A 60,749-nucleotide genomic window follows, 5' to 3' on the forward strand; every position below is an offset into this window, starting at 1 on the left:
AGTCCTCATGGTATTCAGGGCTCACATGGAAGAACTTGATGATGACGGCCATGTGGACTTCTGGCCTTTAATCCATCAATGTAGGAACATCACGGTGCTTTGATCAGGTGGTGGGGATGCAGATCAGCATTACAGAAAACCGGAGAAGGAACTGAAGAGAAAGTAGGAGTTAGTACGGATTATGAAGCCACTAGGAATCCATCCATCCACCCATTATCCAACCCGCTATATCTGAACACAGGGTCACGGGGGTCTGCTGGAGCTAATCTCAGTCAATACAGGGCAGGGCGCCAGCCCACCGCAGGCCACTAGGAATAATAATGATAATTAATTGAATATACAGACCAGTAAACTAAGATGAAGCTCTGAGAAAGCCATGTTACAGTAATGAGTTTTCAGCAGTGTTCTGAAGTGCTCCACCATATTAGCCTGGTGAATTTCTATCGGTCAGCTCTTCCAGATTTTAGGTGCCTAACAGCAGAAGGCCATCCATCTCACCACTTCTTTTAAGTTTAGCTCTTGGAATTCTAAGCAAACCCTCATTTGAAGATCTGAGGTTACGATTTGGAGTGTAAGGCGTAAGACATTCCGAAATATAAGATGGAGCAGATTATTGAAGGCTTTGTAAACCATCAGCAGTATTTTAAAGTCAATTCTAAATGGCACCGGTAACCAGTGTAGTGACATCAGAACTGGGGTGATGTGCTCGGATTTTCTTTTCCGAGTTAAGATTCTAGCAGCTGCATTCTGCACTCGTTGTAATCGATTGATGTCTTTTTTTGGGTGGTCCTGAGAGGAAAGCGTTACAGTGATCTAGTCAACTGAAAACAAAAGCATCAACTCATTTCTCATCATCTTTCAATGATATAAGGGGTCTAATTTTTGTTATATTTCTTAAGTAAAAAAATGCTGTCCTAGTAATCTGATTAATATGGGATTTAAAATTCAGGTCAGAGTCAATAGTTACCCCTAAATTCTTTACCTCCATCTTGATTTTTAATCCCAATGCAGCAAGTTTATTTCTAATAACCTCATTATATCCATTATTGCCAATCACTAAAATTTCTGTTTTCTCCTTATTTAGTTTGAGAAAATTACTACTCATCCATTCAGAAACATAAGACAGACATTGTGTCAGTGAATCAAGAGAGTCGGGGTCATCAGGCGCTATTGATAAATACAGCTGTGTGTCGTCAGCAGAGCTGTGGTAGCTCACGTTATGTCCCGAGATAATCTGACCTAATGGAAGCATGGAGATCGAAAAGAGCAGCGGACCCTGGATAGAGCCTTGTAGACCACCATATTGAACATCATGTGTCTTTGAAGTATAATTACCACAACTAACAAAGAATTTTCTACCTACCAGGTAGGACTCAAACCAATTTAAGACGCTGCCAGAGAGGCCCACCCACTGAATTTGTCAATTTCTAAGAATATTGTGATAAATGGTATCAAATGCTGTGGTGGATTGGCACCCTGCCCGGGATTGGTTCCTGCCTTGTGCCCTGTGTTGGCTGGGATTGGCTCCAGCAGACCCCCGTGACCCTGTGTTTGGATTCAACGGGTTGGAAAATGGATGGATGGATGGTATCAAATGTGGCACTCAGATCTAAGAGGATGAGAACAGATAAATGGCCTCTGTCTGCATTTACCCACAAGTCATTGACTACTTTAACGAGTGCAGTTTCTGACCGGCTTGGGCAGATTAGTGGCAGATGAAATTTAATGTCAGTGAATGTAAAGAATTACACATAGGAAGTAAACATGTGAGGTCTGAATACACAATGGGGGTCTGAAAATCGAGAGTCCACCTTATGAGAAGGATTTAGGACTCATAGTGGACTATCAGACAGACAGTGTTCGGAAGTCATTAAGAAGGCTAACAGAATGTCAGGTTATATAGCGCCTTGATGTGTGGAGTACAAGTCACAGGAGGTTCTGCTCAAGCTTTATAACACACTGGTGAGGCCTCATCTGGAGTCCTCTGGTCAGTTTATGACTCCATAAAGACACAGCAGCACTGGAGAAAGTCCAGAGAAGAGTGACGAGGCTGATTGAGGGCTACAGGGGGTGAGTTATGAAGATTAAAAGAGTTGAGCCTTTACAGTGATGAAGAGGAGACCTGACTGAAGTGTTTAAAATGAGGAAGGGAATTAGTGCAGTGGATCAGACGGTGACTTTAAAATGAGTTCATCAAGAACATGAGGACACAGTTGGAAACTTGTGAAGTGGAAATTTACACAAACATTAGGAAGTTTTTCTTCACACAAAGAACGATAGACACTTGGAATAATAGACCAAGTAGTGTGGTGGACAGGAGGACTTTAGGGACTTTCAAAACTCGACTTGATGTTTTTTTGGAAGAAATAAGTGGACAGGACTGGCGAGCTTTGTTGAGCTGAATGGCCTTTTCTCGTCCCGATTGTTCTAATGTTCTAATAAGTCTCATGTTAAATAGTGGTTAGTATACGCCTGACATCAGTTCAAGTGGCTCTCGTTGAAGTGTGGCTGTTCCTGTAGGGTTATTCTGATTTCCTCTTGGTTACAATTGTACTCCAAAAGCCGTGCTCCATGCTTTTCCACTTTTCAAGACTCAATGGGAGAAGAATGAAGGTGAGTGTTCATCATTACAGTGCGGCTGCAGAGCCATGAGAGTTTGTTTAGCATTTCCTTTGTAGATCCTTTGTGTGTTTTTATAAATATCAGGTATGTTCTTACTCATTATTTCATGTTATTTACTTTCTCATATACAAAGTATCGGGAAAGTATTATCAAGTCAAGTCAAGTTGGGGAGCATGCACCTACTACACGACGAAACAACTTGGGATCCCGATTGGTAACCCCCCAGGCAGACACGGCCTCTGGAAATGACCCTCTATCTGTCACAGCCAGGTGTTACGTGGGCGACCCCTTGGCCTGGTCCAACCACTTGGGTCCCCAACAATGAGGATCCTACAAGCCAGATCACCCTCGGGGAAACGTGCCACATGGCCGTAGTGCCGTAACTGACGCTCCTTCACAATGCAGGTAATGTGCCTCATTTGGGACTCCATGACCAGCACAAAGTCAAACCAACGGTACCCAAGGATTTTCCGGAGAGACACAGTGATGAAGGAGCTCGGCCTTTGTCTCAGGTCAATGGATAGCGTCCATGTCTCGCAACCATATAGCAAGACAGGAAGCACCAGGACCCTAAAGACTTGGACCTTCATCCTTTTTCAGAGATATCAGGAGTACCACAGACCACTTTCCAGTAACCTCATGACCCCCCATGCTCTCCCAATCCATCTACTGACTTCATAGGAAAAATCACCATTTGTTGCAATTTTCCTGTGATGCACGTTAAGCTTACTGTCCTCTAGTTGTTTGGATCTGCCCTGTCACCCTTTTTATATAATGGGATGATATTTGCCATTTTCCAGTCTATCGGAATCTCTCCAGTGCACAGTGACTTCCTAAAAATATGTGTTAAGGGTTTATATCTATACTTGTTAGCCTCCTTAAAACTCGAGGGTAAATATTATCTGGTCCTGGTGATTTGTTTGATTTCAGCTTATTTAATCTCAGCAGCTCTTCTCCCTCTACAATTTCCAAATCCCTCAGTACCTCCTTAGTAGTCCCTGTTACTGCTCTGAGATTATCCACTTGCTCAGTTGTAAACACCTCAGAAAAATGTAAGTTTAGGGCATCTGCTATTTCACTGTCTGTGTCTTTTAATTCCCCTTTACTATTTCTGATGCACTTGACCTCCTCCTTGTCTGTTCTTTTACTTCTAAAATAATGAAAGAATCTCTTAGGGTCGTCTTTCGCCTTATCTGCTATATTCCTCTCCAACTGTCTTTTAGCCTCCCTGATATCCTTCTTAATGGTTCCCCTCATGTTCTCATACGCGCTGCGATTCACTTTGCAGTCATTAGTCTTATACGCCTTATAAAGAAATTTTTTCCTTTGCAATTTCTTTTTTAAATCTTTATTAATCCACCATGGAGTTTTTTTTAGTTTCCTATTAATTCCAAATTTAGGTATGTCTCTGTCCTGCATTTCATGTAAAACATTTTTAAACCTGTTCCACTGCTCCTCGACCGTCTCCACACTTAAAAGCTTATTCCAGTGTATCCTACTTAGACATTGTCGCATCTGCTCAAAATTAGCTCTACCAAAGTTCCAAAGAAGACATGCAGGTGATGGGGGTAACAGAACAAGATGACGAGGACAGGAAGATATGGAGAAAGATGATCCGCTGAGGTGAGTCCTAACAGGAACAGCCAAAAGAAGAAGGTTTTCCATAGTGAACATCAGTATCAGAATCACATTTATTGGCTACGTCTGCTGACATACAATGAACCCTTCCCCGTTTTTTGATGACTGTTCATGTATAGTTGTATGACAGTTGTATGTAAGTACAAATCTGAAATAAATACTAGGGTAATCGAGAGTCCGCCTTACGAGAAGGATTTAGGAGTCATAGTGGACTCTAAGCTATCGACTGTCAGACAGTGTTCAGAAGCCATTAAGAAGGCTAACAGAATGTCAGGTTATATAGCGCCTTGATGTGTGGAGTACAAGTCCCAGGAGGTTCTGCTCACACTTTATAACACACTGGTGAGGACTCCTCATCTGGAGTCCTGTGTGAAGTTTTGGTCTGCAGGTTTAGGTCTGAAAACACAATGGGAGGTCTGAACATCGAGAGTCCACCTTATGAGAAGGATTTAGGAGTCGCAGTGAACTCTAAGCTATCAACTTCCAGACAGTATTCAGAGGCCATTAAGAAGGCTAACAGAATTTCAGGTTATATAGCACCTTGATGTGTGGAGTACAAGTCCCAGGAGGGTCTGCTCACTGTGTGCAGTTTTGATCTCCAGCTTTAAGTTTGAATACAAAATGGGAGATCTAAAAATCGAAAGTCCATCTTATGAAAAGGATTTAGGAGTCACAGAGGTGGGCGGCACGGTGGTGCAGTGGGTAGCGCTGCTGCCTCGCAGTTAGGAGACCTGGATTCGCTTCCCGGGTCCACCTTGCGTGGAGTTTGCATGTTCTCCCCGTGTCTGCGTGGGTTTCCTCCGGGCGCTCCGGTTTCCTCCCACAGTCCAAAGACATGCAGGTTAGGTGGATTGGTGATTCTAAATTAGCCCTAGTGTGTGCTTGGTGTGTGGGTGTGTTTGTGTGTGTCCTGCAGTGGGTTGGCACCCTGCCCGGGATTGGTTCCCTGCCTTGTGCCCTGTGTTGGCTGGGATTGGCTCCAGCAGACCCCCGTGACCCTGTGTTTGGATTTAGCGGGTTGGAAAATGGATGGATGGATGGAGTCACAAAGGTCTCGGCTCTATCAACTGCCAGGCAGTGTTCAGAAGCCATTAAGAAGGCTAACAGAATGTCAGGTTATATAGCGCCTTGATGTGTGGAGTACAAGTCCCAGGAGGGTCTGCTCAAGCTTTATAACACACTGGTGAAGCCTCATCTGGAGTCCTGTGGTCAGTTTATGACTCCATAAAGACACAGCAGCACATGAGAGAGTCCAGAGAAGAGCGACGAGGCTGATTGAGGGCTACAGGGGGTGAGTTATGAAGATTAAAAGAGCTGAACCTTTACAGTTTAAGCAAAAGAAGATTAAGAGATGACATGATTGAAGTGTTTAAAATAATGAAAGGAATTAGTACAGTGGATCGAGACTGTTATTTTAAAATGAGTTCATCAAGAACATGGGGACACAGTTGGAAACTTGTTAAGGATAAATTTCAAACGAACATTAGGGGGTTTTTCTTTACACAAAGAATGATAGACACTTGGAATAAGAGACCAAGTAGTGTGGTAGACAGTAAGAGTTTAGGGACTTTCAAAACTCGACTTGATACTTTTTTGGAAGAAAGAAGTGGATAGGACTGGCGAGCTTTGTTGGGCTGAATGGCCTGTTCTCATCCAGAGTGTTCTAATGTTCTAATGTCCTCTCTCACCACATCCATAAACCTTCTCCTATAACTTCCTCTTCTCTTCTTGCCAGGCAGCTCTATCCTTAGTACCCTTCTCCCAATATACCCCTCATCTCTGCTCTGCACAGGTCCAAACCAACACAATCTCGCCTCTCTGACTTTGTCTCCCAACCGTCCCACCTGAGCTGACCCTCTAATGTCCTCATTTCTAATCCTGTCCATCCTCGTCACACCCAATGCAAATCTTAACATCTTTAACTCTGCCACCTCCAGCTCTGTCTCCTGTGCCACCGTCTCCAGCCCATATCACACAGCTGGTCTCACTGCCATCCTGCAGACCTTTCCTTTCACTCTTGCTGGTAGCCGGCTGTCAAAAATCACTCCTGACACTCTTCTCCACCCACTCCACCCTGCCTTTACTCTCTTTTTCACTTCTCTTCCACAATCCCCATTGCTCTGTACTGTTGATCCCAAGTATTTAAACTCCTCCACCTTCGCCAACTCTACTCCCTGCATCCTCACCATTCCACTGACCTTCCTCACATTCACACACATATGTATTCTGTATTGTTCCTACTGACCTTCATTCCTCTCCTCTCATATCTCCACCTCTCCAGGGTCTACTCAACCTGCTCCCTACTCTCACTACAGATCACAATGTCATCAGCAAACATCACAGTCCATTGGGACTCCTGTCTAATCTCGTCTTTCAACCTGTCCATCACCATTACAAATAAGAAAGGGCTCAGAGCCGATCCCTGATGTCGCTACGGAAAACATTAATTAACCCTGAAAAACTGACGCTGCAAGGTCGTCTCAAGGCTTTGCGCTGCGCCGCCAGCTTTTTCACGTGCAGCATTACGGTGAGATCCAGCCTGTCTTGGCGGTGGTCGTAGTGACGCAACACGTACGGACGTCATGGACGTCCACCGCTCATCTGTCTTTACATTGCTACATACCAGCCAATACGCGCAAAGAACTGATGTAAATGACGTCTATTCAGTCCAATCATAATTTCATCATTGTGTAGCTGGCCCAATAGAACTTTCCAGGGGGCGGGGCTTGTATCGAGTTTTCTGAACTGTTGCAGCATTTGAGAACGGCGAGTTGAAGAGGTAAGATGCATGGGGTACAGTGCTCATGTTGTATGGTGGGAAACCAGCAGGTTTGCCCTTTTATTATATTTGGTCGCAGTTACTGGAAGGCGTCTCGCTTTGGGGCCATGAGCTGCTTATTTGGAGAAGAGTAGCCTTTTGTACCTGACTCGACTGGAGGTGGCTGTTTGTGGTGCAGCAACAAAATGGCCGGCTCGCTTTTACCCAGAGCGGCGGTTAAAGGTGCCAGTCTTTGTATGAGTTTGGCTTCTCGATGCACGCGTGTTTGAGTGGCGCTTTACAGTAAGGAAAAGCTGTTTAGAAAAAGGGAGGGCGCGGAATTAAGAAATCTTATGGAAGATAGTAGTGTTTCGTGTGTGCTTAAAATTCGATAACAATTTAGAAGATACTGCAGTGTTTAAAAAAAAAAAAAAAACAAAGCATTGAAACCGAAATGATCGACGGCGGGTGGACTGGCTTTGACTGCATGACTGTCGAGCCCAACGCCACGCGGTGGAAGGGACGCGTGCGCAATAAGCGTAAGACTGTGCAATAGACCAGCATCGGCGCAGCCGTTAGCGCTGTTGTTGCTGGGTGGGGTTCGCAGATTCCCTCGGTGTTTGGATTTCAGAAATTCCCACGGCGTTTGCATGTTTTTTTCCTCTCCTATTTTAGAGACTTGCACCTTAATTTAGTTGTGTGGTCTTATTGGTTTGGTATGGGGTTATCTGTGTGTGTGTGACCAGCGATGGGGTTGCACCTCATCCAGTAAGTAGATCCTGCTTTACGCTCAGTGCTGCCGGGATAGACTCCGGTTTCAAACCACACGGAAAAACCGGGGCTGAGGAATGGTTTGAACCGAGGAGAACTGGGAGAGTCGGCATTTAAGACAATGTCCGTTATGTACAGAATAATCATTTGGCTGCAGGGTGGGCTGCGTGTGCGCTAGCGTAGGACCGCATACACGCTTGGCAGTGAAACCTCGCAGTGCAAACCATCGGGCCAGTGTTGACGTTTTTTTAGATTTAATTTTAGACCACAATTGTAATGGTGTGTTGTATGTTTTCAAAAAAAAATTAATAATGCATAGTGAAATTGTAGCGAGTCCAACCGTTCAGTCCGAGTGCTTTTCGTTGAACTTAGTAAATGGAGAGAACGAGAACTGGAACACAGACAGTAGCCGTCTTGCGCGTTTTAGATACTTTATTAATCCCAAGGGGAAATTCACATACTCCAGCAGCAGCATATTGATAAACATTAAAGAGTGATAATAATGCAGATACTGTATAACGGACAATAACTTTGTATAATGTTAACGTTTAAACCCCCCCAGAGTGGAACTGAAGAGTCGCATAGTGTGGGGGAGGAACGATCTCCTATAAGTTGCCTTTGTTGAATTGTTCCTTGTCAGCGGTCCGACTCTGCGTGTCATTTATCCGATTTTGTGCTAGTTTGAGTGGGAGACACGGGGTGAGGGCGTCGGCTACTGTTGCATCGGAGGTAGTCTCGCGGAGCCAGACGTGATTCTCAAACGAGAATTCACATCTGGGGACAAGTGTGAAGTCAACAGCGGCGAAATGCAATGCTGTAAAGCAGCGGTCCTCAGTCACAGTCCTAGAGGGCAGCAGGGTTTTGTTCTAACCCGGTTACTTAATTAGAAAGCAATTCTTGCCAATAATTTAATTCCATGGCTTGTTAGTGCTTTAACTCTGCTATGTCAGGCCATTCTCATATCCTGGGTTTTCTTCCCCTTTCTAAGGCTAAACTGGAGGAGTACCGGTAATTCTCAGTCTTTTTTTCTCCATTTTCCTTCCAAGTATTTAATTAAACCCAATCGTGCATTATAAATACACACAGGTGTAAAAGGTAACCGGCTAAATGCAGAAATGCTGGTCACTTTTGTTATTTGCATGTTATTGATAAATAGCAGTTAAAAACCAAGAATACAGCTGTTTAAGACTAAAATGAGCAATAAGGGTTCAAAATCTTAACAAGCGAGACAACTAAAGTGAAGCAGAAGAGTTACTTGAGCAATTAAGTGCTTCTTATTAAGCAATTTGGGTTGGAGCAAAAACCTGCAGCCACTGTGGCCCCCCAGGACTGTGATTGAGGACCCCTGCTGTAAAGGCTACATCCCCCAGTGCTTATTCCTGAAACACCCAGTCCCGGTTTCTCTAGTCTTTGTGTTTAAAACTTGAATCCTGGGCTGGTGTATCTGGCTTAGCCCTTGACTGGTTCAGGTCCTATTTCTGCAACAGGACTCTTAGAGTCATGCTAGACGATTTTTCATCTGAATCAGTCCCACTCCCATGTGGTGTCCCCCAGGGTTCCATTTTGGGGCCACTACTTTTTTCAATTTACATCCTGCCTTTAGGTGCAATTTTTAGAAAACATGCAATCTCGTATCACCTATATGCTGATGACTGCCATTCTCCCTCAAGTCAACTGACTCCACTAAACCTCTTCTCGACTGCTTATCTGACATTAAGGACTGGCTGGCTGTAAACTTCCTTCACCTGAACGATTCAAAAACCGAGGTCATTGTTTTTAGTCCTGACCGCAAACAGACCCTACCCCTTGGCCTCGACTTTCTTCCCATTCCAGTAACTTCGTCTGTTTCCAATCTTGGAATCAAAATGGATACGGTCCTGAAAATGGATGCTCAAGTCAACAGCACAGTAAAATCCTGCTTTTTCCATCTCGGGCGAATTGCCAAACTCAAACCAATTCTGCCTTACCACCTCCTGGAATCGGTAATCCATGCATTCATTACGTCCCAGCTCGACTATTCTAATTCCTGCCTATATGGTATTAGTAAAGCCACTCTTTCTAGACTCCAATTGGTTCAAAATGCGGCTGCAAGGCTTTTAACTGGAAGCAACAGAAGCCAACACATTACACCGATTGTAAAAACCCTACGCTGGCTGCCGGTTAGCTTCAGAATTGATTTTAAGATACTCCTCTTAACCTATAAGGCACTAAATGGTCTCGCCCCTGCCTACTTGAGTGTCTTGCTCCATCGTCACAATCCCCCTCGTGTTCTTAGATCTGCAGATCAGCTGCTCCTAACCGTTCCCAAGGCACGTTTTAAAGTTCGTGGTGAAAGGGCTTTTTCCGTCGGTGCACCTCGGCTCTGGAACTCCTTACCTTTAGTGGTTAGGCAAGCCGCTTCAGTCGCCACATTCAAATCACACCTAAAAACGCACTTCTTCACATTGGCTTTTAATTCTTAACCTGTCTTATTTCCACTTGCTTTTTGCTATTTCTCTGTTTTATTGGGTCCCCTGACCTGTTTTTAGTGTCTCTGTTTTAATTCTCTCTTAATGTTTGTTTTTAATATTTTGCTTTTAGTCTTGCTCGTTTTAACTGTACAGCGCTTCGGTCAGTTGTAATGCTGTGTTTTTAAGTGCTTAACAAATAAAAATGGTATGGTATGGTAAAACCATTGCTGGGGGGAGAGCAAAAGATACTTGGACAAAAGGCAAACAAAAATGACCATTCAGGAGTTTAGGAGCACAAGGTAACTGAAGCTTCATAATTTGCTTGCTGTAATGGGTGCTGCGACAGTGTAGACGGACACACACACACACACGTTGACCACCGCAGCTACTGTGCTTTTGAGAAGACCCTCTTGTCTGCTACAATATATTTGTCAATTTGATGATTGAATCGCATGTGACACAACCGCAAATAGATGTTAGGTAAGCATTGTAGTCTGTGGATGCACGATGTGTAAAAATGTTGCATTTGCATTTCCAATTTGACTGTAATGTTCTGTTTTTTTTTTTAATTATTTTTTTAGACATGCAGTCAGAAAGTGTCTGTTGTGCGGCCTCATCTGTGTATCTGCTGGTGTCGTTCGGCAGATTTGTTGCTTTGAGTGTTTTGAGCCCTGAAATCTGCATCTCCTGTGGCTCTTTGTTCTGAGCTCTTCCCATGGTAGTGGTATTGATGGAGTGCAACATGCTGTTTATTTATTTCATAAACGTAGTTGCCATTTCTTTCAAACTTCCATCAGCACTTACACTATCACTAGGCTCACCCGCCTTTTAAGGCAACCGACTTTTAAGTCAACCACTTCTTAAGGCAATTCAATATGTAGATAAATTTGATATTTTATACAGTGAAAAATAAAATTCATGTACCACAACTCATTAATTTGGTTATATTGAATCTGAGCCGCATTACTTTAATACTCGTAGTTTGTTATTTTTGCGACGAAATTTAAACTTTTGTTCTATAAAACTTCCTTGAATACTATATTCGGTGTGAAAACTCTATTAGTGCCTTTTATCAGTTTTCCCTGTTGTGGAGTGTCCACTACATGGACAACTGTGTCCTCAGAGCGCTTTGCTCTTGAAAATGTCGTATCGCAAAAGTCAATGAATGACTGCTAATAAAGTGACCAAGTTAGAAGAAGTAAGGCAGGACAAAATTTCTTTGTATGCAAATCTAAAAATAGCCTACCTAATCTCCAAGAACTCGCACAAAAGCAAGGGAACGATGGGAGCACCAGAACTCTGCTCACATCGCATCGCTTCGTTCGTACCACAAGCCGCAAGTAGTAAGTCTGTGATAAGCGGAATACCGCAACGCTTTGCACTCACGGGAGGGAAGGACAATCCCGACTGCTTTTATATAGTGTCTTGATGATTATAAAGCTGAACAACAAGTGAGCACACACGGCACCAGCGACATCATTATTCACATTTGCCGTTCGTTGTTTGATGCCGTCAAATGCCAGTGTATAATCTGATGCTACAGAAGAGTGTTTTTCCCTTGTATTTGGTTTTTATTTTTAAAACGGGCAATGTACTATCCGCACATAAGACACACATTTATACTTCCAATAGGGTTTTATAGGAAACCTTTTCAATTGTGGACAATTCATCGGAAACCAAAGCTTGCAGTCTGTCAGACCAGGTCAGCGAGGGCAACTCTGATCTTTACAGTTGAAAAAATATATATAAAAAAAAAAAAAAACTTTTTAAAAACCACGCTTATATTATGTTAAACAGTGTACTTAAAAACCGGTAAAAGGAGGAAGCAGCTGGGAGATGCCAGCAAAGTGCCCAGTAAGTGCTGTGCCTGTGAACACTGATCTTGGACCTGCTTTTGAGTTTTTCCGGTAGTCTTACCGCTTTAGACAGTTGAGCATGTGTATGAGATATGTTTCTGGTTAGTAGAGTAGTACTGTACTTTGGGATGTTTTTGGTTACAAAAAGTGTGCCACCACAGAAAAATAAGGTTGGGTACACTGTCGTAAATTGATAAAATTTTGATGAGAACATGCTGTCCATCCCAACATGGTCATCCATCCTGTTTACTGACATTTTCTAAACTGACTTCAAGTTGAGATATGAAAGTCAATCGAGTCCTACTCTCCACAACACCACTTGGTATTTTATCCCATGTGTTTTTAGTTTTCTGTGTTAAGAAAGCAAAAGAAGATCAAGAGGGGACATGATTGAAGTGTGTAAAACTTATGAAGGGAAAATTAGTGCAGTGGATCGAGACGCTGACTTTAAAATGAGGTCCTCAAGAACACGGGGACACAGCTGGAAACTTGTGAAGGGTAAACTTGGCACAAACATTAGGAAGCTTTTATTTACACAGAAAGCCACAGACACCTGGAATAAGATACCAAGTAGTGTGGTAGACAGGAGGACTTCAGGGATCTTCAAAACTTGATGTGATGTCATTTTAGAAGAATGAAGTGGACAGGACTGGTGAGATTTTTGGGCTGAATGGCCTATTCTCCCCCACATTTTTCTAATGTTCTAACAGAATGTCAGGTTATATAGCGCCTTGATGTGTGCAGTACAAGTCCCAGGAGGTTCAGCTCAAGCTTTATAACACACTGGTGTGAGGCCTCATCTGGAGTCCTGTGGTCAGTTTATGACTCCATAAAGACACGGCAGCAGTGGAGAAAGTCCAGAGAAGAGCGACGAGGCTGATTGAAGGCTACAGGGGGTGAGTTATGAAGATTAAAAGAGTTGAGCCTTTACAGTGATGAAGAGGAGACCTGACTGAAGTGTTTAAAATGATGAAAGGAATTAGTGCAGTGGACTGAGATGGTGACTTTAAAATGAGTTCATCAAGAACACGGGGACACAGCTAGGAACTTGAGAGAGGGAAATTTCACACAAACTTTAGGAATGTTTTCTTTACACAAAGAACGATAGACACTTGGAATAAGAGACCAAGTAGTGTGGTAGACAGGAGGACTTTAGGGTCTTTCAAAACTCAACTTGATTTTTTTTTTTTTTTTTTTTGAAGACCAGGGGCTTAACGTGCCTACCCCTCCCGAGTTTGGTTAACTGGATATACAATTTAAGGAGTCTGTTATTTTAATGGACTGAATGGACATTCCATGGACACATGGAACTGAAAACCCGATGGAAGAAGTTAGCCCACTTGGACAGCGATCTCTTCTTCTTGACCAAGGTTACACTTTGCCTGATGAAGGGGCCTTAGCTGCCTCGAAAGCTTGTATTTGTAATCTATTTAGTTAGCCAATAAAAGGGGTCATTTCACCCTACTTTCTCTTGTATCAATCTATGGCTAACACGGTACAGCACTCTACTGCTATGTTGTTTTCATGGGAATTGTTACATACTCTTTTGATTCCATGTTGCATCATTTCTCCATGATCTAAAATATACGCCTGACTGAATTGTGGTTTCTTCTAAATGAAACTTGTAGTAACTTTATTTGTTGCACGACCAGATACTCCTAGCGTATGGTCAGTTATGTAATAATTTCCGTTTGTTTGCGATCTTTATTATCTTTTTTTTTTTTTTTTTATATATACTTTCGAATTTTCCTACTTTCATAATCTCAAACTTGCTCTGCATGTGTATCGCTCCAACATTTTTGAACATCTTTATGAAGTCTGTTGATCTATTAAGTCTATTAAAAGACTTTTCTATTTAGGAAAGCTTATTAACAAGAATGCAATAATTATCTGTTTTTATCTTGCTTTGCCTTTGTTTAAACTTTTTATGTAGCACTTTGAGATTTACTGATAATATAAAGTGCCCTATAAATAAAATTTATTATTATTATTAAGTCTTTCTGTCCCCGATTGGACCTGCATGGTTTTCAGTTCCACTTGGTCCGGGCTGATGATTACTTTCCTTATCTTCTGAATTTGCACATTGATTATTTTTGTTCTTTTTTGTAGTCTTTTCTCTCCAATGATTTCGTGTCTCTTTTTGACGCGCTGCTCTTTCTTCTTCGCTTAGTCGTTGACGTGCCATCTAGAACGTATAACATTTTTAAGAGCTGGGAGCACATGAAGTGTGTCTGTCAAAAGCATTCCAACAGCTGAGAGGTTAGATGTCCGTGATCTTGTTTTAAATTGTTTGTAAGTACGGCGTGATGTGCAAAAGTCGCCGTCTCACGGGTCCTGCTCCCAAAGGTTGTAAAGTCTAGTCTTGCGGGACGTCAAAGTGTCTTTCCGAGAAGATCACGTTATCAACCCAAGATTTTTTTATTATAATAGAGAGAAATAGGCTGAATGGCCTGTTCTCGTTGAGATTGTTCTAATGTTCTAAAGAGAGACTTCCTAACATATGTGCGAAATCTGCCCTTAGCAAGTGTCCTGAGGTTTTAAGAAAAAAGCGTAAAGTGCTACAAATCCGAGTTTCCCACAGAGAATTAAGCCCAGGTAACACGATTTAGTGGTGGAGGACTAGACCCGAGTAGTTTATACCAGGGTTTCTTTGTTGTCGCCCACTTGTAGAATTGCCAATGATCATCAGAGTGAGATTGCTTCCCCCTTGTAGAATCACGGCAGGGGTGAGAGGTGTCCCATTGGAGAGTTGCCACCGATTTGTCAATTCCCAGTGGAATCGAGGACAATCGTCGCAAAAATGTTGCGTGCGTAAACAGCCCTTGGCGATTTGCTTTGCAAGCTGTTTGTGGACTGACTCACGTTAAATACAACAGTGAGACAGGACCCATACTTGAAGAATCCCTTGTCTCAACTTTTGTTTAATAAGTAATTGATGTTCAACAGGTACAGTACAATATTTAAAATATTTAAAATAGTCTGAACCACAGAAATGTATAGTTAATCGACTTTATACTTTAACATGCCATCTCTGCTTTGGAATTGCTCATCCAAAATCGCTACACTCCCTGAGACATTACAGCTGTGTGGCATCTTCAAGACTTGTAAGCACTGAGTTGTACCGCTTGGCTAAATGGACTGCTGCTGCTGTGGTGGCTTATGTGTTTGCTGCATGCACTGCTGGTCACATTTAGTGGTACGTGCAACAAAAGCCTAACACTAAATTGAAAATAGTGAATGCAATATAATTTATTTTTGTGTAGCCCAAAATCACACAAGAAGTGCTGCAATGGGCTTTAACAGGCCGTGCCTCTTGACAGGCCCCCAGCCTCGACACTCAAAGAAGACAAGGAAGAACTCCCAAAAAAATAACCCTTGTAGGGAAAAAAAAATGGAAGAAACCTTAGGAAAGGCAGTTCAGAGAGAGACCCCTTTCCAGGTAGGCTGGGTGTGCAGTAGGGGTCAATACTGTGCTATGCCTCTTTGTCGGTGATGCCAGATACATACTCATCCATGTGAAAGCTAGCTCACTTTGTTAGTAAGTTCTTTTAAAATTTAAAAAAAGGAAGTTATTATTTAAATTGATTTAAATTCAGCCCAAATGAAAACCTTGTGGGGTGTATGTACTCATTTGTATGTGCAAATGTGCTGTTATTATCTGCATTAAGTGTTAGAAACCTCTCCTCCGTTTCATGTCGAAGATGAGGCTCTTCAAATACAGGGCGAGTCAAAATTTATGTTAACACTAATGGTAGTTCTATGTATATACTTGTACAGGTAGTCCCCAGGTTATGGACATCCGACCTACGACTTACGAACGAGGACACAGCTGCAACGCATGCGCCTCAGTAACTGCTGCTCCTTCATCTTCGGCCTGGGGATGCTGCAAGCGGTGGCTGGAGGGGGGCAATTTCGCTGCTTTCGCAGTGTAGTGTCCCTCGGGCAGCTCCTGGGGGCAAGCGGTGACCCGGGGCCACAGCTATCGCTCGTGTGCAGGATGATGGTTTGCTGCCCGCCCACTACACTGCCGCAGCTACTGCTCCTGACTGGACGCAGGCTGGATGGAGCGGAGGGGGGCGTTTCACTGCCCGCCCAGCACACACAGCTGGTAATGCTGCAGTGGTGACCTGGTTGTGGCTGACCGGGGTGGCAGGGGGTAGCATTGTAGTGTGCCTCGGATGGCTGCCTGTTGAATTGGGGTTGGGCGATTCACTACCCGCCTTTGGCCGCACTGTGTTCATTCTCAGTGGTCGGACGCTGCAGGCAGCATACTGTAGTGGAGGTGACTGTGGTGGGCTGGTGATGAACCGCCCCTCGCCGCCCCCATTCATTCTCAATAGCAAGCCTTCTTGTACTGTTACATACATAGCAGGAAGTTGTCTCTTGTCAGTACATCAGGCATGCTGACGAGGGATGCCTGCCTGCTGTGATAGCTGTACAGTGCTGTGCAGAGGAGCTCATCTTAACCTTTTGTCTTCACCCTTCAAGAATGTTTCTGAAACACAAATCTGATGCAAGTGCTGGTGATACAGTAAAGAAGAGAAAAACCATCACCATGGAAAATAAAGTAGAAATAATAAAAAGGTCAGAAAGAGGTGAAACTCCATCATTCATTGGCAGAGCACTTGGTTACAGTCGGTCAACAATAGCATTTATTAAAATAATGTACCTGTTCCGACTTACATACAAATTCAACTTGGGTACAAACCTACAGTCCCTATCTCGTATGTAACCCGGGAACTGCCTGTATACAAATTTTGTGGACAATTTACGTGCCACGCATGGTACAGGTGTTGAACGTGATGGCGACCAGGATGAGACGTTCCTGTAAATCGTTTTGCATGTATGAAGTATATTTTGTGAATAAATTATTTCCGCCATTCAAATGTTAACATAATTTTGACTCCCCCTGTATGTCTGAGTTATTAATGCTTTATTTTACCAAAAGTGTCACTGCGTACCTCTGCTGCTAAATCACTACCAGCGTTGGATCTCTGAAATCCGTTGAGTGTGACACGTTGTTGAATGTGGGCAGAGTAACAGTTGTTGTTATGATGTTGCAAGCTATTTTGTGACCCATTCACATTAAATACAACAGTGACTCGGGACCCATACTTTAAGAATTCCTGGTTTAGTCCCCAGTGTTCCCCCAAATAGCTTTATATCTACCGTGTTTCTCCCGAAAAATAAATAAGACAGGGTTTTATATTAATTTTTTCCTCCAAAAGATGCGCTATGGCTTATTTTCAGGGGATGTCTTGTTTTTCCATGAACAAAAATGTACATTTCTCTCTCTTATTAAAAAAAAATCTTTTTTTTTTAAAAAAAAATCCTTGGAAGGAGACGATACGTGATTTTCTCAGAGACACTTTAATGACCCGTAAGACAAGGCAGTGAGACAAAAGGACAGCTGCTGCACAGGCTTTTAAATTGATCGACACGCAGCATGACAGCAGTTGATCCCACCGCGTCTCCTTAGCTTGTGTTTTGCTCCACCCACCTTTGCAATGCGAGCGGCAGAGACATGAAGTGGGCCTATAATTCTGGAACAAAAATCTACATTTATTCATATACAGTCATGTCATCATCTTCTGGAACATCATCATAACTCTCCAAACCCCGAATTCCATTATGAATTTCTTGCGACTCCATTTCCTTTAGAACAATTGGCCCCCATCTCATGTCTAGCAACAGAGCTTTCCTTAAATGAGCACCTCTTGTCCATGTAGCCTGCTCATAGTGCATTCAGATATTCAACTTCTTCTATTTGCAGAAAGCAGTAAAATTTTTGCCCTGGGGCTCCTCCACAATTCCTTTCTTGTATTCGACAGAATAGCTTTCTTTTTGCACTCATCTTGTCGGGGGCGTATTATTTCCTTTTCATCTGTGTACATACGGTAGCGGTGGGCATTTATCACTCATTCAAAGGCGCCCGCGTGGGATAATAACTTTGGCTTATTTTCAGAGTACAGTAATCCCTCACTTATCGTGGGAGATAGGTTCCAAGGCCGACCGCGATAACTGAATTTCCGTGAAGTAGGGACACCATATTTATTTAATTATTTAACGTGTATTTGGACGTTTTTAAACCCTCCCTGTATTGTTTACAACCCACCATTTACTCTATTAATAACAGGGACAACTGCTAAGCAATATGAAATCGGTAGATAAGTTTACACTTACTGTATAGCGAAGTACACGTAGCAGCTTGTAGGCGGTCATGACGTCGTCGACCTTGTTGCAAAGATTCCTAAAGCAGATTCCATCCAGACTACTGCCTTATCACGTCCACTTGCAACTCGTTTTTGCGCCCTGGTTAAAGGACATTGCGGCCGTAGATCTTATATGCTTTTCCTCCTTTTTAAATAAAAAGAATCGTGGACTCATTGATGCTGTAATGGTGTAGCTGTTCCCTTCCTTCAACATATCCAAAATTTTTACCTTTTCTGCAATCATTTGCATCTTCTGTTGGTGCTTGGACACGGCCCCTGAAGCAGTAGCACGTTAATGCTGAATGAGTGAGATGAGACTTACTGGTTAATGCAACACTCCGTCGCTGAGCCAATCAGCAGCACACAGGAACTTAACTGCGTGCTCTGATTGGGTAGCTTCTCAGCCATCCGCCAATAGCATCTTTTGTATGAAATCAACTGGGCAAACCAACTGAGGAAGCAAGTAAAAAGACCCATTGTCCACAGAAACCCGCGAAGCAGCGAAAAATCCGCGTTATATATTTAGATATGCTTACATATAAAATCCGCGAAAAGTGAACCGCGAAGTAGCGAGGGATTACTGTAGTAGGGCTTATATTACGAGCATCCTGAAAAAATCATGCTAGGGCTTATTTTCAGGGAAACGTGGTACTTTTTGTATTTGGTGGTTAAAGCTTAGGTGTCCTATGGTAGGAAAGGGGCTGCAGGTGGGAATTGTGTCCTATGAAGTGATCTCCTGCTTGAAATGAATTTTTTTGTTATGTCCTGGGAACACAGTTACTGTCTTGTTTTCCTACTCGTCTGGTGCAGATTTGCTTTTGTATCGAGCACTGGCTGGGGTCTGCCACCATCTGCTCTTTCTGGCCCCTGCTGACGACTGTTAGCTTGGTGTAGCTATCAGGCCTCTAAGCAGTGGGCCTAAAGCAATGTCTTCTCTGGTCTGTTGGATGTACTGTAACTTTTACACACTATGGAGCATCCAATTAAAGAAGAAGGCACAGTAGAAGAAAATGGCATTGTGGGTGGTGGCTTTTGTTTCACCTGAAGGAATTCAGTGGTATGTTGATGTCTGGCCTATAGGTTGCTCCTGTATAAGTTGGATAAAATGTAACTTCGTTTGATGATCTGCATTTGTACCTTCACCCTGGGTGGCATAACTGGGTTTTGTATTCATTATTTCATTCTTGCTCTGTTGTGTGTTTTGTTTTCTAATGTTGAAAATGACTTATATATAATACTTTTTATCTTCCATGTTTACAAAGCTTTGGGAATGAATAGAATCCGAATTCACGTGCTACCAACCAATCGTGGGAGACTGACCCCTGTGACCAGGCTGCAGGAGTCATTAGCCTGCTCGTATTCGCAGCGGCCATGCTCCCGTCCACGTCTAGAAGGCTTGGAGTACTGCATCAGGCACATTCTGGAAGACAAGAACTCTCCGTACAAGCAGTGCAGCTACATCTCCACCAAGAATGGCAGGAAGTGTCCCAACGCAGCCCCTAAACCAGACAAAAAAGATGGGTAAGTCCAGCGCCAGCTGCTAATTAAACAAGACATGAAGTGCTTCTTTTAGTTGCCACTTTTTGTCCATATGCCTGTGACTGTCCATACCTGATACACCCACTGTTTGCTCTAGAGATACAGTTTGAGAAGAGAGCTATATAACTAAAATGGTCCAGCAATGTGTTATTACCAGGATCCTGCTGTATACAGTAATCCCTCCTCCATCGCGGGGGTTGCGTTCCAGAGCCACCCGCGAAATAAGAAAATCCGCGAAGTACAAACCATATGTTTATATGGTTATTTTTATATTGTCATGCTTGGGTCACAGATTTGCGCAGAAACACAGGAGGTTGTAGAGAGACAGGAACGTTATTCAAACACTGCAAACAAACATTTGTCTCTTTTTCAAGTTTAAACTGTGCTCCATGACAAGACAGAGATGACAGTTCCGTCTCACAATTAAAAGAATGCAAACATATCTTCCTCTTCAAAGGAGTGCGCGTCAGGAGCAGTGACTGTCACAGAGAGATAGAGAAAAGCAAACAAATCAATAGGGCTGTTTGGCTTTTAAGTATGCGAAGCACCGCAGCACAAAGCTGTTGAAGGCGGCAGCTCACACCCCCTCCGTCAGGAGCAGAGAGAGAGAGAGAAACACAGAGTTTGTTTTTCAATCAAAAATCAATACGTGCCCTTTGAGCTTTTAAGTATGCGAAACACCGTGCAGCGTGTCGTTTCAGGAAGCAGCTGCACAAAAGATAGCAACGTGAAGATAATCTTTCAGCATTTTTAGACGAGCGTCCGTATCGTCTAGGTGTGCGAACAGCCCCCCTGCTCAATCCCCCTACGTCAGGATCAGAGAAAGTCAGCGCAAGAGAGAGAGAAAAGTAAGCTGGGTAGCTTCTCAGCCATCTGCCAATAGCGTCCCTTGTATGAAATCAACTGGGCAAACCAACTGAGGAAGCATGTACCAGAAATTAAAAGACCCATTGTCCGCAGAAACCCACGAACCAGCAAAAAATCTGCAATATATATTTAAATGTGCTTACATATAAAATCCGCGATGGAGTGAAGCCGCGAAAGACGAAGCGCGATATAGCGAGGGATCACTGTAGATCTATGCCAGTGTGATAAACAATAAGCTATTATCAGAGTTCAAAAAAAAAATGTAAATCAACGGTTTTATTAAAAGGGAACTTGTCTAAAACATTACAAAGCTGTTACTTTATTTTGACCAGCAACCTAACTAAAAGTCTGCTATTGAATAAGTCTTTGAAGCATTGTGCAGGCTTAGAAGCATGTGCTCTAAATGTAACAAGATTCATTGCTCTGTCCACACTTGTTGCACACAACACCTTTGGTTTTTACTGACTGTTTGTGCTAACTGGGTGTCCGAATGTCGATTAAGGGACACCATCAGGGCAGTTAGTCCCAGAGCCTACGGGATCTACATCATCCTATTGATTGTCACTGACTTGATCACTGTCATTATCAAATTATTCATCTTACAACAACTCTTGGACTCCAGGACTCTGCAGTCTGTTTACGTTTACACCTACGGGACAGTGGTCACTCTTTCAAGTGATGAAGATGTGCACATCCTGGACAGGGAGGAACGCTGGTTTGAGCGAGGAGTCAAGGAGGCCATTTACGTGAAAAAGGAACGACCATCTCTGAACCGAGGAGGGGGCCTAAGGGTACATCTTTCCCCATCTTAGAATGCTGTGATTGTAGCCATTCCCCAGCTCTGTGTGAATGGTACTCGTGGCCATTGATCAATGGACAATTTTGCATATCATTGATCACACAGCCCATTGTTAGTCAGTGGTGCTAGTTTCGGTCATTATGCAAAGGTACTGTTGATAAGGTTGGAGAAACCTGCAGTCAACTGAGACTGAGGAAGTCACTTGGATGAGTGATGTTAACATATCTCCCTGGAAAAGAACTATGTCCAGATGAACTGAATCAACTTTCTAGAACTCTTGTTTCAAACCATCATCACCTTTATACCCTTTTTGTGACAAGATAACTACTGGCTCTGTTTATAGCACTATTTTCCACGATCTATAGTCATATGAAAAAGTTAGGGAACCCCTCTTAATTCTTTGGATTTTTGTTTCTCATTGGCTGAGCTTCAAAGTAGCAACTTCCTTTTAATATCTGACATGCCTTATGGAAACAGTAGGATTTCAGCAGTGACATTAAATTTATTGGATTAACAGAAAATATGCATCATCATAAAATTAGACAGGTGCATAAATGTGGGCACCTCAACAGAGATATGACATCAATACTTAGTTAAGCCTCCTTTTGCTCCTTTGAGCTTCTAGACGCTGTCCTATCTATCTATCCTATAGCCTTTGAGGAGTGACTGGATTCTGGATGGAGGTATTTCTGACCATTCTTCCATACAAAATCTCTCCAGTCTAGTTCAGTTTGATGGCTACCGAGCATGACAGCCTGCTTCAAATCATCCCATAGATTTTCGATGATATTCAAGTCAGGGGATTATCAGATGGCCATTCCAGAACATTGTACTTCTCCCTCTGCATGAATGCCTTTGTAGATTTCCAACTGTGTTTTGGATCATTGTCTTGTTGGAATATCCAACCCCTGCATAACTTCAACTTTGTGACTGATGCTTGAACATTATCCTGAAGAATTTGTTGATATTGGGTTGAATTCATCCGACCCTTGACTTAACAAGGGCCCCAATCCCTGAACTAGCCACACAGCATGATGGAACCTTCACCAAATTTGACAGTAGGTAGCAGGTGTTTTTCTTGGAATGCTGTGTTCTTCCGCCATGCAAAGCGCTTTTTGTTATGACCAAATAACTCCATTTGTGTCTCATCAGTCCAAAGCACTTTGTTCCAGAATGAATCTGGCTTGTCTAAATGAGCATTGGCATACAACAAGCGACTCTGTTTGTGGCGTGAGTGCAGAAAGGGCTTCTTTCTCATCACTCTGCCATACAGATGTTTTGTGCAAATTGCGCTGAATTGTAGAATGATGTACAGATACACCATCTGCAGCAAGATGTTCTTGCAGGTCTTTGGAGGTGATCTGTGGGTTGTCTGTCACCATTCTCACAATCCTGCTCATATGCCGCTCCTGTATTTTTCTTGGCCTGCCAGACCTGCTGGGTTTAACAGCAACTGTGCCTGTGGCCTTCCATTTCCTGATTCCATTCCTTACAGTTGAAACTGACAGTTTAAACCTCTGAGATGGCTTTTTGTAGCCTTCCCCTAAACCGGGAGACTCAACAATCTTTGTTTTCAGGTCTTTGGAGAGTTGCTTTGAGGATCCCATGCTGTCACTCTTCAGAGGAGAGTCAAAGGGAAGGACAACTTGCAATTGACCACCTTAAATACCTTTATATCTCATGACTGGACACACCTGTCTATGAAGTTCAAGGCTTAACGAGCTCATCCAACCAAGTAATCAGCATTGAGCAGTGACAGGCATTCAAATCGGCAAAATTACAAGGGGACCCACATTTTTGCACAGCCAGTTTTTGACATTTGACATCACAGTACTCGGATATTCCTAGGAAATGAAAGACATACCACTGTTATCTTTTTTTGTTGAAAGGAGAGTCAATTATTATGCAGGCTGAGAGGGGTTCCCAAACTTTTTCATATGACTGTGTTTCATCTAAAAAACTGAACAGAAATTCTGTGGCGATCCACTAGATGGCAGCACTAGTACATAACTGAGATGCAACAGAAAAGCTAGTCAGCAAGGTCGCTGCATCTATAGTGACTTTATACTGAGCTATGAATTCTATTGTACGTCACGTCTAGACTGGCTCAATGAGATACGGAATAATTCGTACATTCAAAATAATAAGGCCCTGTCACATTGCACAAGTTTTTCATAGATTGATTTTTTTTTTTTTTACCCCCAGTCTCACTTCATTTACGTAATTTTAGGGAGGCTTCTGCAGTTGGGGCGTGTTGCCATGACGGGCACTCATGTAATGTGACCCCTCCAGTGATTCAGTCCAACCAGTTTGCAACTCGCCCCCAACAGAATCAAACAGGCTTGATTCTTGTAGAGGCAGAGAGCTGACAACCAGTGAGCATTCTGCTGCAAATACAATGCATGTCATGCAGCTATAAGGAATAAGGAAACATGGGTGTTTTGGACTACACAGACAGAAGAGATGCTCATCTGTCTGATTTCTTGTGGTTTATGGACCACAGCAGAATAGGAAGAAACTGTGCTATGCTTGGAAAGCACTCGTATAGCAACTGTTGTCATGCATCATGTTATTGGCTGTCAGGATGGGATGAGCTTATTATATGGTTGGGGGGGGGGGGGGGGGTCAAGCTAAAGTTAGAAAATGGGATTTATCAGAAAATAGAACAAACCTTCACAAATCTGATGCTGTCATTTCTCAATGTCATCCCCGCCCTTCTCAATGCACTTGTGCCACCTGCCTGGAAGTGCCAGGATTCCAGCAGATTAAAAGGTTTTGCCTTATCCTCACCACCACTTGTGCATCGCTTTCTTCACATCGTCATCTGTCTTGAATTGACGACCATCCAAAAAGGTGGAAATCGCACAGTGCCAAATCTGGTGAATAAGCAGGATGTGGCAGTACCTTAAATTTCAGTTTCTCCAGACAAGTCTAGCCTTGTTATTCTTAGCAGTGTGTCATTGTCTTGCAGCCCACAAAAGGACTCCTTGAGACAGCCGTCCCCGCCTCTTGGATCACATAGCAGGCTTCACATTGATCTCCAGCAGGTCACAGTAACTTGCACTAGTGACTGTAGTACCCCTCGGCACGTAGTATTCGACAGTAACACGGGTGCACATGTGGTGGTGTGGACAAGGCAAAACCTTTTATTCTGCAGGAATCCCGGCACTTCCAGGCAGGTGGCGCAAGTGCAACGATAAGGGTTGAGACTCCATTGAGAAATGACAGCATCAGTTTTGTTCCATTTTCTAACTTTAGCTTGACTCCCCCTCGTACTTTAGAAATGTGATACTGTACTGGAAAGTTGTCACAGAATCTTGTGAATTGTCATGCCCTGCTATTTCTACTCAAGTTTAATCTGACATCGTCGGGTGACTAGATCGGTAGCTACACTTGTCACATTTGACATCCATTTTGACTCAGAGACGTGTAAAGTGTTACTTGGCTTTAGCTTCAACATGGAGAGGAAGCAATTTTTTTTTTCCTGAAAATGTAACCTTGACTCAAAACGGTTTTAGCAGTTGTGTGCAGCAGGGAGGGTTATCTTCACAAATGGCTCTGATTCAGTGAAGGGAAATGCACTGTTGGATAGTTTGTTCCACATACAGTGCTTCCTTCTTCAGAGACCAACACGAACATAATCACAATAACAATGCAAACCAATTACAACACAAAATGTATTTTTATTTTAAGTATCATCCAGCCTAGTCCACATTAGGCTTTGTCTAGAGACCCCAAATGAATATTGGCAGAGTGAATGTCTTAGCAGTCAGGATGCATGCCCTGTCTCTCTCCTTTATCTGAGATGCTGTTGGTACACCAACGGCTTGTCTTGGCTTGGCCTTGTGGTGCCAGAGAGTGCAAGATTACTTTAGGCCAGAATTCAAAAGTCCAAGGTTGAGTAGGTCAGCTGTTGTGGTGCTCCATCATGTCTGGGGTTTGCAAGTGCTAGGGTGTCATAATGTGTTTTGCAACTTTAAGACAGTTTTGTTTTGGTACAGTAAACCAATTGGTGTCATTTGTCCTGCAGAGTCCTCAAATAGACCAGGTTCAGTGCTGGGAATTGCACTGTGGAAGAAGGTTGATGCACCGTAAGCCTACAGTAGCATCAAAATAATCACAACAACGAAGACTTACCAATCATAACGCATGTAATTTTAGACTTGTATTAAAGAATTTTTCTTTCACCATTCAAATCCTCAAACCGCCTCAGTTGAGTCTAAAGAGGTGAACGTAGCAGTCAGCTGATGCGCTTGTCGAGCTCTCGTTATCTTCTGTTGATGTTACAGTGGTCTCCAGAAGTTTGGAGGTGGAAGGTTACAGAGGACTGTAATTCAAAAGTCCCAGGATTGTGCAGGTCAGCAGTGGTGCTAGGGTGTGGTAACACCTTTTGTAGTCTTGGGATATATTTTAATAAAATCTGTCTGATTTTAGTTTTTCCCCACCTTTTCAAGAGTTTTCAATGCGTTTTTCCAGCTTTTTACTAGAAGAGCCCAAAAATTCTCTCTCGTGAGTTTATACAGCCCAAGAATGAAAACAAAGATGAGCAATGCATAACAAAAAGAAAAAGCGATCTCTAACCTATGCAAGCGTACGTCCAATAGCGCGTGTACAAAGGAGTCGAAAATTCCATGTGAATGACCTAGAAACTCAGAGCGGGGAAAACAAAGCTGAGTTGTGACATAACTGACCTTTCACCTTGGTCAATTGTATTAAATATATATATTCTTGTCTACCAGAAATGCCATTTTTGTGGTTGAATTCACATTTGAATTGAAGTGATAGTACATTTAGTGTGTTTAGTTTGCTCTTTATTGCTATGGAAGAAAATAGTTTATTTTCATTTGTTCTTGTTTGGCGATTAACAAATCAAATTGTGTTTTTTTTTCCCTAATATTGAGCTACTTTCTGGCTTGTCCCAATTACCGTTGTGTTTTTTTGTTTTCTCCTTGCAGTGTTACCTATTGTACAGAACATGCTCGCAAAAATGCACTTGCTGTTCAGGCCCAAATGAAGAAGGCATCATCAGGTCCGTCTCCAGAAATATTGCTGGCACAGTTGAGTTGTTACGCTAAAAGCGATTTGAGCTCTCAGAGTCAAGACTCGGGCCGCAGTGATGCCAGTAGAATTCTAGGTGAGAAAGCTGACTTTGACTTTGTGCATTACGTATTTTAATGCAGCACCTTCCTGTAACCTTGCCCTAACCTTTTCAGATGAAGACAGTTGGAGTGAGGACGAAGTTGAACCTGCTACAGTGGACCAGACCTGGCGTGGTGATCCTGATAGTGAAGCAGATAGCATTGACAGTGACCATGAAGATCCCCTGAGGTCAGCTTTCTTCACTGTTATTACCCTGCTGTTTGGATGATGCGTGACCTTTTAGGTTAAACAGTATTTCACTTTACAGGCACGCAGGCGTGTACACGGCGGAGGAGGTGGCATTAATCACCAGGGAGAAGCTAATCCGCCTTCAGTCCTTGTACATTGACCAGTTCAAACGGCTGCAACACCTCTTAAAAGAGAAAAAACGTAAATATCTGCACAGCAGAAAGCTGGAACATGAGGCAATAGGTAAGCATGGCACAAAGGGCATCTGTCAATTTCTTCAGGACCAACTATTCAGCTGCATTAGTACAAACGTGTGACCTCTTGGTTCTTGTAAAGTGGAAGTGTCAATTGACACCTTACTGCTAGTGGTCATGTGGTGGGCAGGTAGTGTCACTTAGTGACTAAAGTACTAGATATAATACAATAAGGCTACATCCACACTACTGCATTTTTGTATAAAAAACACAGATGTTGGTCTCCATTTGATCCCCTTTCATCAACACTAGCCCAGCATTTTTAACTCCTGAAAATAGGGGCTTTAAAAAATTCTCCAGAGCCATATAAGTCTGAAAATGACACCACAGTTGTTGCAGTTTGGATAGGTGAAAACAAAGGGTTTCAAGCTTGTAGACACTGATTGTGCTTGATTTGGTTTGGGCTTATTATGTAGCCCTTCCCTAATTGGATCCAGCTCAATATGTCCTATTCCTTGTTTGGTTACCCTTCATAGCTGAACACTCTTCAAAAATATTAGACATAGAGGAGATGCTTTCCTTGTTGTGTTGCTTATCTGTGTGCATCTAAATTGTGTTTAGTACCGTTTGAGCACTGCATGCACATACAAAAGGCAACAGGTATGGCATCTCGGCCCACTTCAAGCCCTGGGCAGAACACAAGCCAAGAGTGATGACATGCCTTGGTCAATTTAAACGTTGGCACATCTCACTAAAAGGGTCCCCTACGGACAGAACCTATTGTACATAGATCAGTTTTACTTTTCACTTGTCTGGTATGGTAGCTGCAAGCGCATGCAAAGGATAGTGAAGACAGGAGAGAACATTATTGGGGTGCCTGTCCCTTCACTATAGGACATCTTTTTACAAACGCAGTGTCAGCATTGTGCAGGACCCCTTACACCCCTCACATGGACTTTTCACACTTTTGCCATCCAAGAGAAGGTACTGCAGCATCAGAGCCAGATCTGCCAGGCTGCAGGAGAGTTTTTACCCCCAAGCTGTCAGACTCCTTAACACCATGCTGCCCCCTGGGATCTTCCACATGGCTGCAACCACCTCGAAAAACAGAACTTTTATACATACAGGTCACTATCCTGTAAAGACGAGTGTGCATGTAGAGAAGAACTGAAAAATCTCCTACTGACCTTTAAGGATTTTGCACACTGCACTTTGACATTCTTTGAAATGTTCTGACCTGTCATTGTTTACACGTGTTAAACAACTATTGTCATACACTGACAATCTCTGTATTATCTATATTATTTTTTATTACATTTTTATTGACTTATGTATCTACATTGCATAATACCATACATTGCATCAATCATGTCTTTGCACAATGTCTTGTTTGTGTTTTAATTTTAAATTTTAATTCTATTTTTAATTAAATTTTAATTTTTTATTTGCACTTCATGCTATTAAACGGTGGCGCAGTGGGTAGCGCTGCTGCCTCGCAGTTAGGAGACCTGGGTTCGCTTCCCGGGTCCTCCCTGTGTGGAGTTTGCATGTTCTCCCCGTGTCTGCATGGGTTTCCTCCCACAGTCCAAAGACATGCAGGTTAGGTGCACTGGAGATGCTAAATTGTCCTGTGTGTGCGCGCCCTGGGTGGGCTGGCGCCCTACCCGTAGGTTGTTTCCTGCCTTGTAGATAGGATATAGCGGGTTGGATAATGGATGGATGGTTATTACACTGTGGACCCTGAGCTTCACAAGTTCGTCTATCTGTATACTTGTATATGGTTGAGATGACAAAGTTGACTTTGACTTTGTTCTTATCTGTGCACTGAGTTAATTTCATGGGATGTGTAAATGTGCAGCTTGTAAATGTCAATGCTGATGTATTAAGTTAAAGAAAAGCGCCATTCGCTGTGTATTGTTTTTGATCTAAATTTCTTCTGGTATACTGGACCAACCGATACATTTTATTACCAACTACTACTTGTTAGTAACTTTTAAGGCCAAACTTAACACTTTCATGGCTGCTATTGACATGCTGGAGAAGGCTTGAAGCCATTGTTGTTTGTCATGTTTTTGAGAGAGTCTGATTTGGGTTTATCTGCTCAATTGCTGCCTGCAAGGTGATGGTGATAATGCGTATTTGAAGCCTCCGTTTTCTGTATGACATGACATCAAAATCCAGCCATCACTCTCGTTGTTTGTATATATTGTTGATGACTTTTATAACTCGGAGTAATGTTAAATCACATTTTAAGTCAGTACCAAGGCATACTGTATAAGAAGGCAACTGATCAATTAACAAAATTTAAGAAGGCAACTGATCAATTAACAAAATTTGATGGCACCTGTTTTTACTTTCTTGTATCGTTGACATTCAGTAGTTGATGAGTTATGTAGCATAGTGAGGGTTTTGCCAACTTGTGAGCTACCTAGCAAGAAAAAGTGAAACATGACTTGAAATGCAGCGGAGATTGAACACTTTTTTTGTATTGGGCTTGACAGATTTGTATCATGAGCTTCAGCTAACTGCAAAAATATAAGTGTACGAATTGTCTTATAAGAAATAATAACCGACTAATTCTTAACTGTGACATCTCTCATACCGTACCAGCGAATCCCATGAAATTGTCAGCAATAGCTAAACTCAGTCATGCATTTGTTGTCTTAAATGAGTATGGCGTAGTCATGGTCTTCATTATTTTTTCCTCTTCCACTCAGGCAGCAGTCTCCTTACAGGACCTGAAGGACTCTCTATTAAGGAGAGAGAAAACTTGAAGAAGCTCAAGGCACTACGTCGCTATCGGAAGAGGTATGGTGTTGAAGCTCTCCTGCATCGGCAGCTGAGAGAGAGAAGAATGGCTGCCACGGAAGGAGCATTACAGCAGGCAAGGGAGTGTTGTGGTGTGTGTTTGTGTTGGCTTGTTTATAATGTAGTGCAAGGTTGTGGTGTCGGAATACCAGAATTTTTGTACCACTGAAATTTTATGTTACTCAGTTCCCTTTGCGATACCATGGCAAAAACAAATCTCATTTAATAGCTTTTTTTAGGTACTCCATTACTCAAATGAACACTATTGTACCTTTTTCTGTAATCAAATATAAAATGCGTAAATACTGATGGTAACAGCAACTTCAGAAAGGTTTATTGTATAACTCAAGTGGTAGCCCAACTATCATTTAAACATCTGAGTACTGCGGTGTTTTCCGAATAAAGATTTTTAGTGAAGCAGTATTCAGTTGTATGAAATTAAATCAAATGTGAAAAACTGGCTGTGCAAAAATGTGGATCCCCTTGTCATTTTGCTGATTTGAATGCATGTCACTGCTCAATGCTGATTACTTGCAACACCAAATTAGTTGGATTAGCTCGTTGAGCCTTGAACATCATAGACAGGTGTGTGCAATCATGAGAAAAGGTATTTAAGGTGGTCAGTTGCAAGTTGTGCATCCCTTTGACTCTCCTCTGAAGAGTGACAGCATGGGATCCTCAAAGCAACTCTCCAAAGATTTGAAAACAAAGATTGTTCAGTCTCATGGTTTAGGTGAAGGCTACAAAATGCTATCTCAGAGGTTTAAGCGGTCAGTCTCAACTGTAAGGAATGGAATCAGGAAATGGAAGGCCACAGGCACGGTTGATGTTAAACCCAGCTGGTCTGGAAGGCCAAGACAAATACAGGAGCGGCATATGTGCAGAATTGTGAGAATGCTTACAGACAACCCACAGATCACCTCCAAAGACCTGCAAGAACATCTTGCTGCAGATGGTGTATCTGTACATCGTTCTACAATTCAGTGCAGTTTGCACAAAGAACATCTGTATGGCAGGGTGATATGAGAGAAGCCCTTTCTGCACTCACGCTACAAACAGTCGCTTGTTATTGAGTTATTTGGTCATGATAAAAAGCGCTTTGCATAGCGAAAGAAGAACACCGCATTCCAAGAAAAACATCTGCTACCTACTGTCCAATTTGGTGGAGGTTCCATCATGCTGTGTGGCTAGTTCAGGGACTGGGGCCCTTGTTAAAGTCGAGGGTCAGATGAATTCAACCCAATATCAACCAGTTCTTCAGGATAATGTTAAAGCATCAGTCACAAAGTTGAAGTTACGCAGGGGTTGGATATTCCCACGAGACAATGACCCAAACACAGTTGGAAATCTACAAAGGCTTTCATGCAGAGGGAGAAGTACAATGTTCTGGAATGGCTGTCGGTCTCCTGACTTGAATATCATCGAAAATCTATGGGATGATTTGAAGCAGGCTGTCCATGCTTGGCAGCCATCAAATTGAACTGAACTGGAGAGATTTTTTTATGGAAGAATAGTCAGAAATATGTACCTCCATCCAGAATCCAGGGACTTATCAAAGGCTATAAGAGGACAGCGTCTAGAGGCTGTTATATTTGCAGAAGGAGGCTCAACTAAGTATTGATGTCATATCTCTGTTGGGGTTCCCACATTTATGCACCTGTCTAATTTTGTTATGATGCATTTTGCATATTTTCTGTTAATCCAATGAACTTAATGTGACTGCTGAAATACTACCGTTTCCATAAGGCATGTCATGTATTAAAAGGAGGTTCAGCCAATGAAAAACAAAAATCCAAAGAATTAAGAGGGGTTCCCAAACTTTTTCATGACTGTATCTTACCAAGTGCACATTCCAAATCTATTCTGACATTTTTCTCTCCAGTGAGGAAAGATACTGCTTAAATCAGTACTCAAATAGATTCAAATATTACTATACCAGTAACAGTGCACTGCATGTTGTGCAGTGAGTCCGCTTGACTTGAGCATTCCTATTCTTCTTTCTCTGTACATTCATTTGCTCAGAGTTGATGCGCTTGCTGCTTCCTGAGCCGCTCTTCATTTCTCCACCCTAGCGGCCCGCTTCTTCTCCTTTTGCCGTCATCTTTTCGCATTAAAACTGATTAAGTCAGTGTTTGTATTGCAATTACTTAGTGCGTTTTCCTTAATTTTTCATTTAAGCTGGCACTTAAATCTTCAATCTGCCTCAAGAATGAGATAAAATACGAAGAGATAGGGGAAGTGACAGCGAAGGTGGTAGGGATGAGAACATCGCCCGTATGCATGCGCCGCATGGCCGAGAGTTGATTCTACCATAAAATAAAAAGAGGAATATCCTTGGAGGTCAATCATCACCCCGAAAGCGGATAGTAGACATCACGTAGTGTATATGTACCAAATTTTAGGTCAATAGGTCAAGCGGTTTACAAGCTACAGGTAATTTAAAATCCTGGACAGACAAACAACCACAGTAGTGTATTATTTATTTATGTATTTTTTTATTTATATATGATATATATATAAGATCAGCTCTGTTGAATTGTTAAATTCCAAGATAATTCAGGGCATTTTCTTTTAAACAAGCTAGTACGGTGCTTGGTAAGATAATAAACTTGTTAACACATATAATCAAATGAAAAGTTAATGGTGTTAATGTGCCATCCAACATGGAGTATAGACAAGTATTCAAACAAGTGCAATGTGTGGCGCAAACGTATTACATAAAAATCAAGAAACAGTTTTCCATTGTGCACCACAACTGCTTTGACAGAGCTATGTTGCCTATTATTAGTTTACACATATCCACTGTGCTCATAACTCCCTCTACAGAGTTGCATATTGTCCTCATCATAAAAGAAACTAAATACAGGGCGCATCAAAATGATGTTAACATTGGAATGGCGGAGACCGTTTATTCACGTAACCTACTTCATATGTGCAAGATGATTTACAGGAATGTCTCAACCTGTTTGCCATCATGTTCAACACCTGTACCATATGTGGCACATAAATTGTCCACAAGTATATACATAGCAGTACCATTAGTGTTAACATAATTTTGACTCATCCTGTACACAGGACCTGTTGTGGAGACCTCTTGTTTGTACTTCATATGTAGCACTATAGAGATTAGGTACTGTCATGAAGTGATTTGATTGCTTGTCAGAAATCTAGATTCTTTTGATTTGCTGTCGCACATGTTGGCAGTATGTATGCAGCCCCATGAAAGGTGCTCACATCTGTGTTTGCAAGTAACCTCTTCAATGACACAGTGGTGGAATCAACCATGAATTGCTTGGTAACTGTTTCAGTATGTTGCCTTCAATGTGCTGCTTACCTTTTCAAACTAAATCCAGACTGGTGACACTTCTGCAACAGCTGATTATCTGAACAGATAGACACTTTATTAATCCCAAGGGGAAATTCACATACTGCAGCAGCAGCAGCAGCAGACCAATAAAAAAACAATATTAAAGAGTGATAAAAATGCAGGTATAACAGACAGTAACTTTGTATAATGTTAACGTTTACCACATGGGTGGAATTGAAGAGTCGCATAGTGTGGGGGAGGAACGATCTCCTAAGTCTGTCAGTGGAGCAGGACGGTGACAGCAGTCTGTCTGGAGATGATACTGTTCAGTGGATTCTCCATGATTATCAGGAGCCTGCTCAGTGCCTGTCTCTCTGCCACAGATGTCAGACTGTCCAGCTCCGTGCCTACAATAGAGTCTGCCTTCCTCACCAGTTTATCCAGGCGTGAGGCGTCCCTCTTCTTTATGCTGCCTTCCCAGAACACCACCGTGTAGAAGAGGGCACTCACCACAACCGTCTGATAGAACATCTGCAGCATCTTATTGCAGATTTTAAGACGCTAGCCTTCTAAGGAAGTATAGCCGGCTCTGTCCACTCTTGCACAGAGCATCAGTATTGGCAGTCCAATCCAATTTATCATCCAGCTGCACTCCCAGGTATTTATAGGTCTGCACCCTCTGCACACAGTCACCTCTGATGATCATGGGGTCCATGAGGGTCCTGAGCCTCCTAAAATCCACCACCAGCTCCTTGGTTTTGCTGGTGTTCAGTTGTAGGTGGTTTGAGTCGTACCATTTAACAAAGTCCTTGATTAGGTTCCTATACTCCTCCTCCTGCCCACTCCTGATGCAGCACACCATAGCAGTGTCGTCAGCCAACTTTTGCACGTGGCAGGACTCCGAGTTGTATTGGAAGTCTGATGTATATAGGCTGAACAGGACTGGAGAAAGTACAGTCCCCTGCGGCGCACCTGTGTTGCTGACCACAATGTCAGACCTGCAGTTCCTGAGACGCACGTACTGAGGTCTGTCTGTAAGAGAGAACACTTGGTTCTGTCACTTTGAGCAACTTTTTGTATGAAAATGTGCTATATAAATAAATGTTGTTGTTGGTTGCATCTGCCTGGCTGTATGGTGATAGGTCTGCAGTTTTATGGCAGGCCTTCCCGGAAATCCCTACATAAATGCCCTTGTCTGACTCCATTAGTTTAAATGGAGGAACTTCAGGGATGTTATTTACTGTCAATTTCACATCTTTTTAGGACAATTACCTCCTTGGAGTAGTTACACTGTGTATAGTTGTATTGAACATGTTTACTGCTCAATCCCATGGTACATAGCTGATTATTGAATCTGGCTTCCTTCATGTTGTCTTGTTGTGGACCAATATGTTTTCTTATTTAAAATTTTTATTCTTGCAATGTCATTTTTATTAAATGCTGGTTTTTGTGCAAAATGGCCTACTCTGTCTGGTTTCAAGAGGTACTGTCGACCTCTGTGATGGGTTGTCTGTTTACCTTCTCTGCCAGTAAAACTTTTAATAGTTTGTGTTCCTAGAAATGCTTCCCTGCTTGCAGATACTCCACTGTGTTCTGACCTTCTTATTTCACTTCATTTCCAGGCTCACGCTGTACGTTCCATTCAGAGGTGCATTGCGTTTACTGGAGGAGTTCGATGCTCAAATCAGTGCCTCCCGATGACCCGCCATTGTATTTCTCGTATCCTTTTATGATGCATGAATCACTTCTTTTTATGGTATACGTATACTTTTTATAGTTGTTCTAACACAACCTCCTTTATGGAGATTTCTGGGTAGAAAGCATTTTTAATTTTAGCATAAATCTAAACAGCTGTATTTTAATAGTTTGTTTCCTTGGTTGTATTTGTTAAGTGCACATACAGTACTTGAGGTTTTCTTATCTATATACACAGCTGCAACATGTGACAGGTGTAAAATGAATGTAGAGAATGGTGGCTGTTAATTGATTAAATTGGAAAATTGAGGGTATCTGAACACCCATACATCTGCACCAGTTTTTTTTTTATGTGAATCAGAAAACAGCTGCATCTGTCAAATCTGAAAGCTGTTGATTAGTGCTGTCAATACCATTTTCACTCTCCAAAAGTGCAATTCAAAGCACATATCTGGTTCAGCTCTGAGCATGCTATTTCTCCACTTTAGTTGTTGTGGCTTCTCTTTTCTTCGAATCATCCGTAGAATTAAAGGATGTCACTTGCTTCAAATTTTGATGCATTTAGTTGTATTTGGTGAATATTTTGGGTGCTCAATCTGCCTCTTATTGCTTTTGTGACAGGCACTTTGAAGTTTTTCTCAGAACTGCTCCTTTTTACCAGTGAATGAATATAATTATGTACAGGAGTTCCCTACCCGTGTAAGGCCTGGGTTTATACTTAACGTGGCAGACGCTCCTGCTACGCAAACGTTTTAACTGTTTATACTTGCGCCTGTACTTTACATAAATCTGGAAGAATCCAACAGGTGGCAGTGCGAGATATCATCACGGTGAGAACAGGTTCGGCTTCGCTGTGTTGTGAATTGCCTGAAACACCCATTAAATTCCGATGACACCTTACCGCAGTATCTCTGAAAAGGATGTTTAATGATTAAATCCATCAGTCCAGGGATATGCCCATTACAGTAAGCATTGGGCACGAGGCAGAAACCATCCCTAGAGGGGTGTCCTCGCAAGGTGAACACAAGCACACACATACACTGGCGTCATTTTAGTGTCACCAAATCTGCATATCTTTGGAAGGAAACCGGAGCACACTGTGGAAACCCAGCAGGAAAACATGTAAACTCCAGGCAAGGAATATCGGCAACGTGACTTCCTGTGAGACAGCAGTGCTACCACCATGTCACCCCCATGTGTATAATTATTAACAGTATTCATTATTTAAACAAAATTAACGAGTTGTATGTAAAATGTAACATACTTTAATGCATTTCATCATGAAACGATTCTAAATGTGCAGATAGTTGGAATATCATACATTTCATATGTTCTGTGTGGTGATCTATTGCTGTTTTGCCGCTGCTGTCCAGTCGGGAGGAAACCCCAGTAAAGAGACGGCACAGAAGATGGAATGTGAGACTTTTAAAATGAATCGTGTCATTACTATCGAGAATATGCGACGCTGGAATATAAAAGCAACACAAATGCATCTGTATGTCGGCATTTTGTTTTACCACATCGAACCATTCATCAAACATCGAAGCGCGCACATCGATCCCGTAGCATCCGCATAACGGCTTTTTGTCACATGTAGATAGTAAACTGAGACTCTGACGTCACATTCCAACTTTGATCACACTGCGCCTCCTGACTTTTTGCTAGTATTGCAACTTGCGCAAACATCTCATTAATTTCTGAGGACCTGCTCAGAGGATACATCAAATGAACACATGGCAGCCATGATGCATGCGCGTATGCATTCTGAGCGTGAAGTATAAACGAGCCCTACAATGAGGCCTGCTGCAGGGCAATGCCTCTAAATGTTGAAAACGTCCCACAGCAGCTCGGTACAATCTGTACAAAAAGGGATTTTAGTCCATCAGTCCATACTGAATTGGATATGAATCTATGCTTGGACTGTATAAAGCACTAGTGAGGCCACTTCCAGAAAATAGTGTGTAGTTGAGGTTGTTACACTATTAAAAAGACAACAGCTGTCGAAACTGTGCAGAAGAGAGCAACCGGGTGCATCCCAGGACTTACGGACATGCTCTGTTATGACAACTTTAGAGAATTAAACCTGTTTAGTCCTGAGCAGAGGAGACTTCATGGAGACTCGGTCATGGCCTTAAAATTCTCAAAGGCATATTTTGCTCAGAAATGGTGTTCGCAGATCCCTATCTTTCAGATGAATGCCCTTATTAATGGGTATCCCATTTTATTTCTGTGCTGGTCTACTTTGGCTATTCATACAGTTGGTGATCCTTCCTCTTATTCCGTGCTTTCCTGTACTTTTTTCTTCCTCCTCCTACAGCTATGATCGGTCTTTTTAAAACATGGATCGTCTCTTTATTCTCCCCGTTTTTTTTTGTTTTTTTCCAGTTTAGTTTCTTCAGTTGGTTTTCAATTCAAAATGGCCTCCATGCTCTGTCCACATGTCTGTGATGCGCTCAAACATCCTCTTGCTATTTCAGTCAAGTTAGCATTTAGATCTAGAACCATCTTCTGTGTTGAGCTGGGATTCTGTTTTTAAAGAAGTCAAAAATTTGTTCTAAAATACTAATGGCTAGTTGGTTCAATTTAAACTGTTCCACAGGATTTATGCTATTCCTTTTAAAAGACCATCTCAGTGGTCCTTTTTCCACCTCTGTTTTGCTCGGTTTGGACATTTCTGCTCCTCGTTCTACACATTTTTTTTTTGTCTTGGGTTATCATTGTGCTCCTTTTCATCCATTAATGAGAAATTGGTTTCCATAAATCCTTTAGTTGCTAAGATCCTACTGGCATCTCGTTGGAAAACCCATGACCTGGTGCTGAATGAATTCCTGGAGAAGTTTGTTTTGTAGCTTAATTATTTTAGAGATTTCAGTTGCTTGTGTCATTCTATCCACTATGTAATCCTTAACAAAAGAAATTGCATTTATATATAAAAAAAAAAAGTTTGTTTAAATTGTAATGTGTGAGGCATGCAGCTAGACTGTGTCTGTGTTTTTTGATTTTTAAGGGGCTGTGCAGTCGGGAAGCACTTTTTATTTTGTCAAAGCAAACTGCTGTGTAGTTAAAGCAGAAATCTTGACAACCTTTAAAAAGGATCAGGATGAGATATTGGGACAGCTTAGCTATCGGCTAAACAAATGAGTGACAGAAGGACTGAATGGTCTCCACTAGTTCGTCAGAATTTTTATGTTCTTCTGTAACATTATTTATTTATATAGCACATTTTCATACAAATAATGTAACTGAAACTGCTTTACATGATGAAGAAACAGAAGAAAGACAAAGAATTAAAATAAGACAACACTAATTAACATAGAATAAGAGTAAGGTCCTATGGCCAGGGAGGACAGAAAAAACAAAAAACCTCCAGACGGCTGGAGAAAAAATAAAATCTGCAAGGGTTCCAGGCCACGAGACCACCCAGCCCCCTCTAGACCTAACATAAATGATCAGTCCTCATTGTATTCAGGGTTCTCATGGAAGGACTTGATGATGACGGTCACATGGACTACTGGCCTTTAATCCATCAATGTAGGGACATTATGGTGCTTTGATCAGGTGGTGGTGGCACAGATCGCCACCACAGAAAACCGGAAAAAGAACAGAAGAAGAGAGTAGGGGGTTAGTACGGATTTTGGAGCCACCGTGAATAGTAATGATAATTGAATATGGAGAGCATCAGGATTAAATTAAAATGAAGTTTTGAGAAAGCCTTGTTAAAGTAATGTGTTTTTAGCAGTTTTTTTTAAAGTGCTCCACCGTATCAGCCTGGCAAATTCCTATTGGCAAGCTATTCCAGATTTTAGGTGCATAACAGCAGAAGGCCACCTCACCACTTCTTTTTAAGTTTAGGTCTTGGAATTCTAAACAGACACTCGTTTGAAGATCTAAGGTTACGATTTGGAATATAAAATGTCAGACATTCCGATATATAAGATGGAGCGATATTATTTAAGGCTTTGTAAACCATAAGCAGTATTTTAAAGTCAATTCTGAATGACACAGGTAACCAGTGTAGTGACATCAAAACTGGGGTGATGTGCTCGGATTTTCTTTTCCTAGTTAGGATTTTAGTAGCTGCATTCTGCACTAGTTGCAATCGATTTTATGTGTTTTTTGGGTAGTCCTGAGAGGAGTGCGTTACAGTAATCTTATCTTTCAATGATATAAGAGGTCTAACTTTTGCAATATTAAGTGAAAAAATGCTGTCCTGGTGATCTTCTGTACTATATGATCACAGCCAGCATTTGCCCATTAGGCAAATTTGCCCCTATAGAAAGCGCATTTTATCTCAAAGCTGGATTAAAAAATACTTTTTGTATTAGTTATCTCCACTTTAAAACCGAGAAAACCAGCCATTGTAGGAAGCCTGATTGGATGACTTAAGTCAGGGTTAAATGGAAGTCGTTCAATTGTGTAAAGTGTCTGTTGCTGGTTTCAGAACTAAATGTTGGTAGAGTGTGGATTTTCCGCTATATGGCCCTGAATGAAGACTGGCAATTTGTTGTAGTTGTCAGTTTCAAGCAGGAGCCTACAATAACTTCTTCCTGTGGTCTGTTGGATCTCTCATAATTTGTGTAGAGATGCCCAATTCAGTTGGAAGACACATCCAAGTCATTTTGATTAATGTTATTGGTTTATGGAGGTAGAGGGCTTGTGTGCTTAATGGATAAGTGAATCTACAAAACAAAAAAAAAATCATAGACCATGAAGGTTTTGTTGAGTCGTGTAGTTTGATACAGAAAATTGACCTGTACTTCTGTATGTCAGAATTCTAAATCACAATTATGTTCTTGTACTAGTAGAAGTACAATGTAGTATACGCAGATATGTGCATTATTTAGGGCAGTGAACACATCATTCAAATGATTGGATTTCTAGGAGGTACCACTTAAATGTACAAAGTTTCTCTATCTGGTCATGTGAGGTTTTGTTGCTGTCATGTCTTGGTAATTTTGGAATGCTTGAGAATTATTCGGCCATTACTAACACTGTTGATCTGATGTGGACTTCTAAAACTTGGGAGTGCCTATAAAAGTGTTAATTCCTGTCACATTTTGGTGTACAGTATTGATTCACAGTGGATTTAATTTGGCATTTTTCAACCTGATCAACAGACTTTTTTTTTTGTCAAGGTGAAAACCGATATCTGCAAAGTAATGTACATTACCTAAAAATACAAAATAATCAGTGTTCACCACCATCAAGGTAGTATTTAGTGCCTGAAAACCTTGAGTCTGTGGGCACAAGTCTTCCTGTATCAGCTTTGCCTCCACCGTCCCGCCCCTCCTCTTCCACTCCCAATACCCCCCACAGTACTTCTTTGCTGATTTGCTCAAACTCTGTCAGATTTCATGGGGATCAAGAGTGAACAACCTTTTACACACATTGAACTGAAATTTAAAATCTTGACTACTCCACCATTTCTGGACATGAATAATATTTCTGAAGCCATTTCTGTGTAGCTTTGCAGTTTATGTCTGGAAAACAAAGCATCTCCCAAGGTGCATTTTTGTGTATTGCTGCATTCATTTTACCAACCAATCCTTCTGGGGCCTGCTGCAGAGAAGCATCCCCACAGACTGATGCTGCCAGCACCATGCTTCATAGTGGGGGTGGTGTGCGTTTGGTAATATGCAGTATAACCTAGCATTTAGTCAGATGCCCAATAAGCTCCATTTTGTACTTTCTTCAGCTGACTTCAGAGTCTCATGTTCCTTATGTCCTCATGTCTTGTGTGGTTTTTCTTTGCCATTCTTTCCTAATGCTGCAACTGGTGAAGCACCTGAGCACAGTTGTTATCTGCACAGTCTCTCCATTATCAACAGCTGTGGCCTGTTAGACTTTCAGTGCTCTCTTGGTGGCCTTCCTCACTACTCATCACATTCCCCAGTCACTGAGTTTTTGTGGATGGCCTACTATAGCAGATTTGCAGCTGCACTATTCTCTTTTGATTTCTTAGCGGTTGATTTATCTGGCTTGTGTCCACCCCCTGACTTGTGCTTTTCACAGAGTTGCTTGTTGTGCTCTTTTGTGTTCATTGTGTCGTGTAGGCCAGGGGTCCCCAACCCCCGGGCCGCAGCCGTCTGATAGCCGGGCCGCGAGAGAACTGCCAGCAACGGAGACTCACTCAGACTTTTCAGAACGCTTGGCGGGCGAGGCTTTGCAGCAGCGCGGAGAGAGACCGAGGTGAGAGACAAAGTATTTTTATGGTCCCGACAGTTTCCACCTATTGACACGAGTCTATAGAAATCGCGTTACTACGAAGTACATTCAGCAGATACTTTCATTACAACGAAGTGACCTTGAAATGCTTGAACGAATCATCCACAGAGCAGTTATATCTGTGGTCCCAGCTCAGTTGTACACATTTGCACAATGATCCCCAAACAGAAACAATGTAAAAAAAAAAAAAAAAAAAAACTCTTTCTTCGAACTTTCCTCGTACTGTTTTTTTTTTTGTTGTTGTTTTTGTTTTCTGTGGTTTTCAGTGATTCCTTTTGCTTATTGCTTGTCAACATTTGAAAAACATCCATTGGAATTTAACTCATTGTCACCCTCCTATAGAAACGGCAGACACGAAAAAAAAGATAGCAGTGTTAATGTTTGTGATGTGCAATCTGTTGGAATGACAAATGCAAAGCATATGTCTTTGTTATATGCAAAAAAAGAAGAAAAATCTCGGTTTGCAAACGTATGCGAACTGCTTAATAACCGGTCCGTGGAAAAATTTGCATCTAATAAAGTGGTCCTTGCTGTCAAAAAGGTTGGGGACCACTGGTGTAGGCCACAGCACTGACTTGCTGCAAATTGAACTTTCAGATACAATCAGTTGAAACTTGGACAGGTGAGCTCTATTGAACTAATAATGGAACTTCTTAAACCAAAGGACTGCATCCGTGAGGATTTAGGGGTGTCATATTAAAGGGGGTGGATACTTATGTGATCAATTGTTTTGTGTTTTATAGTTTAGGTCATTTTGCAGAGACCTGTCTTCACTTTGACTTTAAGGAGTGTATTTCGTATGATCGGGGAAAGGGCAAAGTAATTTTAGATAAAGATAATGGTGTCCTTCCGTTAGTCCCTGCACTCTCCTACTGCATGGTGGGAATTGTAGTCCCTGTGTCAGCTCTCACTTTTGGATTACCTTGTCTCTATTGCAGTACTTCTGCCCACTGTTCCATATAACCAATTTTCAGTATGTTCAGCGTTTTTTTTTTTTTTTTGTGTGTGTGTGTGTAATTTTTCAGACAAATTGACTTTACTAGTATAGATGTGTATTTAATGGTCTCAATGTTGTGGCTTCATTCTGACATGCGGATGGTGAGGTTGCAGCTGGTTTAAGGGTTTGTGTAGTTTCCAGTACATTTAGATGCATAGAATTTTTTGGCCCCTGGGGGAAATTGTCTTTTTACAGAAGCTCTCTTAAGTATGTAAATACATATACTGTATAGATATGCATACACACTGTTGTCTGAACATACACCAAAAGACAAAAAAAAAGAAGAAAATTTTAAAAGAAGCAAATTCTATCCTGGCAGCCTTGGTGCAGCGCTATACTGGTGTTTTGCTGTTGGTATAAAGGAACCCCAGTTAAGTTTCTTGACACTGATTAATAACACATACAGAACAGTAATATTTAATGGACAAGTCAAATTAACTGAAATTTCAAAGTCCTATTGCTTTCATTTTCTAAATGCTTTTCTCTGTCATCTGTTGAGACATTAAGGATAACTTTGAATAAAATGTAAATCAAACTTGTCAATTTGAGACTAAAACTGCCTTTGTTCTGTTTTCAAGATTTGGAAAGCAATTACTACTCCTAACTGCGGGCTGTGTACCATTCGTTTGACACATTTTAGTTGTTACTGTAATGAATAATAATTCTTTGCATTTATATAGCGCTTTTCTTACTACTCAAAAAGCTTAGCATTTGCAGGTTAAGGACCTTGCTGAAGGGCCCAACAGAGCAGAGTCCCTTTTGGCATTTTACGGGATTCGAACTGGCAACCTTCCGATTGCCAGTGCAGATCCCTATGTTGGTTTGATTTCAAAAACACAGCAAACAACATCAGCTCAGTGTTTATTCTACTTTAGCAGCCCTGCTAACTGTGCGTCTGACATTGTGTCCTTTTGTTAACACATTACATGTCATATTGCTGTGCCACACAAATGTCTGAGCGATGTGTATGTTTGGAAACACTAAATGGTTTTTGGCAGCAAGTATACTGAGCAATTCATTTTGTCACAGCTGTAGATATAGGTTGAAAGGTGTCGCCACTTCTAACAATGCCTGCCTAGTGCAAAAGGTACAAGTACCAACTCCCAACAATCCTGAAGTGTACATTGATTATAAAATTGATGGGTGGCTGGATGCACAACTGCAGCCTTGTTCATTAGAATCTGAGGATGAATGCAAAGCCTCCGTTCATTTATTGGTGTTCTGTATGGTGCTGTAGTAAAAGGCAAGCATTCTGGCCATTTCAGCTTCATTCAAATATGACAAGTCAGAGTGACTGTGACTGACTGGTCACATCAGTGCACCCTGAAGGCAAGCACAGATAGTGGTGTGTTTTTTAAATGCTTTGTCATGGTCCGGTTGTCTCTTGAGGTGTAACTGCAGCTGGCTTTCTCTCACTCTTTTGTGAAACGAATTCTTTCTCTTACTAATCCCAAATTTGTGTGTTCCTCACCACTGATGGTAGAGTATTATACATAGGAAGTAAAAAATGTTAAATTTAAATGCACAATGGGAGTTTTTTAAACTTGAAAATGCATCTTAGGGGAACAGTTATGGTACATTGGTCAATGTCTATACCCAGACAGCGTACCGAAGTGATCAAACCACGTAATAGGATGCTAGGTATTATTGTGCCTCTGATGTATCGAATAAATTGAGGGGTGTTCTATATATCTATATCTTCATCTATCATCTATATATGTCGATCTCTATCCATCTATATACACACACACTAGGGCACGGGTGTCAAACTCCAGTCCTGGAGGGCCGCAGTGGCTGCAGATTTTCATTCTAGCCATCTTCTTAGTGACCTCTTTTTTGCTGCAAATTAACTTTTTGCCTTAATTTTAATTAACTTGACTCAGGCCCCTTTGTTGTTTGTTTTTCCTTAATTATCAGCCAAATAATAGTGAGACACAAAACGAGCCGCCACCTGTGCCCATCACACAATATCTGAAAATAAAGGTGAAGGTCCCAATAAGGTTGATCTCTCAGGTCACCAAAAAATGTTGACGGTGTTCATAGAAAAAACAGAAAATCAACAGTTTTGGAAATGTCTGCTGTGGCAGAATGAGAGCAGCAACAAGCCATGGAATAACGAGTTTAATTACCATCATTAATTACCATCAGCTTCTCGTCAAGAGATTGGTTGGAGTGAAATTAGTTGGAGTTTGAAGCCCCAATTTAGCTAGTCATCTTTTGGCTCGTTTCACATCTCATTTTTGTTTGGCTGCCATTTAATGAAGAAACAAATAAATAAATTCAAAGGACTGAATCCTTAAAAACAGGGAAATTAAAATGAAGGGAAAGAATTTAATTAGCAGTGAAAACTGATTAGGAAAAGGGTTAGAAAGAAAACCTGCACCCACCAGGCCCGGAGTTTGACACCCCTGCACTAGGGGGTTCTTCTCCTGCTCTATTCTCTTGCCAGCCGCTCATGTTGTGAAGAGGGGGGCTGAACGCACCCCAAGAAGACGCAGGCGCACCTCCGAAACCCCCTCTTAAACTGTGATACAATGGGAAGCAAATAGTTTATTTTTTTTACCTCCTCTTTGCTCGATCAGCTGCTGTGCTGCATAATCTGCATCTTGTGTGGGGCTTCGAACATTTAAAAGGCTGTACTGCAGCTGTCCTACTACTTGTTTTATTTCCGGCCCCGGGTGTGGTTAAATCTTTTGACACAAAGTCCCGTCTCGCGAGACACGAGTTCTTGATATTTTTTTAGTTTATAATTTAAAAACGGAATAAGAATCTGAAAATCTAAACATCACATTAAAGTTCAATAAATTCTGAAAAGAATGATAGCAAACATATATAGGTTTTAAAAGAAGCCCTATTTAAAACGTGACATTAAAAACGTCATTGTTGCACTTCCATTGCACTTTTAGGCTTAGGATTTTCTATCTATCTATCTCCAAAGTCTGTCTGCTTTTCATGAGAAAACCTCTTAACAGATTTAGGTTGGAGTTCTTTTTCTATAATTTGCTTGAACATTCTGGTTGATTTTGTTACTTCTCTTAGTGCACTATGTATCATAGTTTGCTTGAGGTACCGTTTTTTTGCGCAAATCTGAGAGACATGCAGTGGGCTAAGGGGAGGGGGTTGGGGCCCCCCTTCACTTACGTGCCAGCCTTGGGGCATGTACCATACCTCCTCTTAGCTAGCGAATGAGAGAACTACTTAACAGATCAAGATGGGGTTTTTTCTATAATTTGCTTCAACATTCCGGTTGATTTTGTGACTTCTGTCATCGTGCCAAGAATCCTAGTTCACTTGCAGGAGCGATATATTCACGCTAATCCGAGACAGAGGCTGTGGGCTGAGGGGAGGGTGAAGCCCTCATTACTGTCCTGTTTCACTACTGCAGGGGACGGCTAGTGTGCTATATAACACAGTAGTGAGTACTGAGTGCAGTTGTGGAGACCAAATTACAAAAAGATGCAGCAGGTAAGTCCAAACAAAAGAGATTAAGCTTATTCTGAGACTGGTAGGTATGAGATGTGAGAAGAGGTTTAAGCAGTCAGACTTTTTTAGTTTAAGCAAACAGAAGTGTTTAAAATTATGAAAAGAATCGGCACAGAGGCTCTCAGGTGTTACCTTAAAATTGAGCTTTTTTGGGAACGTGTTAAGAGCAGATTTTGCAAAAATGCTAAATCTTTCTTCATACAAAGTAATAACAGACACATGGAATAAATGAGCAAATTATGTTGGTGGAAAGACTTTAGGGAGCTTCAGATCTCCCCTCAGTGTTATTTTAGCGAGTTTAGGAAAATACAATTGGCAAGCTGAATGGCCTGTTCTTGTCAAAAATGATCTTGTGTATCTGGCAGGACTGCATTTGGAAACCACTTGTGTAAGATATCTGCCTTTCAGATGAAATGCATGGGATTGCCATCTGTTTGAAGAAAAGGCAGCATAACAGTGGGGAGAGTCAAAATGCCTAAAAAACAACAAAAAAAAAAAAAAGAAAACTGGGGTTAATGGCTATTAATCTCCATGCTCATCTCTAAAGGATTTGTTGATAACATTCCTCACATCCCAGGCTGGCCTTGTTTACAAAATGGTCTTTTTGATCTTTTGCACACTTTTTCTTTCACTGTTCTCCTATCAGATATTTATCAGGACAGCAATCAGGTTCTGTTCAAGATGTGTCCTGGCATGAAGGATATTCCCTGTGACAGGCCTGTGCACATGGGCCAGTCTGAGGACCCCCGCTGCCACCTACATCTGCAGTTACCTCCCCCCATGTATAAAGCTGAGCAGGATCCTTTAGTCCCTGAGCAGCTGGAATGCGCACCTACAGACCTGTACCTGAGTGCAGCTGAACTACAGCCCACAGAAAGCCTGCCATTGGAGTTCAGTGATGTAAGTTCCTTTTATGCCATCTGTGTGTGGTTTCTGTCATTATGGGGCAGGTAAGACATCAGATATTTGCAGGTCTTTCCATTGCACACTTCCTTTTAAGGGCCTTGAGATAATCTGTGCCTGACGGGTAATGTTCTCATTGAGAGCAATCACTAGGCACTTAATTTATAGTGCACTGCATAGTAAATAGGATGATAATTAAATGATTGAAATATAAATAAATCAGATGAATATGTGTAGAGGTTAAGATGTAATATTTTTTGACCATCCAGTAATGAAATATCAGGTCGTTTGTGGAATCCACAATAATTGAGGATGAGCTGACTGCACTGCAGTGTTTCAAACAGATGAGTTTCCAGACCGGGTCCTCAGATCTGTAATCATTTCCTCCATCTTGGTGAGCTGCTCTTGTATGATGCCTTTAATCGGGCCACAGTGCCTCAAACTAAAGGGAATGTCAAGATGGAAGAAAAGCCCACACACTTTTTAATAGGTTTCACACGTGACCTGCATGTAGAGTTAAGTGTTTGAGAACATTGTTTAATATTTTCAACAGGCAGCCCTCTCGGATAACAGTGGAATGAGTTTGTTTTTCGTAAGCTGCACAGTGCGCTTTAAGTTAATCATGGGTTTTGTTCTCTTTTGTAGGACTTGGATGTGGTTGGTGATGGTTTGCAATGCCCACCATCCCCACTCCTGTTTGACACAGCACTGGCACTTGAGGACCAGTCTATTCGAGAGATTGCAGAGGCACCACTCGATATATTAGCTAGTGAGGAGCATCCGCTACTAGAGACCACAGATTCCCCGCAGACTGCCATCCCAGCCTCTGGCCCTCTTGATGTTCAAATGGACATTGGCCATGCTGAGCTGGTAAGTGGGTTTGCTGCCTGAGTTGACATCAGTGTGCACAATTCTGTACTTTTACTCTAGAGCTATACCTCTATAAGATTTAAGACTCTTGGCTGAATGTACTGGTCTTGGCCTCCATGGCTGATGCCTTCTAGACACCAGTATTGCTTGTTTCTTTTCAGTGCTGAGTACAAACGTAAGCAGGCTTAGCAAATTTTTCCATATCTTGTATTGTCTGATGATAGCCACCATTTGTTGAAGGTTTTTATTGGCATTGGTTACCATATACGCACCTGCAACATTTGAGATGTAAGTGGTTATGTTTCTTTTTTCAAAATTAGAGCACAGCCTCAGAGTTTAAAGTACAAAGCCTAAACCACCATGGCACACTGCCTGCAAGGTAGATCTGAATATGCTGCAAGAGCGGGGTGTTCGGTCTGGTTAGCCTTCCTGGCAGCTAGCAGAACAGCTTGTTTTAAGCATTTATACTGTGTATATATAAGTGCATCCGGAAAGTATTCACAGCGCATCACTTTTTCCACATTTTGTTATGTCACAGCCTTATTCCAAAATGAATTAAATTCATTTTTTTCCTCAGAATTCTACACACAACACCCCATAATGACAACGTGAAAAAAGTTTACTTGAGGTTTTTGCAAATTTATTAAAAATAAAAAAACTGAGAAATTCCATGTTCATAAGTATTCACAGCCTTTGCTCAATACTTTGTCGATGCACCTTTGGCAGCAATTCCAGCCTCAAGTGTTTTTGAATATGATGCCACAAGCTTGGCACACCTATCCTTGGCCAGTTTCACCCATTCCTCTTTGCAGCACCTCTCAAGCTCCATCAGGTTGGATGGGAAGCGTCGGTGCACAGTCATTTTAAGATCTCTCCAGAGATGTTCAATCGGATTCAAGTCTGGGCTCTGGCTGGGCCACTCAAGGACATTCACAGAGTTGTCCTGAAGCCACTCCTTTGATATCTTGGCTGTGTGCTTAGGGTTGTTGTCCTGCTGAAAGATGAACCGTCGCCCCAGTCTGAGGTCAAGAGCGCTCTGGAGCAGGTTTTCATCTAGGATGTCTCTGTACATTGCTGCAGTCATCTTTCCCTTTATCCTGACTAGTCTCCCAGTTCCTGCCGCTGAAAAACATCCCCACAGCATGATGCTGCCACCACCATGCTTCACTGTAGGGATGGTGCCAGGTTTCCCCCAAATGTGACGCCTGGCATTCACACCAAAGAGTTCAATCTTTGTCTCATCAGACCAGAGAATTTTCTTTCTCATGGTCTGAGAGTCCTTCAGGTGCCTTTTGGCAAACTCCAGGCGGGCTGCCATGTGCCTTTTACTAAGGAGTGGCTTCCGTCTGGCCACTCTACCATACAGGCCTGATTGGTGGATTGCTGCAGAGATGGTTGTCCTTCTGGAAGGTTCTCCTCTCTCCACAGAGGACCTCTGGAGCTCTGACAGAGTGACCATTGGGTTCTTGGTCACCTCCCTGACTAAGGCCCTTCTCCCCCGATCGCTCAGTTTAGATGGACGGCCAGCTCTAGGAAGAGTCCTGGTGGTTTCGAACTTCTTCCACTTACGGATGATGGAGGCCACTGTGCTCATTGGGACGTTCCAAGCAGCAGGAATTTTTCTGTAACCTTCCCCAGATTTGTGCCTCGAGACAATCCTGTCTCGGAGGTCTACAGACAATTCCTTTGTCTTCATGCTTGGTTTGTGCTCTGACATGAACTGTCAACGGTGGGACCTTATATAGACAGGTGTGTGCCTTTCCAAATCATGTCCAATCAACTGAATTTACCACAGGTGGACTCCAATTAAGCTGCAGAAACATCTCAAGGATGATCAGAGGAAACACGATGCACCTGAGCTCAATTTTGAGCTTCATGGCAAAGGCTGTGAATACTTATGTACATATGCTTTCTCAATTTTTTTATTTTTAATAAATTTGCAAAAACCTCAAGTAAACTTTTTTCACGTTGTCATTATGGGGTGTTGTGTGTGGAATTCTGAGGAAAAAAATGAATTGAATCCATTTTGGAATAAGGCTGTAACATAACAAAATGTGGAAAAAGTGATGCGCTGTGTATGTATATGTGTGTGTGTGTGTATATATATATATATATATATATATATATATATATATATAATATATATATATGGTCCTTGGTTTATGTAGTCGTCATTGTCACATGTACAGAGTCTAGTGAAATTCTTACTTGCATGTGCTAATCGGCATACAACATACTGTCACTTTCAGAATACCCTCCTTAGGCAGTGTAACCACCTTACCTTGAAACGTCTGTCTTACTTATCTGAATTATTCCCAGGAAGTCGAAGATACAATAAATGGCATATATATTTTACTGCGATAAATCGGAGATTAATCAACACAGGTAGAATGACAAGTGAACTTTAACCTTTACATATCTGGTAGGATAGTCCACCTCCAAATTACTACAAAGTATTCCTCCTCTGTTTCTCTTATCAAACTCTCTCATAATTTAGTAAGTTAACATTTATTAAAATTGCCAGAATTACGACATTTGGATTTCTATTTGTGGAGCTGGTATATTTAAACAACTGGAGAGGTCCAGCAGGCTGAGGTGTCTAATTTCCATCAGCACAGTGGCAAGTATTTTCCTGTTGTATGTTAGGTTTACTGGTCTGTAGTTACTTGGATCAGCTCAGTCACTCTTTTTATATACATCACTAGTAAATTAATGCAAGTAATTATTAAGAAGTAGATCGAGCAGCATGTGTCAAGAACGGGTCTATTAGTGAAGTCACCATTGGTTCAGACTGGGAAAGTTGTATTTCACTAATGTGGCCGAATTTTATGAGGAGGCAAACAAAAGCTGATAATCAGAGAGGTGTGTAAGATACGATTGATCTTATAATTTTCAGGAGGATTTTGAAAAGGTGCCACAGGATGAGTTATTGATTCCCTCACTAGTAAGTGGGATTTCAAGGTCTAGTTTGTAGTTGTTACTAAATTGGCCCAAACACAGGAAGTAAGGGGTTATGGTGAGGAGACCTTTTTAAGAACTAGGTGATGTCCCTGAAGAATTAATGCTGAGGTAACTGCTCTTTTTAATCTGTATAATGACTCTGATAACCAGATTGATTATACGCTTAAGTTTGCAGATGATTCCAAATTAGGTAGAAGAGCAGATAAGGTAGAATCAGATAAATTGTTGCAGCAGGACCTTGGCAGAATACATGCTTGGGCAGATGTGTGTTGGATTACATTTAATTTCCTGAAAATTCAGATTTTACTTGTAAGAAGTGCAGATATCAAATTTTATTACAAAATTTTGAAACCTGAAAATATCCCTTATGAGAAGGTATAGTAATCATGCTGGACTCCTCACTATCTGCAGTACCTCTCTTTAACCCAGTATGTCGTACCAACATGCTTTTAAAGATCCACAATTGTCCATGTACCTAAGCAATCAAATCCGTCCTCCCTAAATGGCTGTCATCCATGTTGCACTAATGACTGTAACAATGAAGTGTTTCAAAATGTTCGCCATGAATTACATGTGCTTTTTACCACCAAAAGAAGTAAATCCATTACAGTTCACATTGCTTCTGTAGATCCATGGAAGATACTGTCAACTTGATCCTACATACATTATTGGCATACCTCTACAGCAGGAGAGGGAATTCGTGCAAATGCAATTCATAGACTGTAGTTTAGCATTTTAACTCCATAAACCCCTCTAAGCTCATCACCAAACTCTGGGACCTATCTCTGAACACTTTGGTGTGCAGTTGGATTTTTAGGTTAACAGGCAGACCCTAGGTGGTTCAGATTGATGGCCACACTTCATCATCCCTCACTCTCAGCACAGGTGCCCCATGGGACTGTGTTCGTAGTCCACTGCTGTACTCCCTCTACACATGTCTGTGTGGCTGCACATGACTATAACATCAGTGTCGAGCTTGCTGATGATATAGCTCTGGTAGGCCTGATATCTAAGAACAAAGAGCAGGCTTACCTGGATGAAGTGCAGACCCCATGTCAAACTGGTGTTGGGACATAAATCTTCTCCTGTATGTCAGAAAGACAAAAGAACTGATTGTGGACATCTGGTGGAAATAGCAGAGGCACAACCACGGCATCAGTATTAACAAAACTGAAGTGGAAAAGGTTGACAGTTTCAGATACCTCACTGTCCACATAACAGAGGGCCTGGTCTGGTCTTAGCACATTGACACCTTGGTAAAGAAGGCATGACAACATCTTTACCTCCTCAGATGCTTAAGGGATTTCAGTCTGTCCTCCCTGATACTAAAGGGTTTCTATAAATTCACCACTGAAAGTCTCCTGACAAGAGGGTATTGCCGTCTGTTTGGAAATGGTATGCAGCAGGACTGCAAGGTCAGCTGAACGCATAATTCCTGGACATCTTTTTATAATCCAAAGTTGGATCATGGCAAAGAAAATTATCAGAAGATTACAACCATCCTAACAATAGCCTCTTTTCTGTACTGTATTCATTTAAATGCTATTGCTGCCTAAAGACAATTTTTGAGGGAGGAAGTTCTGTCCACAGTCCATCCAGACCCTAAACATGAACAGTGTCTACAGCTACATTGTGCCTTATTGTTAGTTGTTCTGTATTTGAAATGAAAGACATACCACTGTTATATTTTTTTGTTGAAAGGAGAGTCAATTATTATGCAGGCTGAGAGGGGTTCCCAAACTTTTTCATATGACTGTAGGTGTGCGTTCACTGGAGTAGAGAAACCTAAACTGTACAGCACTGTGTTGGCTGTCCGAGTTGCACAAAATCAAGAGCACGTAGAATGGAATCTTGGAAAGAGACTTGGGAAGGCTTGTTTTCAGCTTTTTTGCCTTTTGTGGTTCATTCTTGTTTTTGTTTTTATAGGTGGCTTCTGATCCTAGGACAGCTATTTCAGAGGAGCCTAACTCTGTCTCCTCCACAGCAAATGGAGCAGTGGGACAAGCAGGGGCGACCTGAGGAGAACGCCGAGAGTATCTGCGTTTTGGAACTGGTGATCTACTCGTAAGAGATGATGACCAAACTCTCGACATGGGCCCTGAACTGCCAGTCACCACTTAATAGGAGAAAAGTCTTTCCTAAAGCAGCTCACTTTCTGTCCAAGACTTCCTGAGGATCCTACTGTTGTTGCCAAATGTGGCTTTACTTTTAAGTGGCAGGCTGATGTAACAGGAGTGTGGCTGCTGGAAGGAAAAGGCATTGAGGGATGTTAACTTTCCTGTTGCTGTAAAGCCTCTGTAATTGCTTTCTGCCATTGTTCTCTTTAATTTGTCATTAACTGTGTTTCCTGGTGTTGAGAATGTCTCCTACTGTTATCTGAGGATAGATGCAGTTGACTAACAGGAAGTGAGCTTATGGCCTGGAGCAAACCTGAGGTAGAAGTAATTATAGAAGTAAATTAGCTGCTTTACAAATCGGGGAACGGAAGAGGCGGAAGTGAGAGGAATTGGGGGGAGTTAAGCTGTGTTAAAGGGCAATGTAGTGTGGCAGACATCTTAGCTGCAAGGGCAGATGGGAAATGGGGCCTTTGAGTCATTATTTTGCTTTGGGCTGAGCCTCATCTGTACTTTGTGGCATTGGAATTTTATTTATCAATAACACTCATTTGCTAACCCATCTGTGTGTGGCATTGGGCTTTCTTTATAGCAAGAGTTTGTGTGTCCTTGGTGTTGTCCAACCGTATAGTATGAAACTGCATTTTTCACTTGATGAGTGTTAGGGGTGGGGGACACTGCAGAAATAACCTGAGCTCAGTGAACATGGCCACCTGTGACAATGTTATGGCCAAAAACCGATGTTTGGCCATTTCGCATTTTGACTGAGAGGTGTGGCCAAATTACTAGAAATGACCAGTGTATATGCTACTTTGGCTGGCCATTTCGCAAAGTGGCGAGAAATCCCTGGCCAAAATTCAATTTGCTGATGTAAGACACAAGGCGCGAAGATGCTTAAAAATTCAGATGCAGATTCAGAAGTGGGTTTTCCATTCTGCACGAGAAACTCCTCACACTGGAATCCATAGGCACAGAAGAAAAATCACTACGAACCATCACGTCTTCCCAATCACTGAACGGCGGCCAAGGCTACAATCAATGCAACTGCATTACTAAGTGCGCAAGAAATCTCTGCTCGTGCCTTTTTTTCTTCGAACTTTGACCGATCACCCCATGCAATTTCGCAAACTGGCTGGCCAAATCCTGAAATCAAGGAAAATATCAGACGTTGGCTAGTCAATTTATAGCGACATTGGCCATTTCCTGTTTTGGCTGTGACAACAACTTGTAATTATGCAAGGGGCAAATGAAGCGGTCTTTCTTCAGAAGTGACAGCAGGCTTTATGTCCGACAGCTCTGTGTGCCCAGTGCCTTGTCACATCTTAAAAACATTGAGCTTGGGGCACTTGATACTTGGAGAGTGTGTATTACTACTAAGAGTGTGCAGGTAAGATGTTTTATCTTATATTAAATAACTCGAATAAGAAATACAGTAGAGGACTAAATTAGCCACTAGCTTTGCCATGGAAGATGTGACCAGTTCCAGAATTGCTTACAAGACAATTACATACTAAAGAATGACGACGCAAATCCCCAAGAATTTAGTGGAAAATATTGTAACCAGTGCACTGAGTTGAAACAAGAAAAAACAAATGGCAAGGCCCAAACTGATTAGCCCTCTGACGATGATTTACTCAATCGTGTCCCCTTTCTGACTTGTGACAGCAACCTCCTCCTGTAGTTTCTATCAAGCTTGGCACGTCTCTTCAGGGGTCTTGGCCTGTTCCTCCATGGTAGATTTCTGCAGCCCACCCCAATTTACATGGTTATTAACTGTGGACCTTGAGCTACCGCCAATAGGACTGAGATATCTGGGCTTTGAGGAGGCCACCGCAGGACCTTTGCTTTTGTTGGCTTTTACAGATTTGATTTGTGCTTCAGGTCATTGTCTATCTTGCTGGAATATGGAATGCCATTTGTGCAGAATGAAATAAATGGCAATTATGAAATGCTTTAATGCAAAAGTACAGTGAGATATGGTATGTAAATGAGTAAATTGTGAAAAAATGTACAAAAACACAAGTCATTGAATTACTAGGAAATGCAAAAGTCATTGTTTCGGGTTTTATTTCAAAATGGCTTTGTTTGAAAAGAGTTTCTATTTCACAATGACTTCTGAAACCTGTAGTAATAATGAGCGGCACAGTAGCGCAGTGGTAGCACTGGTGCCTCACAGTAAGGAGACCTGGGGTCACTTCCCGGGACCTCCCTGCGTGGGTTTACTACCACAGTCCAAAGACATGCAAGTTAGGTGCATTGGCGATCCTACATTGTCCCTAGTGTGTGTTTGTGTGTGCCCTGTGTTGGCTGGGATTGGCTCCAGCAGCAGACCCCTGTGACCCTGTGGTAGGGTATAGTTGGTTAGAAAATGACTAATGACATTTCTTAATTAAATCTTTAAAATTTTAAAATAAAATTTGTAACTATTTTTCATAATAGTTGGTGCTTTTTTACAGTTTGACTCCTATGTATATCACTGTACTCTTGCTTTAAATTATTTCATAGTTGACTTTATTTATTTAATTTTAGCACAAATGGTATTCCATACTGGAACTGTAATGGTGACCTAAACCCAGACTGGCAGCAGATTTCTTCACATTTATCTTCTGTAATGTCCACTTAACCTCCCTTCTTCATGCTGCGTGTCCCCACATAAGGTTTCCTGTGCCTGGAGCAGCACAGCAGACCCACAGTGTGACTCTCGCAGCTCCGTGTTTAAGTGTAGGATCTGTTTTTACGGTTGATGGATTCTTGTTTGGTGAAGTAAAGAAGCCTTCAGCATCCGCATGCCTGAAGAGCTGCAGTATTGTCTCGTCAGATTTCATCCGCATCTTTCAAGTGGTGCCAGGCATCCTTCAGTCTGATTTTTTGACGTGCCACTCTGAGCAATAGAGTTTTCCCTGGGCGATGACCTGGAAGCCCACCACGATGAAGAGCTCTCGCACGTCTTCAAGGCCCAAACAAGTACCCCCCTGATCTCCGTGTAGACATCTCTTGGTTTTCCTGTCCAAAGGTCTTTGATATCGTGTACTTGCCCCCACGCCCAGCTTTGTTTCTAGCAGAATGCGTCTCTGGATTTTATGTTGATGCAACTTCCAGATGTTCTGGAAACAGGGAAATGGCAGTGCAACCTTCTCTCTGTCTTTGTGAGGTCCAGACGTATCTCTTTGGTGATGACTCGTTACCAGCAATATAAATGGTGGCGCCACGCAATGGACCCTTCAAGTGCTGCCAGCCCTGCACATCTGAGTCCATTGTGTAGAGCTCAGTGCTGATGGTTTGGGGCCATCAAGCCATAGGAGGTTCAGGTGTGCTTTGCAACCTGGAATCTTCCATGTGACACCTTTATTCAGAATGTGGGGACTAATGATTTTGACCACCCCAATTATCAAGAATTTTTGTTCAATTGGAGATTTGTGCAAAGTCCATAATGTACCAAATGGGGGTCTTTTACACTGAATGATTTACTTGGGGGCTTCATGAATATTAACACCATGTTAGGAAATCGTTTAATTTCTAGAGGGGGGGGGGGGCCTCTAATTTTCACATATTATTGTACTGGGTATGTGTTTGGTTTGGCACAGGCTAAGCTCTGTTGAGGTTCCATCCATTATCCAACCCGCTATATGCTAACTACAGGGTCATGGGGGTCTGCTGGAGCCAATCCCAGCCAACACAGGGAGCAAGGCAGGAAACAAACCTCGGGCAGGGCGCCAGCCCACCACAGGACGCACATACACACCAAGCACACACTAGGGATCAATTTAGGATCGCCAATCCACCTAACCTGCATGGCTTTGGACTGTGGGAGGAAACCCACGCAGACACAGGGAGAACATGTCTGTTGAGGTTGAATAGTTGAAATGTGTTTGTATGCATTGTCTTTTTTTTAAACTTCATTTTTAAGTTCCCATTGCTTTACTGCAACAGTAGACCACGGCAGGGGCTCTCGAGTTCAGTCCTGGACTCCCCCTGTAGCTGTAGGTTTTTGTCCTGACCAGTTTCATCTTTTTCATTGGACTCCATTAGTGAAGCAGGCTGCCATTTGTTTTTTTCTTGGTTGTGTTACTCCATAAATGGCAATCTGGTTATACTAAATTACAGGATGCAGTAAGCATTTGTGTGTGTTAATGGGGAAGAATTCATTCCATTTGTCCTCCTGTTCAAAAATGTATTTTATTAATATTCATTTCGTTGAATCCTTACCCTGTCCTTTAATTAAGATGGATATGTGAGTCAGGTATTGCTGAAGCCTGGAGCTCCAGGTAGGTGGAGCTAACTTACTTGACAGTATTTGGGTGTTTGGCTTATCCTCCCCCAATCCTAATTTTAACCATTAAGTAACTGGGCGGAGCTCTGGAGGTCTGCAGCTAAACTCTATTGAAGCCCATTGGAGATGGCTCCACCTACTTGGACATACTGGCTGTATATTCCAGGCTGCAGAGCGATCCATACTTGGTTGGTCTGTCCATCCGGTTGCTGTGTCTCTGACATTCGTCATCTGTGGCAGAGCGGCGGGCGCTGAGCAGCCTCCTGTCAATCATAGAGAATCGACCACATCCACTAAACAGGATCAACTCCAGACAGAGCAGCAGCTTGAGCGACAGACTGCTGTCACCATCCTGCTCCACTGACAAACTGAGGAGATCGTTCCTCCACCACACTATGCGACTCTTCAATTCCACCCGGGGTGGGTAAACGTTAACATTATATAAAGTTATTGTCTGTTATACCTGTCTTGCACTCTCCACCTTGCACTGTGTTTTTATCACTCTTTAATTAATATTGTTTTATCAGTATGCTGCTGGAGTATGTGAATTTCCTCTTGGGGCTTAATAAAATATCTATCTATCTACAGTGCATCCAGAAAGTGTTCACAGCACATCACTTGTTCCACATTTTGTTATGTCACAGCCTTATTCCAAAATGGATTAAATTCATTTTTTTCCTCAGAATTCTGCACACAACAACCCATAATGACAACGTGAAAAAAGTTTACTTGAGGTTTTTGCAAATTTATTAAAAATAAAAAAACTGAGAAATCCCATGTCCATAAGTATTCACAGCCTTTGCTCAATACTTTGTCGATGCACCTTTGGCAGCAATTCCAGCCTCAAGTCTTGTTGAATATGATGCCACAAGCTTGGCACACCTATCCTGCCATGTGCCTTTTACTAAGGAGTGGCTTCCGTCTGGCCACTCTACCATACAGGCCTGATTGGTGGATTGCTGCAGAGATGGTTGTCCTTCTGGAAGGTTCTCCTCTCTCCACAGAGGACCTCTGGAGCTCTGACAGAGTGACCATCAGGTTCTTGGTCACCTCCCTGACTAAGGCCCTTCTCCCCCGATCACTCTGTTTAGATGGCCGGCCAGCTCTAGGAAGAGTCCTGGTGGTTTCGAACTTCTTCCACTTACGAATGATGGAGGCCACTGTGCTCATTGGGACCTTCAAAGCAGCAGAAATGTTTCTGTAACCTTCCCCAGATTTGTGCCTCGAGACAATCCTGTCTCGGAGGTCTACAGACAATTCCTTTGACTTCATGCTTGGTTTGTGCTCTGACATGAACTGTCAACTGTGGGACCTTCTATAGACAGGTGTGTGCCTTTCCAAATCATGTCCAGTCAACTGAATTTACCACAGGTGGACTCCAATGAAGCTGCAGAAACATCTCGAGGATGATCAGGGGAAACAGGATGGACCTGAGCTCAATTTGGAGCTTCATGGCAAAGGCTGTGAATACTTATGTACATGTGCTTTCTCAATTTTTTTATTTTTAATAAATTTACAAAAACCTCAAGTAAACTTTCTTCATGTTGTCATTATGGGGTGTTGTGTGTAGAATGTGTAGGAAAAAAATGAATTTAATCCATTTTGGAATAAGGCTGTAACATAACAAAATGTGGAAAAAGTGATGTGCTGTGAATACTTTCCAGATGCACTGTAGATAGATAGATAGATAGAAGTGAAGGCACTACATAACAGATAGATAGATATGAAAGGCACTATATAACAGATAGATAGATAGATAGATGTGAAAGGCACTATATAACAGATACATAGATAAAAGTGAAAGGCACCATATGATAGATAGATAGAAGTGAAAGGCACTATATGGGATAGATAGATAGATATGAAAGGCACTATATAACAGATAGATAGATAGAAGTGAAGGCACTATATAACAGATAGATAGATCGATAGATGGATATGAAAGGCACTCTATAACAGATACATAGATATAAGAGAAAGGCACCATATGATTGATAGATAGATAGAAGTGAAAGGCACTATATAACAGATAGATAGAAGTGAAGGCACTATATAACAGATAGATAGATCGATAGATAGATATGAAAGGCACTATATAACAGATAGATAGATATGAAAGACACTATATATAACAGATAGATAGATAGAAGTGAAAGGCACTATATAATACGGATAGATCAATGATACTTTTTTTGTCCTCAATAGATCGTGCCCCGATGTTCTCATGGTGGGCACCAGTGCATCCTTCTCATTACCAGTCAGGTCTTACTCAGCCAGTGCCAGGACTATAACATTGTGCCCACACCACCCTCACTGGGTGGCTGCCCCTCTGTCTCCCCGTTGGCCCTGCTCGAGATAAGTGGGTTTGAAGTTGGATGAATGGAAGGGTGGCACGCGCTGCGGGTACCTTTCTGATTATCTTTATTGTTTTATTTCTTTGTATTGGTCCATTGTTTTAATTTGTTTCATCTCTTTGAATGTCATCATCTACACAGAGCTCTGCCGTGAAGGGCGCTATATAAGAGAGAGCCACCTGAACAGCTCTCCAGGCACAGTTGTGCCCCCCACAGCTCCACAGTCCTGAGTTCAGACCTCCTCACGGTCGCCTTCTGTCAGGTGTTTGCATGTTCTTTCCATGTCCGGGTGTGTTTTTTCTCTGGCGTGTAAGTTCAGTTGGATTGTTTGGGATGTGTGTCGCAGACACAGACTGACATCTGGTGTGTCTCATTCCGCCAGAGCAGCCATTGGGGTCGTTGTGATGCAATAATGGGCAGAGTGGGCTTCTAAAACCGATGGATGAAAGAACTCTCTACGTGTTGTCCACCATCCAGGATGCTTCATGAACCAACAGCAGAAGCAACGAAGAAAACCAGCTGGTGCCAGGCATGCGCATGCAGTTCCACAGCTGGCCACCAAGTGGCGCTCCTCACACAGGGTAGCAGCTCCTTTCACGGAGTTCAGCAGCAAATGCCGTGATCGTGTCCCATCCCCCCCTCTCCCATTTAATGAGGTGTTTGGGTGTCTAGACGGCTTGTAAACGAAGCAAGCGACGCTTCATAAAGACGTGTGGAAAAAGTGAGCGTACTGCTGGCGTGCCTGACTACATCAGTGTCCTTCCTTCGTAAACAAGCTTATCCTGTCATTTGGGGTTTTCTGTGTCCTGTCCTGAACAACAGAGAGCTCTGAATGCCGGGATTAGGCACAAGGACAACAAGGACTGAAACCCCCCTGCCCCCAGCTGCTGCTGACACCAGGCGGCCATGCCAACCTGATGTGCTTGGGGATCTATGGAGGCAGACCACTTACTGTCCTGTCCACCCTTCCGCCCTTGTCCAGCACTGCTGCTGGTCACCCAGACGGAGCAGGAGGCAGGGTCAGCCTGGAAGTTTCCTTATTGTCACCAAGCCACCAGCTTCATCTCTAAATCAAGAGCAGGAACCCCCCTGATATCAGTAAAGGGACTGGCAAAAAGTCTACCCATCGGGCAAAGGTTTGTCCAGCTTCATTACAGTATGTTCTAGGGGGCTGATCCTGCCCACGCTCACCCTGTCTGTGCTTAGAGAGTCCATTCTGCCTACTTTTAGGAGTTGGGCTCCTTTTAGGATTGCGTAGAGGCTGATCCTGTCTACTTCTCAAGATGGTCCCCCTCAGCAGCCTGTACCCTCACTCTAGTGGGGGCTCTGACAAGTCAATTCGGCTCACCAGAGGTGTACCACGACTGACCCTTGCCAGCATTTAGGGAGTCACTTTAATTTTATATGACGTTTCCCTCTCTGCCACTTTGCAGGCTGACCTCGACTACCTTTCAGAATTTCTGATTGCCACCTCGTGAGCTCACCCGGTCTGCCATTGGAGTGCTGGTCCTGCCCACTTTGCAAGGGCTTTTCATGTTCAAGATTTCCCCTACCAGCCTGGTGGGAGCTCTGAAAATCAGCTCAGCCCACTAGACGTTCACCTAGTCAGCTTTGAGGGAGTCGGGATTGCCATTGTGTCGACTGCTTCTGTCTGCATTTGGAGAGCCGCTTCAGGCCAGTCTGAACTGGAATTCTGATTTTGACGGGTTTTTTTTCCTTGCCAACTTG

General features: G+C 42.2%; 1 protein-coding gene and 1 non-coding gene across 4 annotated transcripts; both read left to right on the top strand.

Moving 5' to 3' along the window:
* The first annotated feature begins 6,906 nt into the window (after positions 1–6,906).
* On the top strand, positions 6,907–52,959 carry kansl2 (KAT8 regulatory NSL complex subunit 2). Of its 3 annotated transcripts, none has more exons than XM_051925075.1 (10): positions 6,907–7,039; positions 19,570–19,828; positions 26,468–26,646; positions 26,726–26,840; positions 26,920–27,083; positions 29,752–29,918; positions 34,772–34,868; positions 46,196–46,449; positions 47,098–47,322; positions 52,210–52,959. In XM_051925075.1, the coding sequence occupies exons 2-10, from the start codon at positions 19,578–19,580 to the stop codon at positions 52,300–52,302; spliced, it is 1,545 nt and encodes a 514-aa protein (XP_051781035.1). In that variant the 5' UTR covers positions 6,907–7,039; positions 19,570–19,577; the 3' UTR covers positions 52,303–52,959. The 3 variants fall into 3 exon arrangements, with proteins under 3 accessions (XP_051781035.1, XP_028654446.2, XP_051781036.1); XM_028798613.2 differs by lacking the exon at positions 6,907–7,039 and adding an exon at positions 7,046–7,261; XM_051925076.1 differs by lacking the exons at positions 6,907–7,039; positions 47,098–47,322 and adding an exon at positions 7,046–7,261.
* LOC114649756 (small nucleolar RNA SNORA2/SNORA34 family) lies at positions 39,321–39,455 on the top strand. Its single transcript, XR_003715903.1, has one exon. It is a non-coding gene; the product is annotated as a small nucleolar RNA SNORA2/SNORA34 family (small nucleolar RNA).
* Positions 52,960–60,749: the final 7,790 nt, after the last annotated feature.

Source organism: Erpetoichthys calabaricus, chromosome 3 (assembly GCF_900747795.2).
Source record: "Erpetoichthys calabaricus chromosome 3, fErpCal1.3, whole genome shotgun sequence".
Lineage (NCBI taxonomy): Eukaryota > Metazoa > Chordata > Cladistia > Polypteriformes > Polypteridae > Erpetoichthys > Erpetoichthys calabaricus.

Coding starts and splice junctions, on each gene's coding strand:
- kansl2 (XM_028798613.2), top strand. CDS start 7,225: ATGGCCGGCTCGCTTTTACCCAGAGCGGCGGTTAAAG. Junction 19,829..26,467: donor AAACCAGACAAAAAAGATGG/GTAAGTCCAGCG, acceptor TTCTCCTTGCAG/TGTTACCTATTGTACAGAAC. Junction 34,869..46,195: donor GACCCGCCATTGTATTTCTC/GTATCCTTTTAT, acceptor TTCTCCTATCAG/ATATTTATCAGGACAGCAAT.